Source organism: Cibotium barometz, chromosome 22, assembly GCF_041138505.1.
Source record: "Cibotium barometz isolate CiBa-2024 chromosome 22, ASM4113850v1, whole genome shotgun sequence".
Classification (NCBI taxonomy): Eukaryota; Viridiplantae; Streptophyta; class Polypodiopsida; order Cyatheales; family Cibotiaceae; genus Cibotium; species Cibotium barometz.
Genome location: NC_141067.1, coordinates 55,600,881 through 55,672,969, shown reverse-complemented (window position 1 = coordinate 55,672,969; position 72,089 = coordinate 55,600,881).

The following is a 72,089-nucleotide window of genomic DNA, read 5'->3' as shown; positions in this document are numbered from 1 at the left end:
CATAAATATAGTTACATAGTTATATATGTCAGAAATATCCTCGTACTTGTTTTCTTACTTTATAGAGTACTAGCTTTTCACATTTATGAATTTCCACTCGCAGTGGTTGAAGTTACATAGAATTTAAGAACATTAGAATAAAATAAGCATTGAATCTCTTTAGAAAATATGGAAAAAGGAGAATTTAGATTCGAAAAGAAGAGAGAGAAACCCAATATAATAATATCATTTTTATACTTTTTTGGGATTCCAAGAGGAGAGAGAAAGCCCTTGTAAGGTTCCCCCCTTCCAAAATAGGGGAAACAGTTAAGATAATCTACTAAGTCTTAACTTGGAGAAAATTTCCTACTCATCGACACCTTGACCATGCAAAGATTCAAGCATACGATTTGTAGGTAAGACCTAGTCCTATCCCATTAAGGGAGCGTGGTCTTCTAAAAATCAAATGACCCATAGGGTAATTGATCATAATTTCGGCAACTACTAATCTTGATTCCTAGAGACAATGCTTTTTTTCTCATCCATACAAGGCACAGCCGCTAGCCTAGTCTTCTAGAATAGAGTTGCCCGAGAACCTATTTATCTAGCGTAGGGCTTTCACTTAATCTGTTGGAAAGCTACCTGACTAATCGGGTCCACCCGTTCGTAGGATGGTATCGTCAAGGCATTCTATCCTCCCACTTTCCACCCTACTCACACGTTAATTTGTTTTCTAATTAATTCTACCACACTGTTTGACATAAATAAACATGTTCCTTAATTAGAGCCCTTTCACAAGGTTCATTAAAACAGCCTCTTTCCATAGTATAATAATGCTAATGACAAGATATATATATATATATATATATATATATATTTTATACAAGAATCAATTCCATACAAGCCAAATCGGCTCTCTTATTTTTTTCATTTATAATGCTGATGATCTAGAATTCGGCCTTCCAGCCTCTACAGACTGGGCAAACCCTACGGGACCATACACCTCGTCGTTGGTAGTTCGCGAGAGGACTCAAGCCGGCCTATCACCCCCTCAGGCTCCATCGCTCGATCCTCCCACCCCTTAGAGGGATGTCTACATGCTAGGGTGGGCTTATTCACCGCCCTAGCCTGGGTCCTCAAAACTAGGCAGCATCATAATTACTCACCTCAATCGGCGACGAACCTCATTCTCCCAATTGTGTGAGGGATACCATGGGCTGACTCCGGGCCTTGCTAACAACGCCCCCTGGCTGGCCATCATTCCCTTGTGGAGCTTACAAACGGGAGGGTTGGAGCTTACAAACGGGAGGGTTTAAGCCGCATTAGGAGCATTTTCTCTAGTCTCATCGTTGCCTGCATCTCCCGAGGTGACATTTTGGCATTTTTGAGATGGAGCCATCTTTATCACCGCCTCGTAGTGCTCAACGTTGGTGATCGCAGTGCTTCAGTTAGATCTTGATTTCAAGATCGTTTGCTCACTCTATGAGCAAAAAATCATACCGTGTGAACCTCCTCTAAGCTCAAAAACCTCTTATTAAAGTCTATGCAAATGGGGGGCGGATTGTGAGATGTCCTACAGGTCAAAATTGTTTTGCTTCAAGGGGGTGAGGATTGTAAGTTCCTTCACACAGGAGGGGGGGAGAAGAGTTAAGTACACCCTCTCCACACAAGGGTGGGGTGACTAAAAAAAGGGCTTGTTTGAGAGATAGCTAATTAGGGAGTGCTATGAGGAAGGCGGTGAGGGTTACAGGGCACGGCTACTATAGGTACAGCAAGTATAGTCAGGCACGGCTCTACAGGTACAATAAGTACATTTGGGCAAAAGCTTCTACATAGCATGCAGGCTAATGCTAGGGTTGCAGCTACTGCACAGTCTTGCACAGAGTGGCGGTATGGCCTCATGCTGGGTGTCGGTGGTGGGTGCAGCCTAGGGGTGCACTCTACACAATGTGCTGTTGGCCATGGGTACATAGGGGTTTATATAGGTGCAGGGTATGGTTGCAGGTACATAGCAAAGTACGGGTGAAGGGATAGTGTACCATCAAACTACACCGGCGGTTCACTGGTCTGCATGAGCCTAGGAAAAGATCAGTGGTGGTGCACAGGCAAAGGTGTGGAACGCATGTACTCTTTTGGCCAGAGGCAGCATGGACATACGTGTGGACCATGTTGAAATTTGAGCATAATGATGAGCTATGGTGGATCATACACTAGAATCAACATGATTAACAAAGTGATTAAGAAATGATTAAGATGTAATTAGTGAATAATTAGCATATAGATTAATGTAGGCATGGATACTCAAAAACCAGCCAATTCTCATTAGGGCTATGCCTCAATTTATAGAGTTTACATCAAGCATCAAATCCCATTGATTTCTCCATGATTCACTCCCAGAATATCTCCACCTTTTGCCTGATTCTCTCCACCTCTTCTCTTTTCCCTGAATATCTCCCAGAATATCTCCACACTCCTAAATTCCCTCATGCTACCCATTATTCTCTCCCAGTAGATTCTCCTAACCTTTTCACAGGTTCTTTCACAATTACATCTCCTCTTTTACAGCCTCTATCCAAGAGCTTGTTCCCACACACACCCTATTCACTTGTATATTTCAACACCTCCCCTCAAGTGAATACTCCTAGGACACCTAGACCCTATACCAAGTTTGCCTCCCCTTACTTGGTAGTCCGCGACCAGTGTCTACTCCTCCCCTCAAGTTATCTCAGCACACCTGGACCCTGTATCAAGTTTCTTTCTTACTTGACAGTCCGCGACCAGTGCCTCAAGTCCCTAAACTCCATAGTCGTTGACACTCTCTCTCTCTATGTGTCCAAGGCTACTATAAGTGCCCGCGACCTTGACTAAAGTGCTCACACATACATCTACCACGTGGCCTACATCATCGGTGGCTCAGAGGTGGTTTTACTTTATTGGGGCAGGTTACATTGGGTTGTGGGGTCTCTCTCTCTCTCTCTCTCAGAGATTTTCACATGGCTCCTCACTCTTTGGAGCCTCACATCTTCTCTTTTCTTCAGTCTTCTTCTCATGGCAGCATCTCTCCACGTGTCCGTCTCTTCTTCCAGTCTTTTCGGGGCAGCTTCTCTTCTTGTGGCAGTTTCTCTTCTCATGTCCATGTCTTCCTTCAGATCTTCTTGGTGTGGATCCTCTTCTTGGGAAGAGATATTCTTCTTCTTTCATGGCTGGGGCCATGAGCTTGTCCGTCAAGTCATTTTGCTCCATGTGAGCAACATGTTTCAATGTTTTGCTGATAGTTCCTTTGGGTTTTTGATGTTTATATTTTGTCATTATGCAATGCAAACCCAAATTTATGCGGGAGGTCTTACCTCTTGCCTTAATCTGGACAAGGGCAGTGTCTGTTCCCATTTTTACACTGATAAAATGTGCCCAATACATAATGCGTATAGCATTCATTCTCATGCACATTCCAAATGCAACTCTGGCTGTGAATAATCTTGAATTTGAGTGAGATTTACAAGCATTAACCAAGGGTTAAATGCAAAATGATGATTTTCACAAATTTATCAGCACAATTTTACCAGAAATTACATTAAATCAAGGGTAACCAATTTGTACGGGATGGTTGGAGTATCAAACCAACTCCGATTTGCAATCTGAAGTTATAGGGATCTGTATCAGATACCTAATGGTTAATTTGAACCCTCAATTGTACCAAAATACAGTGATTAGCACTGATTAATCACTGATTAGCAAATTAATGCTCTGGTTTGTGTGCAAAAAACAGAGTATGCGGGGAGCTCAGATCTGGTGCCTTCCACTTCAAATGAGCTCAAATGCTTTCAAAGGCATGAATAGCAATGAGTCTAGTAGAGGATTAAGCCAAGAAACACAAGATTTGACCAAATAATGAAAGCTTAATCTCTGTTTTACCAAAGTCACCTGCAGATTTGATGAAGAGCTTGGATCTCTCTGTAGACTTGATGAAATTGATTTCTGTCTTCACCAGCTTGTAGAGCATGCTTGATTACCCCTTGGGCTAAGAGGAATTAGAAAGATTTGAACTGATGAGCTCAAGATCTGCAGTTTCCTTCAGAAAAATGACGCCTGCTAATTAGCAAAAATTCGCTGCTTCCGCCGGCGGTTTGCTGCGTGGAGTAGATGGGCTTGAAGATAGGAATGTTAGCTAGCTTGTGTATAAATCTTGTGACCTAATTTGATGTGTGCTAAGTGCTAGAGACCCTCCACTGGCTGGGGGTGAAGGGGAAGAGTGAAAACTCACTAAAAAACTTGATTTTTTTCTAATTACCTAACTACTAATCCTGATTAATTCACTAATGGGCTCATAAATCTGGTTGATTCTAGGCATGGCTCTGATACCATGTTGAAATTTGAGCATAATGATGAGCTATGGTGGATCATACACTAGAATCAACATGATTAACAAAGTGATTAAGAAATGATTAAGATGTAATTAGTGAATAATTAGCAGATAGATTAATGTAGGCATGGATACTCAAAAACCAGCCAATTCTCATTAGGGCTATGCCTCAATTTATAGAGTTTACATCAAGCATCAAATCCCATTGATTTCTCCATGATTCACTCCCAGAATATCTCCACCTTTTGCCTGATTCTCTCCACCTCTTCTCTTTTCCCTGAATATCTCCCAGAATATCTCCACACTCCTAAATTCCCTCATGCTACCCATTATTCTCTCCCAGTAGATTCTCCTAACCTTTTCACAGGTTCTTTCACAATTACATCTCCTCTTTTACAGCCTCTATCCAAGAGCTTGTTCCCACACACACCCTATTCACTTGTATATTTCAACAGACCATACAATGGGTCGTTGACCTTTGGTCCTTATGCAGCCATTATACGGGTGCCCTGGTGAGTGTGTGCGGTCTTTTTGGACGGGGTCTCCAAATTTGGGACACCGAACTCGATTTGCGTGTCGGAACGCTTGGGGCAGGCGCAAAAAAAAAATCAACAAAAATGTTCAGGGTGTTCCCTTGGTCATTGGGGTGCAGACTATCTGTCAATCAGATGCCCGGTCATGCATTTGTTAAGGTTTAAAGGTCGTCGTTTTTAAAACTAAAAATAACTAAAATTCATGTATAAGCTTATCCGGTGTCTATTTTGGATGCTGTAAAATTCTATGATAGGGTAAAATCGCATGCAAATTCCAAATTTAGACTTGGAATTTGAAGATTCTAAGTGGAAATGGCTCGTTTAATAAAATAACTGATTTTTAGAACATAAAAACTCATAAATTCATCTATTCCAGGGATATTTTTTTAATTAATGAAGATGGGCATGTTACATCCTTCCCCCCTTAAAGAAATCAAGATGGGCATGTTACATCCTTCCCCCCTTAATGAAGATGGGCATGTTACATCCTTCCCCCCTTAAAGAAATCAAGATGTCCTCATCTCTTCATGAATTGGGGGTAATCCTTTAAGAGTGTAGCTTCATCTTCCCAAGTTGTATCCTCTTCAGAGTAGTCTTTCCACTCTACTAGGTGTTCTACAAGAGTTCTATTACGCAGTTGCCTTTCTCCAGAGTCTATGATCCTACTAGGCTGTAATTCAAGGACTCCTTGAGTAGGGATTACAACTTGGTCATCATCAAGAATATGATTGAGACGACTGGGTACATAAGACTGTAACACACTTACATGAAATACATTGTGGACTTTGATATGGGCTAGGAGCTGGAGTTTATAGGCACTTTTACCTAGACACTTGATAACTATATAGGGACCACAATACCTTGGGTTGAGCTTCTTATATTTCCCAAGTGACAGAGAACTATGTTTGGGTTGCACTTGTAGAAGAACTTTGTCTCCTTCCTTGAAGATCCTTTCAGACCTCTTGGTGTCAACATAATGCTTTTGTCGATCTTGAGCAGCTTTAATATCCTTTTGGATTGCCTTGGTCTATTCCTCCGTCTCTTCAAGCATTTTCTTGGATGCCTCAACTCTTATGGTCGGATCAGAGAAATTAAAAGGAGATAAACATTCTTGCCCATATAGTGCTTTAAATGGTGACATTCCTATGCTCTGATGATAAGATGTATTGTAGGCAAATTCTACCAAAGAAAGGTATTGAATCCATCTTCTTGGTTCTCGTCCACAATATGCTTTGAGAATGTCTTCAATTACCTGATTGAATCTCTCAGTGTGGCCATTGGTCTCTGGATGATAAGCTGTGCGCTAAAGCAAAGTTGAGAGCCCAAGGCTTGAAATAAGGACTGCCAGAACTTTGAAGTGAAGTCAGAATCCCGGTCACTTACTATCCTCTTTGGGAGACCATGAAGTTTGAAGACTTCCTTCATGAATAATTGAGCAACATCAGAAGCTTTGAAGGTCTTCTTTGCTGGTACAAGATGAGCTACTTTGGTAAAGCAAGTCCACTACTACCAAAATGGGGTCATATCCTCCTTGTACAGTGGGGAGACTTGTGACAAAATCCATACTAATGCATTCCCACTTCATTTGGGGAATATCTAAGGGCTGAAGTTTCCCAGGCATCTTGACCCTTTCAGCTTTGATCCTTTGGCATGAGAGACATTGCTTCAAGTACTGAAGCACATCATTTTTCAAGCTTACCCAATGAAAGCTCCTCCTTAGTGACATTTAATGTTTTCGCATAGCTTGGGTGCCCTGTAGTAGCAGGACTATCATGAGCTTCATGGAGGATTAGTTTCTTTAAAGCAAGATCCTTAGGGATACATAGCCTCTGATTGAAGTAGAGGTTTCCTTCATGAGTGTAGTATCCCTTAATTAGATTCTTCTCCTTCTATGAATTTTTCCCTTCTTCTACTAACTTCACCATGAGTGTAGTATCCCTTAATTAGATTCTTCTCCTTCTATGAATTTTCCCCTTCTTCTATGAATTTTCTCCTTCTTCTACTAACTTCACCATCCTTTGATAATCTGGATCATGAGATGAGACTTATTTCACCTTAACCAGTATGGGATCATTTGGCATCGAAATTTCACTTAAGAAAGATTTGCAAGCTAAGTGCATCTGCTACCACATTATCTTTCCCAAGGTGGAATTTTGATGTCGAAGTCATATTCTTGTAGGATTTCAATCCATCTCCTTTTCTGCATGTTGAGGTTAGGTTGGGTGAAGATCCACTTCTTCAAAATTTTGTGGTCAATTTTACAAGCTGGACTTTGCCCCCCGGGATAATGTCTCCATAATTTGAGGCAATGAACAACTACTAAGAGCTCCAAATCATGAGTAGCATAATTTTCTTTAGCTTGCGGGAAGTATAAGTGACTGGTATTCCTTCTTGGCCCCTAAGACACCACCAAGTGCTAGACTATTGGCATCAATAACCACTTCAAATTCCTTGGTGAAATCAGGAAGTTTTAGGACTAGGGCAGAAGTAATAATGGCCTTGAGCCGGTCAAAACTATTTTGATGGATTGGCAGCCACACTATTTTGCAATCCTTCTTAAGAAGATCCATTCAAGGGTGTAGTTACTAGGGCATAATCTTTGATGAAAATCTTATACCATCCTATGATTCCCAAAAACCCACGAATTTCACAAACTTTTTTAGGGGGTGGCCACTCCATTATATCTTTGACCTTGGTGGGATCTACTGAGATACCATCTTTGGAGACGATGAATCCAAGATACTCAATTTGATGAGTAAAGAAGGTACATTAGCATAGAGTTTATGTCTGCGTAGCAATTGCAGAACCCTAGGCACATGCTCCTCATGCTCTTCCACTGACTTGGAGTAGACTAAGATTTCATCAAAAAAGACAAGCACAAATTCATCCAAGTAAGGACGGAATATATCTTGCATTAGGCGGTTGAAGATTGCGGGAGCATTGGTTAACCCGAATGACATTACATTAAACTCATAGTGGCCATAACGGGTAATGAAGGCTGTCTTGGGTATATCTACTTCCTTGACCTAATCTGATAGTAACCAGACCTCAAATCTATTTTTGAGAAAACTTTGGCCCCATGAAGCCTATCAAGAAGCTCGCCGCCGATATGCGAGGGATACGATACTTATTCTTGACAGTGACTTGATTTAGCCCTCGATAATCTATGAGAGGCGAAGAGTGCCATCCTCCTTATCCCATCACATACACTTCTTACCTCATCCCATACACATCCTATCACTTCTTAACTCATCTTATCACATTCTAACTCATCTCATATGCATCTTATCACTTCCCATATCTTTTATGCATACCTCTGCATGAAATTCAATTATGCTAAAAGTAACACTTTTATAATAAAATAATCATCCTTTATGCATACCTCTATGCATGAAATTCAATTATGATAAAAGTAACACTTTTATAATAAAATATTCATCTCTTATGCATACCTCTATGCATGAAATTCAATTATGCTAAAAGTAACATTTTTATAATAAAATAATCATCTCTTATGCATACCTCTATGCATGAAATTCAATTATGCTAAAAGTAACACTTTTATAATAAAATATTCATCTCTTATGCATACCTCTATGCATGAAATTCAATTATGCTAAAAGTAACACTTTTATAATAAAATATTCATCTCTTATGCATATCTCTATGCATGAAATTCAATTATGCTAAAAGTAACATTTTTATAATAAAATAATCATCTCTTATGCATACCTCTAAGCATGAAATTCAATTATGCTAAAAGTAACACTTTTATAATAAAATATTCATCTCTTATGCATACCTCTATGCATGAAATTCAATTATGCTAAAAGTAACACTTTTATAATAAAATAATCATCCTTTATGCATACCTCTATGCATGAAATTCAATTATGCTAAAAGTAACACTTTTATAATAAAATATTCATCTCTTATGCATACCTCTATGCATGAAATTCAATTATGCATAATATAAAAATCAATTTCTCTAGGATTACAATGAATATCTTTTAATTACTCTAGGATGATAATTCCTAGAATATGGTAGGAAGTCCTCTTTTTATGCTTTGAATGTAATTATTTTATGCGTAATTTTTATAAAAATTTTGCCATAGCTCCGCTGCTGCTATGTGACTGATAAATCTCAATTTTTCTAAGGGATAAAGCTTATCTTTAAGAAAATAATTAGAATGATCCCTAATTGGATCATTAATCCCTTATGGATTGAATCATCAATATTCATGAAATACATAAACTAAAAGCATAGAAAAAAGGCATTAATTTGGCCTCAAGCATAAATTAATCTTGGATTAAAGAAAAGCTTTATGAAAAGCTTCATTTGGATTGAGAAAGGGTCATGAGTATGACCATTTCTTGAGTGAGAGAGAGAAATTTCATAAAAACCATTTGAATTAAGCATAAATAAAAATTTATGTAATTCTTAACTATCATTAATCAATTAACTTCAATAGCATTCATCAATTTATGTAACTCTTCACTACCATTCATCAATTAACTTTAATAGCATTCAAAAACCATTCCAATTAAGCTTCTCAAGCTTGAGAGGGGTTGAGAAGAGAGACGCATTGAGAAATTATAGAAAAGATCAAAATTCACCATTTATCTTAAAAATTGCTTGATTCTTTGTTCATGGTAGAGGCCCCCAACCAATCAATTGGTTTAGTATGTTGAAGGAGCCACAGTGGAGATTGAAGAAAGAGGGAAGCTCCAATTTCTTACAAATTGGAGAGAATTTTAGAGAATAGTAATTATTAGCATTATTTCAGCATAGTTCTAGAATAGTTAAATTCTCCTCCTTTTTTTCAAAGGATTCATGTTCTATTTATAGGAGAGGGAGGCTCTAACCAAAGCTAACTGTTTTCTAGAATTTTTCAATTTCAATTTGGTTGAATTTGGACTAGATTTGGACCTAGTTTGGTTCCTTTTTTATTCGGTTTGGTTCCCTTTTGATTTGGTTTGGTTCAAGAGAGAGGAGAGATAAAAATATCACATTATTTTTTAGTTTAAAACTCATTCAAGCATGTGAAATATGCACCTCCTTTAATGGACTCCCCTTCCTTACATATGTATCAAAATGGAATGATTATACCCAAAATATCTCATATTTTTAATATTGCTCATAGTTTTTTACTAATAAACCATGTACATTTTCAACTCTTCATCTTATGTGAGTATTTACTCATTTTTGGATACTCAATTTCTCTCATTTTTTTGATATTACTCATAGTTTTTTACTAATAAACCTTGTACATATTCAACTCTTCATCTTATGTGAGCATTTACTCATTTTTGGATACTCAATTTATCTCATTTTTTTGATATTACTCATAGTTTTTTACTAATAAACCTTGTACATATTCAACTCTTCATCTTATGTGAGCATTTACTTATTTTTTGGTATCTTCTTTTTTACAAATAGGATTTATCTCCTCCCTACACATGGATTGATGCTATTGGCCCATAGGAACCTTAATTGGACCATAATCCAAAAATTTCTGAAAATCTAGACCCTTAGGCTAAGGTCCTTCATATCCATTTTCAATTAATTCTAATTGCACATTGGAAAGTTCTTTTTGAATTTCTGTTTCAGGGGAACTTATTTTAATAAGATGAGTTATTTTTCTATCCAAAAATATTCATAATCTGAATATTCTCTCTCTAGAATATTTTCTCTCTCTATGCCAAAACAGGCAGAGACAAGATCTCTTATATTTCAGAAAAGGGAATTGATTACAGGGGAATATGCTGGACATTTTGAGAGGCTGGGGAGGAATCTTACAACAGAGCTAGAGCACAAGGAGCAAGACCACACTTTCAATCAACACTCAAGGGAATGCCCCATTCGTATCAGAGAAATTCATTTATATACAAGGGAGTTATAAGTTTGGGCTTCCACACCCAATAACTCATTGGGTGCCCACTTATTGTCTACTAATGCAAGGAGCAAGAGCACACTCTCAATGAACACTCAAGGGAATGTCCCTTTCTCATTAGAGAAATTAACTTATATACAAGGAAGTTATAAGTTTGGGCATCCAAATTCCACACCCAATAACTCATTGGGTGTCCACTTATTGTCTAACCTTATCTAGGCTAGTCTAAGCACACATTGAGTGGATACTTGCTCTTTCACTTGGCTTGGTCATACCTTGAGTATATTATTAACCATTATTATGCAGGAAATATAATGATTGGAATGAGTTATTAATTTTTTCTTAGGCTAAAAATACATGTGAAGGTGGACAAGGATCTTTTAGGCGGTGCCAATTATGTGTGTACATCCTTTAGTAGTGACTCTACACTACTTGTGTATGCTCTTGACATAACATGTTGTAGATGGCTCATCTTCACTTATAACTAACACATGATTCTATTAAGCTTATCATAGATGAAGGTTTGTGTGTTGTTGATGCATGTTGGTGATCCTTGATTTAACATTAAGGTTTATTAAAAACCTTATCTCTACAATTGCATCGAGTGGTTGTTTTCATGGATCTGCACCAAGTGGCAAGTTGGAGTGTAGACTTGGGTGGGAATGCCATCTTGATGGTAAACGCTCTAGAGGGAGGTAGGGATGTACATGTGGCAAGTTAGAGTGTAGATCTGGGTGTGACTCTGCTATCTTCTTCTTCATTGTGTTCTTGCACATCATAAATAGGCTACTTATGTGGCTGCTGCTAATGGAATTTGTGCCACACTGCTATAGAGATATGCAGTTGCATTAGAAAAAAATCGAGCTCCAAAAATGGGACCTTTTAAAGCCCATTAAAATAATATAAGGCTAGCCAAATGAGAGTGCTTGGATTCTAGATCCATGTAACATGGATCTTTTTTGTTAGAGTGGTCCCCATAATTTTGAGCTCAAAAAAGAGAAATAAAATATATTGGCATAAAACTCAAAAATAGAAGAATGTCAACCTAAATACCACCTACCAAAACATATGTGAGAAGAAATATCAAGAAAAGAGGCCAGATTGATTGAAAGCTAGTCTGTTTGAAGACTTTCTCCATAATTTAAACTTAGTTCTCTTCGTTTCTCGCCTCTCTTACAGCGTCACTTATTTCCACCATATCTGCTTCATCTCTTCTTCTTCTTCTCTAAGCCTCGTTTTTCTTCATCTTAATAGTCTGGTAAACTTTGTAAAGCTATGTTTAATCATGATTTCTTTATGATTTTATTTTGTTTGTTATGTTCGTTAACCTTCTCGACCATGATGTCACTTGTGAAAAATTATAGGGTTATCTTTCAACTTGACTACAAGGAAAAGAGAGTGCAAGGTTCGCAACATTTCTTTAAAGTTTTATTTTTATTATTTAGATCGTTGAGCCCAACAAAATGGTAATAATGTTTTGTTTTCCCTTTTAGATTGGCTCTAGGAGAAAACACATCTATAGCATTGAAAGTGTAGAGCTTTTTAATAGGAAGGATGCTGATGGTAGGTGGATCCCTCAATGGTTCAGAAAGTCAGACTGGATCACGATGAGACCCAGCACTCAAGGAGAATTCAAGGTAAAACTAAAAGACATTGGTGATCATAACAAGCATTGGAAAGGTAGGATCGTGGAGTTCTACAATGGTGACCAATTGGTGCAATCAAGGTCCTTGTGCACACGGACATTATGCTACATCACCACGAGATGGAAGTACAAGATTTAAGACAAACATTAACATTCAATAAGTAGTCTTTGTTTTTTGTGTTTAATACCTAATTATTTTGTGCTCTATAGAGCTAAGCATTAAAAATTTCTTGTAGCTTTATATCTATCGAATGTGGAGGAGTGGGAGAATGCAGAATGCATCAATGGAAGAATCAATGTCTTCTATATAGAGATAGGCATATTGCTATATGATAACCCACCTAGCCATATAGCAACATAGGGAATCTTCTTTTATAATTCCATGTATGGTTTGGCTAATGCAAACGATAATATTGTGTAAGGTCCCTCCCAAGCCATGTATGTATGTGTGTCTTTTAATATAGATTTCAATAAGAAAAGAGAGTGTAATTAGAGAAGAGTGAGACAACAAGGCTAGAAACATTAGGAAAGTGTTAGAATAAAAATATTAACTCCAAAAATCCTAAAAGAAATAAGAACATAAGAATAGTTCTATTAAGAGATAAGTATCCCCCAAAATAGAATTTCGAGTTTAAGTGATAAGAGGTCATATTTAGAGTACTTTTACACATCTAGAGTCCATGCATACTAAAAATGTGAAAAAATAACGTGTTTCCAAAGATGGCGCGTTTGTGGCTATATACACACGTTTTTGCCTATTCTTCCCGCGCTAGCTTGTAGGCCAGATGCCTTCCCGTTTTTTTGACTGGTTACATCACCATATTCTGAGTTTTTATCAGAGAGTTATGGCCAAAACAGTTTGCTGTTTCTGTCAGGGTCTCTACATAGAGAAAACTGTGAGAAGACAGCAAGTAGCCTCAAGGTAATCCTAGAGTTTGAGATGCATATATCCCTTCATTCTTATCTAATATCTCATAAAAGAAGCTTAGATTGCTATAGTCTTTCGGAGGAAGAGACCAACACTCCATAGCTTTTTCTTTTAGAGAAAGAATAGTATGCCGTAGCCCTGTAAGAGAAGGCTATTTTGCCATAGATCTTAGAAAGAGAGAAGAGTCACAGTATGAGTAAGAGGAGATAAATCTTGGAGATGATTGGATGATTTCAATCATAAGAGAAGGTATTAGAAGACTCTATATTCTAAAGCTCTTGTTAATAACGAGCAAAGGCAACGATAAACGATAAATTTCTATGAGGTATATACATATTTTGTTTTTCAATTATATATCATTCTTAGGGGTTGAGGTATGGCCCCGGCTTTTCTATTAATTGTTAATAGTGATCTATTTGATTGATTTACTATTTAAAGTTTGTATTCTTTTAAGCAATAGCATATGCCTTATTAAAGAATGTCGTATCGCAATCTCAAGTTGAAATGCTAAAATCTATGTGAGAAAAAGATTGTTTTCTTAAAGAAGGTGACATGGATCCTAGTTATATGGTTTAGTGAGTAAATGGATTGTTATCTTGGTTAAATTAAGGTACAGGTACAACTTCTCCCTGCCTTGACGCTGCCCCGTTCTTGTGCTTATGTAGCCAGACGGCGGAGACGTTAGTTAGGCCCGGAGTTGGCCCATGGTATCCCTCATACCATTGGGAGAATGAGGTTTGCCGATTGAGGCAAGTGATTGTGATGATGCTGCCTAGTTCTGAGGGCCCAGGCTAGTGCGGTGAATTAGCCCACCCTAGTGCACAGACATCCCTCTGAGGGGCGGGAGGATCGAGCGATGGAGCCTAAGAGGGCGACAGGCCGGCTTGAGTCCTCGCCAGCGGCCCGACGATGAGGTGTATGGTCCCGTAGGGTTTTGCCCAGCATGTGGAGGCTGGAAGGCCGAATTCTAGATCATCGGCAATATAAAGGAAAAGAATAAGAGAGCCAGTTTGGCTTGTATGAAATTGATTCATGATTAAACTTTATTTTTATAAATCTTGTCTTTGGTATGATTGTATTGTAGAAAAAGGCTGTTTTAACAAACCTTGTGGAAAGGGCCTTAATTAAGGAACATGTTTATTTATGTCAAACAGTGTGGTAGGATTAATTAGAAAACAAATTGATGCGTGAGTAGGGTGGAAAGTGGGAGGATGAAATGCCCTGACGGCACCATCCTACGGACGGGTGGACCCGATTAGTCGGGTAGCTTTCCAACAGATTAAGTGAAAGCCCTACGCTAGATACTTAGGTTCCTGGGCAACTCTATTCTAGAAGACTAGGCCAGCGGCTGTGTCTTGCATGGATGAGGAAAAAAGCATTGTCTCTAGAAATCAAGTCTTATAGTTGCCCAATTTATGTGATCAATTACCCTATGGGTGATTTGATTTTAGAAGACCACGCTCCCCCTGCGGGATAGAACTAGGTCTTACCTATGAATCGTATCCTTGAATCTCTGTATGGTCAAGGTGTCGATGAGTAGGAAATTTTCTCTAAGATAAGACTTAGCGGACTATCTTAAGTGTTTCCCCTATTTGTAGAAGAAGGGAACCTTACAAGTGGTATCAGAGCCGATCTTAGTTCCTAGGATTTGATTTTCAAAGGTTAACTGTCAAGGGATTAAAACAAGTGATTGTTTATCATATGAGGATGAATCAATCATCTCTACTGGCCATAGAAGTGATTTGAATATCCTCACATGTTGAGACAATCATCTTATGAAATTGTGCTTGTATCTTGGGGGTGCACACGCAAGATATTTATACAATAAATTTGAGAAATGAGATTGGGGAGAAAACCTTTTGTGAGGAAAACATAGGGTGATCAAATTAAGAAACTAGTGAGAGACTGAATAGAAGAATAGACCAAAACTTTGTTTAGAGACATTTCCAGGATATATCTCATTAGTTCGCATATTATAAATTATTCAGATTATAACTCCATTAAGATTTGAGTAGTTGACGTGTGAATGCCATCCATTGGATGCTTTACACTAGGACGATTATCCAAGATCTTGAACCCATCTCAGACAAACATGGGTCTAACTTCGGATGTGTAATTCCCAGAGGATCATGCTCTTAGATGTGTTAACCCCAAGATACTAGATGTGTAATTTTCAAAAAAACTAATCATTTGAGACATGTTAAATAATCTTTGGATGTGTCAATTCCAAGGCACCAGATGTGTAATTCTCAAAAAATGATGATCTCACATATATTAATCCAGAGTGCCTTTAGATGTGATGCTATGATAAGTATTTGATAGTTTTGAGCTTTTCATGGATACAATGAAAGAAGCAAGCTCACCCTTGCTCGCGTCTAAAAATCGTAAGAAATGCCAAATTAGTTAGAAGCATTGTTGTCAATCTAACCATTGGAGCTAAAAAGTTAGAAGCATTGTTGTCAATCTAACCACTGGAGCTAGAATCAGTTATATGAGATGCCATGAAATTACACCTTCGTGAAAGATTTTGTCCTCTAAGATTTTGAGAGGATAAAATGAATGAACCCAAGAAAGAAAGACCCTAAAAGAATACCACCAAACTTTTGTTAAACTTCTCCGATTTACTCCAGAAATGGATGAGGTAACTCTTCTCCATCGATTCATTTTCGGAAGCTTAATCTACCTTTAAGTAACCTCATAAAGAATGTGGAACCATCCTCTATTTTAGAAGCCATAATTATAGCCAGAGACTATGATAAAGTATTTATATAGAAAGTGTCGAGAAGGACATGAGTTCTTCCATGTTAATCAAGAAGAGGTCCCCTAATTCAAGAGGAACGTCAAGCCCACCCTTGGCTACAAGGAATCATGAGCTAGAGCAAAAATTAGGTCGAGAAACAGGGATAGCTGGATTAAAGATAACCGAATTCAACAAGTATTTCTATGAGTAAATAGAAGAGGATTGGTGCAAGATTCATGTGAAGTAATGTGCATGATGAATAGAGGTATTCTACAAGGGATACTAAGATTATGAAATTGCTATCATAGGTTAGATTGCGTAAAGAATTGATTTCCTTACGTTTTTCCATGATAATTTGTTAAGTACCATACTACATGGGGGTATAGAATAAGGAATTCGAAGGTTTATATCATATGAGAGGTATATGGATGCATGAAATTAGGATAATAAGGCCAATTAACTTTAGAATAATAAAGACCTTTTGGAGGCACAATAAAGCGGCTGTGCCTTGCATGGATGAGGAAAAAAGCGTTGTCTCTAGAAATCAAGTCTTATAGTTGCCCAATTTATGTGATCAATTACCCTATGGGTGATTTGATTTTAGAAGACCATGCTCCCCCTGCGGGATAGAACTAGGTCTTACCTATGAATCGTATCCTTGAATCTCTGTATGGTCAAGGTGTCGATGAGTAGGAAATTTTCTCTAAGATAAGACTTAGTGGACTATCTTAAGTGTTTCCCCTATTTGTAGAAGGGGGGAACCTTACATATTGGTAGACTAGAGTCTATTCCACTAGCACCATTGTCTAGCCAAGAATGGATTTGTTCTTACATAGACATCATTACAGTGTACAAGAATAAGATAAGAATATATAGGCATGCAACAATGAAACCATCAACAACAGGTTCTAAGGACATCCATCTGAGTTGGTTTATACCATTTAGTACCTTTGCACATATGTTTGCATCATGTGAGGGTGTCAAGAAAACAAAGTTAACATATCAAGTGAGGCCCTTTAAGAATGATTGGATGAACCAAATTTTAGGGAAGGGATAGGATGTAAAGAGGACCTCTGTAGAAGATGCCATTGAATACAAAGTAACAATGCTAGATGTTACATTTATGTGAAAACAAAACATAAAGTTTGTTTGTGTTTGTAGCATATTCTGTTAGGGTGACATCCGTTACTTTTTAGTATTGATTGTTTTTATAAACATATATTTCATTGGGAGAGGCAAACATTATGCATGCGATTTTGTTATAGAAGATGGCAACTATGAAGAGGCGACTAGCAAATCTTGGATCAAGACATGCGTGATGGAACTCACTCTTGCATCATAGATGTTGTAATCCAATTACAAGGTTGAGACCCGTTTAGCCATTTACCAAGAGATGCAACTAATGTGTAAGGTCTCTCCCAAGCCACGTATGTATGTGTCTCTTTTAATATATATTTCAAGAAGGAAAGAGAGTGCACTTAGAGAAGAGTGAGACAATAAGGCTAGAAACATTAGGAAAGTGTTAGAATAAAAATATTAGCTCCAAAAATCCCAAAAGAAATAAGAAGATAAGAATAGTTCTATTAAGAGATAAGTATTCCCAAAAATTGAATTTTGAATTTAGGTGATAAGAGGTCATATTTAGAGTACTTTTACACATTTAGAGTCCATGCATACTAAAAACGTAGAAAAACAACGCGTTTCTAAAGATGGTGCATTTGTGACTATATACAAACGTTTTTGCCTATTCTGCCCATGTTAGCTTGTAGACCAGATGCCTTCCCGTTCTTTTGACTGGTTATATAACCATATTCTAAGTTTTTATCAGAGAGTTATGGCCGAAACAATTTGCTATTTCTGTCAGGGTCTCTACACAGAGAAAACTGTGAGAAGGCAGCAAGTAGCCTCAAGACCTTAGAAAGAGAGAAGAGTCACAGTATGAGTAAGAAGAGATAAAGCTTGGGAATGATTGGATGATTTCAATCGTAAGACAAGGTATTAGAAGACTCTATTCTCATATGTCAAGTTCTAAAGCTCTTGTTAACAAGCAAAGGCAACGATAAACGACAAATTTCTATAAGGTATATACATATTTTGTTTTTCAATTATATATCATTCTTAGGGGTTGAGGTATGGCCCCAACTTCTCTATTAATTGTTAATAGTGATCTATTTGATTGATTTACTATTTAAAGTTTGTATTCTTTTAAACAATAGCATATGCCTTAATAAAGAATATCTTATCGCAATCTCAAGTTGAAATGCTAAAATCTTTGTGAAAAGGATTGTTTTCTTAAGAAGGTAACATGGATTCTATTCATATGGATTAGTTAAGTAAATGGATTGTTATCTTGGTTAAATTAAGGTATAGGTATAACTTCTCCCTGCCTTGACGCTGCCCCGTTCTTGTGCTTGTGTAGCCGGACGGCAGAGACGTTAGTAAGGCCCGGAGTTGGCCCATGGTATCCCTCATACCATTGGGAGAATGAGGTTTGCCGATTGAGGCGAGTGATTGTGATGCTGCCTAGTTCTGAGGGCCCAGGCTAGTGCGGTGAATCAGCCTAGGCTAGTGCGGTGAATTAGCGCAGACATCCCTCTGAGGGACGGGAGGATCGAGCGATGGAGCCTGAGAGGGCGACAGGCCGGCTTCAGCCCTCGCTAGTGGCCGACGATGAGGTGTATGGTCCCGTAGGGTTTTACCCAGCATCATGTAGAGGCTGGAAGGCCGAATTCTAGGCGGTATAAAGGAAAAGAATAAGAGAGCCGATTTGGCTTGGATAAAATTGATTCTTGTATAAACTTTTCTTTTAAATCTTGTCTTGGCATTATTGTACTATGGAAAAAGGCTATTTTAATAAACCTTCTTGTGAAAAGGGTCTTAATTAAGGAACATGTTTATTTATGTCAAATAGTGTGGTAGGATTAATTAGAAAACAAATTGACGCGTGAGTAGGGTGGAAAGTGGGAGGATGGAATGCCCCGACGGCACCATCCCACGGACGGGTGGACCTGATTAGTCGGGTAGCTTTCCAACATATTAAGTGAAAGCCCTACGTTAGATAAATAGGTTCTCGGACAATTCTATTCTAGAAGACTAGGCCAACGGGCTGTGCCTTGCATGGATGAGGAAAAAAGTGTTGTCTCTAGGAATGAAGACTAGTAGTTGCCCAAATTATGATCAATTACCCTATGGGTGATTTGATTTTTTTAGAAGACCACGCTCCCCCTGTGGGATAGAACTAGGTCTTACCAATGAATCGTATCCTTAAATCTCTGCATGGTCAAGGTGTCGATGAGTAGGAAATTTTCTCCAAGATAAGACTTAGTGGACTATCTTAAGTGTTTCCCCTATTTTGGAAGGGGGGAACCTTACAAGTGGTACCAGATCCGATCTTAGTTCCTAGGATTTTTTTTTCAAAGGTTAACTATCAAGGGATTAAAACAAGTGATTGTTTATCATATGAGGACGAATCAATCATCTCTACTGGCCATAGAAGTGATTTGAGTATCCTCACATGTTGAGACAATCATCCTATGAAATTGTGCTTATATCTTAGGGGTGCACACGCAAGATATTTGTACAATAAATTTGAGAAATAATAGTGGGGAGAAAACCTTTTGAGGAAAAACATAAGGTGATTAAATTAAGAAACTAGTGAGAGACTGAATGACTAGAAGGATAGACCGAAACTTATTTAGAGAAATTTTCAGGATATATCTCATTAACTTGCATATTCTAAATTATTAAGATTATAACTCCATTAAGATTTGAATAGTTAACGTGTGAATGCCATCCATTGGATGCTTTACACTAGGACGATCATCCAAGATCTTGAATCCATCTCAGACAAACATGGGTCTAACTTCGGATGTGTAATTCTCAAAGGATCATGCTCTTAGATGTGTCAATCCCAAGGCAACAGATGTGTAATTATCAAAAAAATGAAGATCTCAAATATATTAATCCAGAGTGCCTTTAGATGTGGCACTATGATAAGTATTTGATAGTTTTGAACTTTTCATGGATACAATGAAAGAAGCAAGTTCACTCTTGCTCGTCTAAAAATTGTAAGAAATGCCGAATTAGTTGGAAGCACTGTTGTCAATCTAACCACTGGAGCTAGAATCAGTTATGAGATGCCATGAAAGTACACCTTCGTGAAAGGTTTTGTCCTTTAAGATTTTGAGAGGATAAAACGAATGAATTTTTGGAGCTAACCCCAAAGGGGAAGACCCTAAAAGAATACCACCAAACTTTTGTTAAACTTCTCTGATTTGCTCTAGAGATGGATGAGGTAACTCTTCTCCATGGATTCATTTGGAAGCTTAATCTACCTTTGAATAACCGCATCAAGAATGTAAAACCATCCTCTATTTTAGAAGCCATAATTATAACCACAGACTATGATAAAAAACATTTTATATATAGAAAGTGTCGAGAAGGACATGAGTCCTTCCATGTTAATCAAGAAGAGGTCCCCTAATTCCAGAGGAACGTCAAGCCCACCCTTGGCTACAAGGAATCATGAGCTAGAGTAAAAATTAGGTCAAGAAATAGGGATAGCCGGATTAAAGATTATCTAATTCAACAAGTATTTTTATAAGTAAATAGAAGATGATTGGTGCAAGATTTATGTGAAGTAATGTGCATGATGAATAGAGGTATTCTACAAGATGATACTAAGATTATGAAATTGCTATCATAGGTTAGATTGCATAAAGGATTGATTCCCTTACGTTTTTTCATGATAATTTGTTAAGTACCATACTGCATGGGGATATAGAATAAGGAATTCAAAGGTTCATATCATATGAGAGGTATATGGATGCATGAAATTAGGATAATAAGGCCAATTAACTTTAGAATAATAAAGACCTTTTGGAGACACAACAAAACGAGCCAAGCACATGAAATAAAGGACTCTTTAAGAACAATGTTTAGATAAAAGAAGATTTTTACCTAGTGGTGTGGAGACACCAATTTGAAAGAGACAGGAGGATTTACTTAGATACTACCCCAGCTCGTGAGATGAGGACATCTCGAATCTTTTAAGTGGGAGAGATTGTAAGGTCTCTCCCAAGCCACGTATGTATGTTTCTCTTTTAATATAGATTTCAAGAAGGAAAGAGAGTGCACTTAAAGAAGAGTGAGACAATAAGGCTAGAAACATTAGGAAAGTGTTAGAATAAAAATATTAGCTCCAAAAATCCTAAAAGAAATAAGAAGATAAGAATAGTTCTATTAAGAGATAAGTATTCCCAAAAATTAAATTTCAAATTTAGGTGATAAGAGGTCATATTTAGAGTACTTTTACACATTTAGAGTCCATGCATACTAAAAATGTAAAAAAACAATGCGTTTCTAAACATGGTGCGTTTGTGGCTATATACAGACGTTTTTGCCTATTTTTCCCACGTTAGCTTGTAGACCAGATGCCTTCCCGTTCTTTTGACTAGTTATATGACCATATTTTGAGTTTTAATCAGAGATTTATGGCCAAAACAATTTGCTGTTTCTGTCAAGGTCTCTACACAGAGAAAACTGTGAGAAGACAGCAAGTAGCCTCAAGACCTTAGAAACAGAAAAGAGTCACAGTACGAGTAAGAAGAGATAAAGCTTGGGGATGATTGGATGATTTCAATCGTAAGACAAGGTATTAGAAGACTCTATTCTCATATGTCAAGTTCTAAAGCTCTTGTTAACAAGCAAAGGCAACGATAAACGATAAATTTCTATAAGATATATACATATTTTGTTTTTCAATTATATATCATTCTTAGGGGTTGAGGTATGGCCCCAGCTTCTCTATTAATTGTTAATAGTGTTCTATTTGATTGATTTACTATTTAAAGTTTATGTTCTTTTAAACAATAGCATATGCCTTAATAAAGAATATCTTATCGCACAATCTCAAGTTGAAATGCTAAAATCTTTGTGAAAAGGATTATTTTCTTAAGAAGGTAACATGGATTCTAGTCCTATGGATTAGTTGAGTAAATGGATTATTATCTTGTGGTTAAATTAAGGTACAGGTATAACTTCTCCTTGCCTTGACACTGCCCCGTTCTTGTGCTTGTATAGCCGGATGGCGGAGACGTTAGTAAGGCCCAGAGTTGGCCCATGGTATCCCTCATACCATTGGGATAATGAGGTTTGCCGATTGAGGCGAGTGATTGTGATGCTGCCTAGTTGAGGGCCTAGGCTGGAGCCTGAGAGGGCAACAGGCCGGCTTGAGTCCTCGCTAGCAGTCGACGATGAGGTGTATGGTCCTGTAGGGTTTTGCCCAGCATGTAGAGGCTGGAAGGCCGAATTCTAGATCATCGGCAGTATGTGAAGGGCTATAGAGACATGGTCTTTTTTCTTGTTTTCACCTCACAGCTTTCTGGTGCCCCCACTGAGGAGAGCTCAGGTATATTTCTCTTGCCTACGAGGGTGTATGCCCCAGAGTAAGAGATTGAAGGAAGGTGTTTTCAGTTTTTTTCTTTGGTCTGAAGGTGAAGCTTGGGGATTAAAATGATGTCGTATCCAGAGTTTTTTGGTAGTCCTAATGAAGATGTAGCAGATTTTCTTGAAAGGATGGAGGTTGCATGCATAAGCAACCACATCAATGAGCCTACAGGTATTGCGGTTGTTGAGCATCTGCTTGAAAGGGGATGCAAGGATTTAGTACAGAGCTTATGAGGAGTCATTGAGGGATGCTGAGCCACGCATTCCAATGACTAAGGATGGATTGAAGACTGCACTTTTGAACAGGTTTAAGAAGGTTGAGGATCCAGATAGAGTTTGGAATGAAGTACAGGGGTTGACACAGGGCGAATTGGAGCCAATTGATGATTATGTGAAGAAATTCTCTTTGCTGTGGGAGATTTTGTGCAGGGCTTTGGGGGAGGATCAAGTACCTCCGAACATGATGAAGAAGGATCGTTTTATTTTTACAGGATTGAAAGGAGGCATTCACTGGAAGGTGGAATCAAAGAAGCCCAAATCTTATGAGGATGTGGTGGAGATAGCCAAATCAAAGGATTGGAAATTACAACGGATGAACCAGCTGGGGATGGTTCCAGTGGCAGTGATGCCTGAAATGAGAAGGGTAGAAGCGGTACCAATGAGAGCCGTGCTGGAAAGAGTGCAACCACGACAGAAGCTCAAGTGAATAATTGTTGAAAGAATGGTAGAGGGGGGAGGAGACACACACACAGGAGCAAACCCTAATGTATATTGCAAACCCTAACCATAGAGGGAAGCCATCTCCACTCTCACACAAAGCATAATGCCATAATCCATAATCCACACAACACACTATGAGTTGTGTCCACACTCATCTAACCCTAGCTAATGTCCACACACTATGACCAGCTGGACACGCGGTCATTTATGTCTCACACATGTTCCTACCTAACCTGCCAGCACATAGCATAGCTGGCTCACACCACTGACATCGAGCTTGAATCTCAACAGCCCCTCTCAAGCTCATGATGTACTGCCGATGAAGATGTAGATGAGCTTGGGATATCAAGACTCTCAACACTCCCCCTCAAGCTCATCCCATGTACTCCCAACATAGTCCGGAAGTACTCAAACTTCTCCCTGCTAAGTGGCTTTGTGAAGATATCAGCCACGTGCTCATCAGTCTTCACATACTGAAGATCTGACAAAGTGATAATGGACCTCTATGTGTTTGGTCCTTGCATGAAACACTGGATTCTTTGCCAACTGTATACTGCTCATGTTGTCACAATGAATGACAACTTTGCCATCAATAGGCTGACATAAATCTACCAAGAGACTCTTTAACCATATAGCCTCACAAGTAGCAATGGCTGCACCCCTGTACTCAGCCTCTGTACTGGATAAAGCAACTGTAGGTTGCTTCTTGCTACTCCAACTCACCACAGCACTTCCAAGTGTAAAAGAATAACCACTAGTAGATCTCCTATCATATGCGCTACCTGCCCAATCAGCATCTGTGTAGCCATGTATGTCCAAGCTTTTACCACTCTCATAAAATAGACCATAATGTCCAGTGGTCTTCACATATTTCATGATGCGTCTCACTGCATCCAAATGTGGTTTTCTGGGGCTCTGCATAAACTGGCTTACTAGCCCCACAGCATAACTCAAATCCGAGCATGTGATAGTCATGTATATGAGACTACCAACCATCTTTCTGTACATAGATGGATCATCCAATTCCTCGCCATAATCAGCCCCCCGCAACTTCACATTTTGCTCCAAAGGTGTACTCAAAGGCTTACACCCTGTCATGCCATATTTTGCCAACATATCCAATGCATATTGGCGCTGTACTAACCATGTACCTGCATGATCTTTGACCACTTCAATTCCAAGGAAGTATCTCAACTCACCAAGATCTTTCATGTCAAATTGCCCACTCAAAGCTTTCTTGACATGCATCACATCTGCACCGTGATCACCAGTGATAATCAAATCATCCACATAGATGTGACGAGTAAAACAATCCCATGCTCTGTCTTCTTCACATAGAGTGAAGAGTCTGCTGTAGAAATCTGAAAACCAAGCGAGATAAGATATCTACTCATCTTATCACTCCAAGCACGAGGTGCTTGCTTTAGACCATACAATGCCTTTTTCAATTTGCATATGTGAGTGGGATATCTTGGGTGTACATACCCTTCTGGCTGTGCCATGTACACTTCCTCTTGTAGATCTCCATTTAGAAATGCATTCTTGACATCCATCTGATGCATTTTCCAACCATTAGCTGCAGCCATAGCAATGACTACTCTCACTGTGCCCATCTTAGCCACTGGACTAAAGGTTTCATCATAGTCCAAACCTTGGGTCTGTGCATAACCCTTTGCTACCAATCTTGCTTTATGTCTCTCAATAGGACCATCAGATTTGCACTTCACTTTGTAAACCCATTTACATCCAATAACATTCTTGTCCTTTGGTAATGCAACCAAGTCCCATGTATCATTATGGACCAATGCGTCTATCTCAACATCCATTGCTTTCTCCCATACATGTTCTCCAATAGCCTCTGTATAGCATGTAGGTTCCACATGCTTCACCATTAGATGTCATATATGCATAGTGCATAGCAAAATCTCTATATGTCAACCTGTCAATAGGATATCTGACCCTCTAGGATCTCCGCAATGCCTGCGGGTCACTCTGTACACCTGTAACTCTAGCATGTGGTGGCACATATCTATCCTGCCTAGCACCAGGTGTGCGTAAAACAGGTATGCCAAGCTCCTCATCCAAACTCTCTGAACTAGATGACTCATAACCTGTGATTCCAATTCCTTCGACTTTCTTTTTGCCTTTATCCATAGCACTACTCCCAGTGCTCACACTCTCATGCCTCAAACGTCCTGACCATGGACGTCTGACCATGGACGTACACTGCTACTCTCAGCCTCTGCTGCTGCTGGCCCAGACATAGTAGTAGAACTAGAACTTGCTTGTGGCAAGTTCACAGGCACATCAGCCTCAAGTCAATGACACCCTCATCTTTTGCTTTGTACCAACTAGCAAGCTCATGAAACACCACATCTCGTGAGATGACCACTTGTCTAGTTTGTGGATTATAACATTTGTATGCCTTTCAATCCTGTGCATATCCAACAAATACACATTTCTCTGCCTTAGGATCCAACTTCTTCTTTCATCAGGCACATGTACATAAGCTATGCATCCAAAAACTTTGAGGTGTCCAATGTCTGGCCTATAACCTGTAAGCCGCATCTCTGGCGTGCTTCCATGAATGGCTGCTGTAGGTGTTTTGTTCAGTATATACACTGCAGTAGCACATGCTTCTGCCCAATAGTAATCTGGCATGCTCTTTTCATTGAGCATCGCCCTAGCCACTTCACATATAACTCTATTCTTTCTCTCAGCCACACCATTCTGCTGAGGTGTATACCTGCAAGTCAATTGTCTTCTTATTCCATGCTTCCTTAAGAAATGCTCAAAACCTTTTGAGGTGTATTCACCACCTCCATCTGTTCTCAAACATTTAATCCAACAGCCATATTGCTTTTTTGCAAAAGCTTTGAAATCCATGAACTTTTCCAACACTTCACTCTTCTCTTTGAGAAAGTATATCCATGTCATCCTGCTGAAATCATCTATGAATGTCACATAGTATAAACTGCCTTTGATAGATGGGTTTTGTGCATGACCCCATACATCACTATGTACTATCTCAAGTGGCCTGTAACTCATATTTCCTTCTCTAGGAAACCTCAACCTTGCCTACTTTCCAAACTGACAGGCTTCACAAACATGCATATGTCCATCATATTTGAACCTAGGCAATCCATTAACAATGCTTCTTCATATGGTGCTCGAGGTGGTCGTGAGAGGCAGAGGTAACCCCCGTGGTAGAGCATGTTGAAAGAACGGTAGAGGGGGGAGGAGACACACACACAGGAGCAAACCCTAATGTATATTGCAAACCCTAACCATAGAGGGAAGCCATCTCCACTCTCACACAAAGCATAATGCCATAATCCATAATCCACACAACACACTATGAGTTGTGTCCACACTCATCTAACCCTAGCTAATGTCCACACACTATGACCAGCTGGACATGCGGTCATTTATGTCTCACACATGTTCCTACCTAATCTGCCAGCACACAGCATAGCTGGCTCACACCACTGACATCGAGCTTGAATCTCAACAATAATGTCATACAACAGGGGATAAAGGTAGCACCCACAGCTGTTATAGCTTCTGATGAAGGGCTTAAATAGGACATGAGGCAAATGGTGGATTGTATGAAGAATTTGAGTTTGAAAATGATGGGGAACACAGGTGGTGGACGTGGCTGAGATAGAGGTTATAATCAGGAAGGGGTTGAAGGTCAGACAGCAGGCTATGGAAGTGGCCGTGGTTTTGGCAGGGGTAGACGGTTTATTTCTACATGTTGGAATTGTGGTGAATTGGGGCATATAAGTCCTAACTGTGATAAGCCTCAGCGAATGGGGGGTGATATGAGGAGAAGGGTAAAACTAAAGTGATAGATGTGATCACACTTGAGAAGACAAAGGAGACAGAAGCTGATGTAATGCCTTTGGGGAAATGGATGCCACAGGAAAGGGAAGGCAGGGATGCTGCAGGGGGCCTAGCAAGAAGAAAGGTAAAGTGAAGGAAGGAGGGGATGTAAAGGTCAAGCGGAAGCAGAATTCTCGTAGGAAGTTTCAGGTGATTGATTTTCCACTAGGGGTTGGGCAGGATAGCTACAAGTTACAGGAGGACATGGCTGGAAGGAAAGCTAATATTACTTTTGGGCAATTGATAGAGTTAGCTCCCAAATTGAAACATCAGTGGAAAAGACTTGTGAACCCGAGAGAGAAGGAGCCTGCCAGAGGGATAGTGACTGTTTTATTTGTTGAGGAGTTACCTGATATATGTCCTGTGGTGGATGTATGGTACAAAGGGAAGAGTTTGGGAGAGGCATACATAGATGGTGGTGCACAAATTTGTGTAATCACATTAGCAGCTGTGGAGAGGCTTGGTCTTAATACTACTGAAGCCTCTGGTTTTCGTATTCGGTTGGCCAATCACCAGAAGGTCAAATGCTTAGGTATGATCAAGGAGTTAGAACTGCAGGTTTTTGATGTAAAGGTGCTTGTGGATTGTCATGTTATGCCGGCAGGAATGGGTGCATTCCCCATCATTATGGGAAGACCATGGCTGAGAGCGGTGAAGGCTATTCAAGATTGGAGGAAAGGGGTCATTACTCTGTATGACAGTAGAGGGGATAAAAAGCAGTTTAATATGGATAATCAGAAGCCTGTTCATGATGAAAGGGAAAGTGAAGCTGATTCGAGTGTTGATGATACGACCAGTAGCACTACTACTAGTGAGGGAACAGAAGACACATCATCCAATGAGGAGGATGCAGACATGGATGCCCTGGTTATTGAGTGCTTAGTGATGAGGTTGCCCAACAAGAAGAGGCCATACAGGAAGAATGCGAGGAAGTACAAGTGAATCATGAGCAAAGGTATGCATGTGATGTGAAAGAGTATGCTTTATAGTCTTTGGATAATGAACCTTTGTGGGATGAGTGGGATATAGAAAGTCTGTAGGATGATGAACCTGAGTTGGAATGATCAGATGTGCATTAATGTTAAGAAAGCCACAAGCAGAATTGATGCTATGAAAGAGGAGCAACACCAGAAAACTATGAATGATGTTGATGCTATGGATGAGATTATGGATGCTGTGATAGATGAATTTCTTATTCGCCTTGATAAAGATAAGCATACAGGAACTGAAGTGGATGCTTTGGCAATGGTGCCTGTTGAAGGGGAATTTGTTTTGCCTATAGTGGTTGGCTTTGATGGTGATGTTTCTTATGTTGATGGACAAGAAAGTGTCATAGCACAGCAGGTATGGTAGGTGAAAAGCTTTGCCCTGAATGCCCTGGCAAATGTACAGACTAAATGGCTTGTGAGCTAGTACATGCTTGTTTTTTTTTGGAGCAAGTACTTGAGATTGGAAGTTTTTTTATTTGCAGCTGTGTATGCCCTTGAGAAAAGTTGGTCTCCAATATGTGGAAAGCTTGCGGCTGGAAGGCTTTTCACGATGGCAGCTCTAAAGGGACAAAATGATTTGAGAGGGGGTAGAGCACAACATGGTGGACATTATGCACAACATGGTGGAAATTATGCATCAAGCAGTAATGATGGCAGTGCAAATCACTTGTTTGCCATGAAACATGTTGTGGGATCTATGATGATAAATGCTAAAATCTCACGAGATGTGGTGTTTGATGAACTTTCTAGTTGGTACAAAGCAAAGGATGAGGGTGTCATTGATTCTCTTGATGCTGATGTGCATGTGAACTTGCCACAAGCAAGTTCTATCTCTATGTCTAGGCCAGTAGAGTCTGAGAGTAGCACTATACGTCCATGGTCAGGACGCTTGAGGCATGAGAGTGTGAGCACTGGGAGTAGTGCTATGGATAAAGGGAAAAAGAAAGTCAAAGGAATTGGAATTATAGGTTATGAGTCGTCAAGTTTAGAGAGTTTGGATGAGGAACTTGGCATACCAGTTTTATGCACACCTAGTGCAAGGCAGGATAGATATGTTCCTCCACATGCTAGAGTGACAGGTGTTCAAAGTGATCTGCATGCATTGTGGAGATCCCAAAGGGTCAGGTATCCAGTTGACAGGTTGACATATCGTGATTTTGCTATGCATTACGCATATATGACTTCTTTGGTGAAGTATGTGGAACCTACATGCTATACATAAGCTATTGGAAAGCATGTATGGGAGAAGGCAATGGATGTTGAGATGGACGCATTGGTTCATAATGAAACATGGGATTTGGTTGCATTACCACAAGACAAAAATGTTAGTTGCAAATGGGTTTACAAAGTGAAATGCAAGTCAGATGGTTCCATTGAACGTCATAAAGCGAGATTGGTAGCTAAGGGTTATGCACAAACCCAAGGCTTAGACTATGATGAAACATTTAGTCCAATTGCAAAGATGGGAACAGTGAGAGCAGTCATTGCTATGGCTGCAGCAAATGGTTGAGAAATGCATCAAATGGATGTGAAAAATGCATTTCTAAATGGTGATCTACAAGAGGAAGTTTATATGGCACAGCCAGAAGGATATGTACACCCGAGGTATCCCACTCATGTATGCAGATTAAAGAAAGCATTATATGGTTTGAAGCAAGCACCTCATGCTTGGAGTGATAAGATGAGCCGATATCTTATCTCCCTTGGATTTCAGGTTTCTACAGCAGATTCTTCACTCTATGAGAAGAAAACAGATCATGGGATTGTCTTACTTGTCATCTATGTAGATGACTTGATTATCATAGGAGATCATGCTACAGATGTTTTGCATGTCAAGAAGGCATTGAGTGGGCAGTTTGACATGAGACTTGGGTGAATTAAGATATTTTCTTAGAATTGAAGTGATCCAAGACCATGCAGGTACATGGTTAGTGCAACGCCAATATGCATTGGATATGTTGGCAAAATATGGGATGACAGGGTGTAAGCCAATAAGTACACCTTTGGAGCAGAATGTGAAGTTGCAGGCTGATTTTGGTGAAGAGTTGGATGATCCATCTATGTATAGAAAGATGGTTGGAAGCCTCTGAGTACACCTTTGGAGCAGAATGTGAAGTTGCAGGTTGATTTTGGTGAAGAGTTGGATGATCCATCTATGTATAGAAAGATGGTTGGAAGCCTTATTTACATGACTATCACACGCCCGGATCTCAGTTATGCTGTGGGGCTAGTAAGCCAATTTATGCAGAGCCCCAGAAAACCTCATTTGGATGCAGTGAGACGCATTATGCGATATGTAAAGACCACTGCACATTATGGTCTTCTTTATGAGCATGGTAAAGGCTTGGATATACATGGCTACACAGATGCAGATTGGGCAGGTAGCTCGTATGACAGGAGTTCTACTAGTGGTTATGCCTTTACATTTGGAAGTGTAGTGGTGAGTTGGAGTAGCAAGAAGCAACCTACCGTTGCTTTATCTAGTACAGAGGCTGAATACAGGGGTGCAGCCATTGCTATATGTGAGGGAGTATGGTGAAAGAGTCTCTTGGCTGATTTGGGTGAGCCTATTGATGGCAAGGTTGTCATTCATTGTGACAACATGAGCAGCATACAGTTGGCCAAGAATCTAGTTTTTCATGCGCAGACCAAACACATAGAGGTCCACTATCACTTTGTCAGATAGAAAGTACTGAATGGTACAGTGGATTTACAGTATGTGAAGACTGAAGAGCAGGTGGCCGACATCTTTACAAAGCCACTTAGCAGGGATTGAGTACTTCCATACTATGTTGGGAGTACGTGGGATGATCTTGAGGGGGAGTGTTGAGAGCTTTGATAGCCCAAGCTCATCTACATCTTCATCTATGGCAGTACATCATGAGCTTGAGAGGGGCTGTTGAGATTCAAGCTCGATGTCAGCGTGTGCCAGCTGTGCTATGTGCTGGCATGTTAGGTTGCAGCATGTGTGAGACATAAATGACCGCATCTAGTAGGTCATATTGTGTGGACATTAGCTAGGGTTAGCTGTGTGTGGACACAACACATATTGTGTCTTGTGTATTATGGATTATGGCTTTATGCATTGTGTGTGAAGGGAGATGGCTTCCCTCTTTGGTTAGGGTTTGCAATATACATTAGGGTTTGCTCCTGTGTGTATGTCTCCTCTCCCTCTACCTGTTTTTCAACAAATGGCAAGTCTTCTCAAGTGCTAGACAGCATCTTTGTAGTTGCCTCTTCTAAGAGATATTGGGTAAGCAACTAGGTTCCCAAAAATGACACATGAAAGGTAAGCTCTCTTCACTTGGTTAGCCTTGAGCTAGTGTGAGTGTTGTGGGTTTGGGCTTTCCATTGGTACCGCTACCTTGGGGAACAAGGTTGCGCATCCTTAGTGTTTGTTTAGACTCTTGTGTAGGGCTTGTTTTCCTTGGCCACATGGTCTGAAAGATGCTTGTGTTGAGCAGATCTGGTGTCGGTGGATAGATCGGGTCAATTTATGATGTCTTGCTTAATCTACAAGAACTAATAAGGTTTAGGAAGGTTTTTGATGTTGCATGCATAAGGTTTTTTTGGTTACTTTTGGTGTTTTTAGGGTTTCTAATCTTTTCACACCATTTATTGGTATTAATTAAGAGAGTTACAGTTAGTCTTAGTATATAGGGTTAGTAATACTAATAATTAGTTATTATTAAGGGTAGTTATTTCATCACAGCTAGTGCTAATATTAGTAGTTTAGTATTAGTATTTACATTAGTTTAGATAATAAATAGTTAGTATTAAAATTAGGGTAGCTAATTAGATGGGCTGTGACTTGTGAATGATATAAAGTTACGCTTAGTAAGTAAGGAGCGTGAGCTAATAGAAAGTATTAGTTTAGATAATAAATAGTTAGTATTAAAATTAGGGTAGCTAATTAGATGGGCTATGGCTTGTGAATGATATAAAGTTATGGTTAGTAAGAAGGAGCATGAGCTAGTAGTTTAATAATGACTGGTGGTCCACAAAGAATACAAACTTAGTGGCTAAAAGATAGTGTCTATACTTCTTCACATCATAGACCATGGATAACCCTTCTCTTTCTATGGTCATGTAATTCATCTCAACTTCATTGATTTGCCTATTAGCAAAGCAAGCAAGATAGTCCAATTTGTGTTCCCTTGGTTGTGTTCCATATAAAAAATTTGAACCATCAATATGACCATGGAAGATTATGTTCTAGTTTGGGGGTCTCAAGATAGGTGCACTTGTCAAGGCCTTCTTTAGTTTATCATTCGCTTGCTAACATTCCTCTATCTATTCAAAGACTACTAGTAGCCTATACAATGACTATGATTTTTCTACATAGAGTACAATGAACCTTCGATAATACCCGACATATCCCATGAATCTCTGAACTCCATTGAGCATAGAAGGTGGAGGTAATTCCAAAATTAATATGACATGATCTCATCCATGGAGATACCATTTTTAAACACAATGTGTCCCAATATAACCCCATGCTTCACCCTAAATTGGCATTTCAATGGATTTATGGATATTGGATAAAATCGACACCTTAGAAATACCTTTCTTTAAGAAAGAAAGGTGGTCTTTCCATTTGAAATATGCACACAAATCATCAATTAAAACTTCCAACCACATCTACAAATAGTCCATAAAATCTCTACACATAAGCAATTGCATGGACATTAAGTAGTCCAGGGACATAACCCCATTGGCAAAATGTGCCACCCATAGTGGTGAATGTAGGCTTGTGCTAGTCTTCAAGTGTGATGGTGTAGCTAAAAAAATCACTGAAGAAGCTAAAGGCTAGAAAATCTCTCTAGAACAGGTTCAGTGTACGGCAATGGGTAATGATCTTTCCATGTGGCCGCATATTAACTTTTTTCAAGTCCACATGCACTCATAGCTTTCTATTTTTCTTCAGCATAATAATAATGGTGATACCCAATCGGTCTCCTTGATTTCATAAATGAATCCTTCAATAATAAGGTTGTCAATCTCTTCTTGTATACTTGGGATGCATTTGGTAAGGTCTTTGCCTTGTTGGTCTTGATCTTCTATGAGGATAGGAATATCGTGTTATATCACCTCAAGGGTGGTACTCCCTTCATTTGGTAAGGTCTTTGCCTTGCTGGTCTTGATCCTTCTATGAGGATAGGAATATCGTGTTATATCACCTCAAGGGTGGTACTCCCTTCTTTGGTAAGGTCTTTACCTTGTTGGTCTTGAACCTTCTATGATAGGAATATCTTGTTATACCACCTCAAGGGTGGTACTCCCTTCATCTCTTTTAACATATCCACCAGGCCCTTTCCTCATCTCGAGTTAGATCCTTAGCAATAAACACTAGTTTGGACTTCTCCCGAGGTTTAGCTAAGTCTACCTCCTTGACTTCCGTGGGTCCATCATATGAAACACCTTCTTGTCCCTCCTTAGATTTTTGAGCTATTAGGAAAACAAAGTTATTTGGTCACACCCGCCACTGTATATGATTTAAAGTGTTTAGGGATTGGCATTAAGTCCATTACATCATCTTCTTTTACCTCAATTTGGGCCAAACTCCTTATGGCTTCTCATTTAGCTTTCACCAAGGCTCTCTTTCTCCTCCACCTTTCTAATCTAAAAAGTTACGGCTCAACCTTCTCTAGAGATTGGGATCTCTCTTATGTTTTCTCAAAAAAATCCTCATGAACCTTTATAGCCTTAACGTATCTTAGCCTCTAGGCATCAGCCCATTTGCTCCATAACATGTTATACATCTAGCTTGATAACGCTTTTTCCTTAACCAATTTTTAATGCACTCTCCTTTGGTGATGATTCACTGTCTGATCTTATTGATAACTTTAATTTTAAAACGTCAACAAGTCCTAGCTCTTATCATAAAGACAAAAGTCAAAAGACCCTGTTGCTTCATGAAAAGTCCAAAGTCCATGTTTCATTAAAATACCCTACTTCATTGCATTCAAATCAATGTACTTTGTACTTGAGTAGGGAATACATTGATTGTTGACAACACATGTATATAGTTTTCACTCTAAAATCTGGAGGAGAAAGGAGATAGCCTTTCTAATGTTCGTGGTGGTTCTATCTCAGAAAAATGGGAATAGGAAAGAAGATAATATATGAGTGAAACCTATAATTAAAACTATCTAGCATGCATCCAGCAACAAGCAAGAAAGATTCAATGGCATACATGCAAGCAATAGTAGAGAAGAGAACAGAAAATCTCACAAGTACTCTATTGCAAAGGGAATGGTGTCAATTGCTTCGTGCTACTTGTTTGAGAGGATAAGATGGACAAGTGTCTTATGATAGCTTGGGTGGGTGAAACCATGTTAACCTATAAAGTGGTAATACACATTAACAATTGCTGCAAACTTTCTTGTGCTATATCTTTGAAATCCACCAACTATAGCATGTCAAAATAGAGGGTTTGTCGGTAGTTTATCAACATCATTATAATAAAGAGTAATTTTTAGGAGCCACTAGATTTGTGGAAATAAAAAAAATTTTATGAGCCTAATATCTCACATGTTATAGAGTCTTTCTATTCTTAGCTTCTCTAGAGAATTCTCAAGGCTGATGACTTGCATGTTGGTGGCCACTCTTCTATCCTTCCATGACACTCCCTTTATCCTTGGAAGCTATCATGTATCTCAAACAATTGTTGTTCATACTTAGTGGCAATAATGTGTACTTCTAACTCCTCTTTCTTGATTAATAGTCTTCAATAATGAGGATAGAGTTCTGAATGAGGATAGGCTCTTCATGAATTTCTTCTAATGTTTTCATTAGCCTCCAAATGAGCTACTCCAAACACTTGTTGTTAATACTTAGTGGCAATAATGTGTAGTTTAACTCCAATTTCTTGATTGGTAGTCTTGAATGAGGGTAGGATCTTCATGGGTTTCTTCTTATGTAAACATCAAGTTTTTAAAAATTTATGAAAACTACTAGAAATGCTAAAAATCTGCAAGTTCTAGACCTTTGCAGAATGTTCGACCAAAATTCCTCAAGTGATAAAACTTATAAAAATGAGCCACCTCAAACACACTTGCATGAATAACCTTTAAAAACCCCTCTTTTCATCAAATATTTTGATTTTTACAAAATACAATAAAGTTATAATATAAAAACTTACTTAAATATCGAAATATAAAATATTTTAATTTTTACAAAATATAATAAAGTTATAATATAAAAACTTACTTAAATATCAAAATATTTTAAACCATATAAAAGAATCCAAAAAATATATTCATACAAATACAATATTTTAAACAATTCTAACTTCACATATACATTAAAAGTGTAAAAAATGACATTTTTTAAAGTACTTTCAAAGACAAACATAAAGATCACTAGAAAAAATCTTGAAATTTTCATGTGTTCATAATCAATAGTAGTTGCCAAAAATAACTTACAAGCTTTGAGCAAAATGATAGTGTCAAATTCCAACCATCAAGGCACCGACCACGCTCCCAGGGAGTCACCACTGCTGATAGAGCAGTTATTTTATGTCGTGCTCATCAGCCACGCCCACCAGGATCCTGACCACGGCATCCTCACCCTATTGCCAAATCAGAGCCATTATTTCTCGGCCCCCATCGGAGGCACCTACCTCGCTTCTATGGCCTCTCCATTCTAGACAGCCCCATGGTGGAGATACTTGATCTAAGGAGAGGGCAACACTTCAACTGATCAGCATACATGGATCTACCTGATATACATTTTTTAATATTTTCTAATATTTTCTACCCAGTATCCTCTCGGAGTCTTACAATTTTGTTCTTATAACTGTAGGATAATCAGTTTCTTGTACTTTTTAGTCTCATTTAGTTGTTCTCTTTGATGAGACACCAACTTCAGATGTACTCTCAGTTTTGGTCTCATAGGCCATTATGGTCTCTTAGAGACGTTAATATATCATTTCATTTCAAGGATTGTAGTCGTGCAATCCCATATGGAATAAACACCGAGGATTATCGGTGGCCAGAGGATCTTTGCCTTGACGGCGGCGTTCCGATGGCCCAAGATGGGCAGATTTTCTAATCAGGGCCTAATTCAACCTATCCGCATCCAAAACCAAAATGGCATGTCACATGCACTAGTAATGGTATATTCATAGAGGATCCAAGGCTCCATCCCCATCTGACATTGTTTGATAGGTTTGCGTAGGGCCGCCAACCACCAAACGGCTTCTAGCATCTTGTCGCTTTGGCACCTTTGCGGACATAGTATCGGCCATATCTCTTGGGTGGATGGTCCAAAGTGAGATCCAATGGGCCAAAAAGTTTCAAGGAGGTTTCCTTTGCATGCTTGCAAATCCCCAGCTTAATCAAAATCCATTTGCTCCAATTACCCCCCCTAGCATGTCATCCCACCCCACCAAGAGAATCTGCCTGGGCATCCTCACTCCGGAGCCAACTTTGGCAGCACACCATCTAAAGGACATAAAATATTTTGGCAAGACATCTAGATAGAAAGGTAGACCATACCAAGGACTATGCTCACGCGGAGCGTTGGCCTCATCGGACCTTTCCTCCATGGTTTCTCAATAGCCCGAAAATGGCTTCAAGCCACTTTTTCCAACTTGTCGCCCGTCGTGCGGTCCCATATAGTATAAAAATCGAGGATTATCCATGGCCGGAGGATCTTTGCCTTGATGGTGTAGCTCCTGGTGGCCCGAGATGGGCAGATTCTCTAATCAGGGCCTAATTCGACCTGTGCGTCCAAACCCAAAACAGCCTCGCACAAGCACTAGTAATGGTACGTTCATAAAGGATCCATGGCTCCATCCCTATCCGACATCATTTGACAAGTTTACGCAAGGCCGCAATGGCTTTTGGCATCCTGTCACTTTGGCACTTGCACGGACACAGTATCGGCCATATCTCTTGGGTGGATGGTCCAAAGTGAGAGACAATAGGCCAGAAAGTTTCAAGGAGGTGTCCTCCGCATGCCTACGAAGCCCCATCTTAATCAGAGTCCATTTTCTCTAAGTATCCCACCTGGCATGTTGTCCAACCACCAAGAGAATCCACTTGGGCATCCTCGCTCCCGGAGCCAACTTTGGCAGCGCACCATTTGAAGGGCATAAATTCCCGACAGCCCAAATATGGCTCCACGCCACTTTTTCCAACTTGTGACCTGGGGAGACGACAACAAATAATGGTCGAGCATCATAAACGATGTCAAACTCCATCCATCCAAAAAGGTAAAGTGCTCAATTTTTCTCAAGGATTGTAGTCGTGTGGTCTCATTAGGCATAAACATCAAGGATTATCCATGACCGGAGGAGCTTTGCGTCAACGGCGTAGTTCCTAGTGGCTCGAGATGGGCAAATTCTCTAATCAAGGCCTAATTTGACCTGTCCATGTCCAAACCCAAAACGACCTAGCACATGCACTAGTAATGGTATGATCATAGAGGATACAGGGCTCTGTCCCCATCCAACATCATTTGATAGGTTTGCATAGGGCCGTAACAGCTTCTGGCACCTACGTGGACACAGTATCGGCCATATCTCTTAGGTGGATGGTGGATGGTGGATGGTCCAAAGTAAGATCCAATGGCACCTGCGTGGACACAGTATCGACCATATCTCTTAGGTGGATGGTCCAAAGTGAGATCCAATGGGCCAAAAGCTTATGAAAAACTTGTTCATACTAGAAACACAACAGCTACTAGTGACAAGCTTGTCCATACTAGAAACATATCATATCCACCATGAATCATACAATCATCCATAGAGCCAATATTCAAATAAGATGCTCATGGGAAACTACAAGATTTCCAAACCATATGCATGTGACAAATCATGCATAGTTGCCAGATTTCAAGTCACCATATAAATGTGATAAATATCTATGCGCATGCCAAATGAGAAAAATAAAATAAAAGTTTCTAGAGTCCAAAACAAGTATGATCACTGTACACATGCCAATATAAAAAAACAAAAAGAAAAGTTTGTGGGGTCCAAGTTCAAAAACATGTATGATCACTCTACATCAGGTGCATGCGTAACATCTACGAGAATAATGTTGAGGGTTAACTCAGCACCAGATAATCTTTACATTAATTCTTCCTGTCATTTCAAGTATTCTGTCTTCTGCACAATCTAAACATTTATAGCTCTTCATTCATTGATAATTCCTAAGCACACATTGATATCTTTTCAATTGAAGGCAAACATGTCACAATAGTAAAAACAGTAAAAAACTCCTTCCAAGATAATAGATAGATGTTTTTTCCAATAGCTACACATATTCCTATATCTGCGCATGATATTCTAAGCTTAACCGCCTTCAACCCATGAAGATCCCAAGAAACATAACATAACACAACTCTTCAACTCATGACTCCTGACATCTCCAGTAAAGGTATAAAACCTAATAATACTTAATACTATCCTATAAAACCATAGGTTTTACACCTGGCGATCACGGTGGGGACATAAATTTTCCCAAAATTTTACTAGTCTGAACCCACTTTAATAGGTCCACCTGATCTTCAAGTACTGCTCTTAACAAACTCGGATCTTCAAGTACTGCTCTTAACAAACTCGGATCTTCTCTCTGTATCTTTAGCAAGATCCTTCCTAGTATCTTTGTCCAATTCCTTTTTCGATAACTAATCTTGTATATCAGCAATCTCCTGAACCACCTCAGCTAATATTTCTGCATGTGGATCAGAAACAAGGCCTCTGGTTTGGACTGGTACTGTGTCACCACCATCAGTAATCTTCAAGCTTTCCACTTCCAGATCATCTTGTTCTTCAATAACTTTGTTTAAACTTGCAAAACCAAAAACAAATTTAAAGGATCTTTGGCTTTCTGTTGGCAGTCCTTCATCAAGCTCCTTGTACTCTTTGATGGAATCCAAGGGATTCTCCCAAGTGGTCTGACATGGAAACTCCACCTGAAGAGGTTCTATATTAATAGGAGAATGAATTGATTGATATTTCAGGTTTTGCTTCTGTAAGGTTGCTATCTGGGCCTTGAGCATTTCAATTTCTGCAGTATGCTCTCTATCTGCAAAAGCTTCCCATGGCCTGCTGGTCAGCACCTTGTGAATTCTTTTATGCCTGTCCAAATGACCTAGCCTAGATGCCTTGTCCACCTTCCTTTTATACTTTTCCTTGATTTTAGACATTATCTTTTGATGGACTATATGGGCCCAAGCCACAGTCTTGCCCCTCTCTGCAGCAGTGTGTAGATAAGCAAAGTTCTTGTCTGACATATATTCTGATTTTATCAATAACAACACATTTTCTAAAAACCATTCCATTTGCTTCCTTCTTTCTGGGTCTCTTGCCTTCTTGACAACATAGTATTTCCTTGATGTTTCAGGCGCACCAAATTCTTTTTCCAAAGCTTTCAGGGATGCCTTGTCAAACCTCAGCTCCCCCTCCATGGATAACTTAAATACATAGGACACTAATTCTACTGACAGAAATACATTGGGTGAGACAAAACCATCACTATTTTATAAAAATTTAAACTACTCCTTAGCTTGCTCATTTCCCTCCCACTGATCCTAGGGAAATAATGCAAAATCCAACAGGCTGACAACGTGTAACCATGCTTTATGTTTGGATTGAGTCAGATCTAATGTTACCTTTGAGTCGATGAAAGTTGCTGATGTATCAAGCTTGTTGGAGATCTCTTCAATGACAACGTCATCATCTTCAGAAACTGCATAAGAACTATCTTCTCTTGCTGGTGTGCCTCTGCTACTACAAGGGTTGTGCCTTACAGGGCCCTTTTGCTTGGAGCAGTCCATGAATGCCTCAACAATTTCGTTGTCTAGGCTCACAAAGCTTCTATGCATGCTGGACATCTCTCCTCACCGACCACGTGTGAGGGCATTTTTTCGAACAAGACATTGACAATTATAAGCTTGGCTTGTGTAACAACTCACGTCAAGTGACTCCATTTGCACCTGTCCGTCCCTTTTTATAGATGCATGTTGATCTTGACTGACTACCATGATGAGTCGGCGGATAGCTATAACATTATCAGTCGAGTGTGGCCCAAAATACTTTTTCAGTCGAAACCCATTGACAGGTTTACCAAACTGATTCCCTGATAAATTAGATAACAGGAAGGTGCCTTGTCCCATAGCTTGTTTTATCAAGAAGGGGCCCACATATCAAAGTTTCAGCTTCCCTGGATGTGGTCCCAGTTTTGAATTATAGAACATCACTAAATCACCTTCCCTGAACACCTTAAACTTTATATTTCTATTAACCCATGCTTGTCTCCTCTGCTGAATGACCTCTGAAATATAAGCTGACTGAATTCTGTCTTGTTCTAACTCCATCAATTTTTCCAATTTGTAATCCAAGCATTTCTCAGGTGATAGCTTATGGTCTACTGCAATTCTCAGACTAGGGACCAGGAACTCCATTGGTACAACTGCTTCCAACCCATAAACTAACTTGAATGGTGTGAGTCCTGTTGTGACCTTGAATGCTATCCTGAACCATAAAGCAGAGTCTAACTTTTGGTCCCAATCTTGAAAGTCCATAAAGCAGAGTCTAACTTTTGGTCCCAATCCTTCATGTTCTCTTCCACAATATTTTTCAGGATTTTAACCAAGATTTTGTTAGAGCTCTCTGCTTGAGGATAATACACTATTGATTTTTTGTGAATAATCAAGTGAACTCTGGTCACCTTCTTAATGACCTTATTCAGGAAATGGCCCCCTGATCTGAAACTAGTTCTATTGGGCACCCATACATGGTCATGATGTTCTTACACAAAAACTTGGCCACACTAGAGGCTTTATTATCTCTCAAATCTACTGCCTTTACCCATTTTATACAATAAACAAGGACATACCTATTTCCTGTAAACCTTGCAGCTGGTTTAAATGGTCCTACAAAATCCATTCACCATTTTTGAAATGGTTCCAAGGGTAATACAGGTTGATGAGGCACTCTATCTGTTTGAGTTGGCCCACCATCTCTTTGACACTGGATACATTGTTTTGAGAATTCATGGGCATCTTTAATCACAGTGGGCCACCATAGCCCTGCCTAAAATATCTTTCTCCCTATTATCTCATCAGAGAAGTGTCCTCCTGCTATTCCTTGATGTGCCTCCTTAATCACAGCTGATTGTTTAAATTCAGGGACACACCTCCTGATCACTTGATCTATGCCCCTCTTGTAAAGTACCCCTGCAATAACAAGGAAGGATTTGCTCTTCAAAGCTAACTTCTTCCTCCTATCCTTGCTCATTAATTTAGGAAATAATCCATCTGTAAGGAACATTAACATCTGGTCATACCAATTTTTTGGTTCAATTGACTGAGTCTGAAAAATCTCAGAGTCAGGGAAATCATCTGCAAATCCCTCTGGCTTCTCTCGTGTTTCTATTCTGCTAAGATAGTCTACTACCACATGACTTCTTCCTAGTGTATGGATAACTGTATAATCAAACTCCTATAATAACAATACCCATCTAGCCATCCTCTCCCTAACAAGTCAGGTTTATTCACCATATAAAGAAGAGCCTGGTGATCTACATGAAAAACCACCCTGTTGGCCAAAAGATAATGTCTAAACTTCTTGAGAGCATATATCATGCCTAATGCTTCTCTTTCTATAACTGAATAATTCCTTTTTGCAGAAGCAAGAACTCTGCTTGCATAATATACTGGTCTAAACCAGCCCTTTGTCTTCTCCTGCATTAGTACAGCTCCTACTACAATATGGGATGCATCAACAAAAACATGAAAATCCAAATTCCAGTCAAGTGGCTGAAGAATTGGTGCCACCACCAACATCTTCTTTAATAATTTGAAAGCTCTATCCTATTCTTCACCCCAAATAAAAGCTATCTTCTTCTTTGTTAGTTTTGTCAAAGGATGGCACACATGAGATAAATATCTCAAAAACTTGTTATGCCATTTCACCTATCCTATGAACCTTGCCAATTGCTTGACATTCTTAGGTTGTACAGCTTCTTGATTTGCAGAGACTTTCCTACTATCAATATGCATTCCCTCTTCAGAAATAACATATCCAAGTAGAATGCCTCTATTTATAGGCAAAAGCACACTTTGAGGGGTTAAGTGCTAAACCCACCATCCTGCATCTCTCAAAGAAAAGCCTAAGGTGTTTTAAATGATCAACCATTTTCCCAAACACACTAAAATCATATAGGAAGACTTTCATGAATGATGTTAAAAATGGTTCAAACGCTTCCTGTACCCACTTCTGAAATGTTGGGGGAGCATTTTTCAGTCCAAAATTCATCACATTACTTGCAAATACTCCCCATTCTGTTATAAATGTTGTTTTGTCCCTATCTTCTGGTGCCATCAGTATTTGATTATAGCCACTAAATCAATCAAGAAAGCTATATACTTCATGACCTGCTATTGAATCAAGGAGGGTATCACAGAAGGGTAAAGGGAATGGATCTGAAATAGTAGCTGCATTAAGTTTCTTGTAATCAACACATACCCTGATTTTCCCATTCTTCTTAGGTATAATTACAATGGGAGATAACCAAGTTACCTCATGTACAGGGTAGATAAACCCCACCTTCAGGAGTTTATCAATTTCTTCTTTCACCTGCTTTGCAAAGTTAGGGTTCATCTTATATCTCTACTACACTACAGGTCTGGCATCCTTCTTTAGGTTGATCTTATGCTGGCAGAACCTTGGATCAACTCCTTTCATATTAGTGTAATGCCAAGCAAAAATATCTTTGAATTCCCATAACATACCTGTCAAGTCCTCTTTGAACTATCCTTTCAAATTAATATTGATTCTGACATTCCTTGGCTTCTCCTGTGTCCCTAAGTTCAAATCTTGAAGTTCATCTTCTTTAACCCTAGATGTCTTAGACATATGTTCCTCAAAAGCTCTTTCTGCCTGGATAACTACCTGTATCCCTTCTTTTGTGTTCTCCATTATTTCTTTATCCTCTCCTTCTGTAATTTCCTTCTGCATTTTCAGGTCTAATTCTTGATTTTTTTTTATGGCATGCTAGTCCATCTTAAAATCCTTTTGAAAAGCATATTGTTGGACAATATTTTCTACATCCACCTCCTCAAAGACAGGGATAACTAAAGGATTTCTCCTCAGAAACTCTTCTTCTTCATCCTCTTGCAATTCTAGTACCATATTGATTGCTTCTACCATCAATGGCCTGAAAGCTTTAGGAATGATCCTCTTGGACCCCATATCCATTTTGACCTTCTTTTTTCCCCTTCTGATCCCTATTTGGTCAGCTCCCCAATCCTGCTTCACTTTGGCAGTTCTCAACACCAAGGCCTTCCTAAGATCATTCGATAAGGGTTTTCTGACTCTTCAAGTTTCAGCACAACAAAATTTACTAGAAAGTTGAGTCCTGCCACCTGTATAATTTTTCCTTTGACTATTCCTAGTGGCTGCACTCTCCTCTGGTCTGCCATCTTAACTTGGAATGGTGCACTATCAAACTCAGTAATACCTAATTGTCTGCAAATGAATTCTAGTAAGATGTTGACTCCTGAGCCTCCATCCAGTAAAGCCCCTTTGATATTACAATTTGCAAATATTACATCCAAAACGGGTACCTTGTAATCCACATCATCCACTTGTGTTGGCTTTTCTTGTTGTGGTTCTAGGAAAACCTTCTGAACTATGAGGACATTACCAGTTGCTCATTTTTCCATTAATTTCTCTTCAAACGCTGGCACCAAATTTAGTACTTGTTCCAAAGTCAGGCTCATCCTAGCTTGCATCAAATCCTGTAACAGTCCATCTTCTCTTGAACTCATGTCCTGTTTTTTTGCGAACCCATCTCTATGATGATAAATTGGTAAGATTTTAACATCTTCACAGGGTGTTACTGGTATGACAGGTTCTTCCACCTATTCCCCTTGTAACCTGTTGAGTTCCTCTAAAACTCCTGTTCTTATTTCCTTCTGAGCTTCCCAAATAATAGGTTCATCTTTTTCTCCTGAACTTTCAGTTGGCTTTTTGTCACCCTGATTTTTGGATCTTGTAACAGCAGCAGCCAATACATCATGAAGATCCTAAACTTCTTCCACCTTCATAGATTGAGTACAATCACAATTCCAATGTGCTCCTTGACTATTTTTTGTTTGTTTCAGTGATATTTCAGATTCTTGAATTGTTTCCTCCAACATTACCACATTCAGTTGGGCAAGAGGTTGAGTTTGTTGATTTTGATTTTCTTTTGGTGCATCATTGTATCCGATGATAGGAATTCCCCTCTCATTCCTATGCTTGCACCACAATTCACAAGATGGTCCTTGTCTATGTCCCTGCACACCACAGTAATTGCAAGTATTATTATTATTAAATCCCCTGTTCTAATTATAATTCCTCTGTTGCCCCCCCCCCCCCCCATTGGTTCATATTTGGATTCATGGGTTGGAATTGGTTTTGATTGAAATTCCGATTTCTCCTAGGAGGACCTATGGCTCTCCTGTTTTGTTCTACCCCAACCTGATTAGCTTGTGGGTTCACAGGTTGACTCATTGACACAATATGTGGAGGTAGCCTCCCCCTATACTGTGGATTATACCAACAGTTGGCTGCAACATGCCCCAATTTTTTACATATCTCACAAGATGGGCTGGCTGACTCCACCATAGGTGCCATGCCCATATTCTTGATTTTATCAAAAATTCTCTTTTCCAAATCATCTTCTTTGTTTACTTTAATCTTTTTCTTTTCTTTTCTTTTCTTTTGCTTTCCTCTTTTTTCTTTGTCTTCTTTGTTTTCTTTTTCTTCTTTTTCTCTACCCACTCTTCTTCATCTAAATTATCAGATTCAGTGTCCTCTTCTTCTGGGTCATTGTCATCCTCTTCATCAAAATCTTCCTTGTCATCACATCAAAGTCTTCTGATTTCTTCTTGCCTTCTTTGGAGCTAATTCTCCTTTTAGCTCTCAGTGTTGTATTCACAATGTCAATGAGATCAGCATCATTCTGAATGTCCCTACCAGCCAACAGAGCTCTGCAGGTTTTTCCTGAGGCCTTTACAGAAATAATCTCCCAAGTGTTCAGGTGTTGGTCTCTCATTTACCAACAACCTGTTATAGAGGGTTGGTCTCTGATTTACCAACAACCTATAGAGGGTTCTAAATCTCTGTGCATGATCCTCTACTCCAAGTTTTTTTTTTTAACTCTCTGAGCTTCTTGAGCACAGCCTCAGGTGTTTTCTCTTTTCTGAACCTAGCCAAGAATGCTACTCTGAGAGTTGCATAATCTACAAAATGTGCTAATCCATATTGAGAGAACTCACAACTCGACCTTCCAATGTAGCTGCAAAAATGTAGCTGCAAAATGCTCCTTCTTCACAGCATCTGGGAACACCCCATAACCACTAGCCTGCCATCTGGTTTCAAACTGACCAACATGGCTGTCAGCATTTGCTTTCTTTGAGCCACTAAACTTGGCTGGGCCAACCTTTGGGTTTATTGGGGGACCGGGAAGTGGAGGATTCAAAACCATTACTGGTTGGGGTCTTCTTGTGAGGTGACAGGTACTCTGGGCAATGGGTTAAAAGTTAAAGGTCTCCTTACTCTCAGCAAATGAGCTCCTAGTGCTCTTAGGCCAATGAGATTTGAAATTCTTCTATGACCTTCAGCATTAGTTGTTGATATCTCTGTTGTCCCTCCTGCAAAGTTAGGTGCAAGGTGACTCTGCCTATCCTTCTGCAAAGTCAGGTGCAGGTGCTTCTTTACCTGAATTGTCATTTTTAGGGGTATTTGGTGGGTTATTTTTTGGGTGGATATTTTTTGCATCTAAAGCAAACCTTTCTCCTAATCTACCCTTAATCTCGTATCATAACCATGAGTAGGTCTTGTGAGATTATAATCTTCCCCACTCATTCACTAGTATTCCTAATGCAATGCCTATGACCACCACAAACCCCACATGCATGAAATTGCTGATAATAGGACTCCTGGGGAGAATTCTTCTAACCCTTCGTGGACCGTTAACCACCCCAAAAGGCAAAAACTCCTGCTTTTGTTTGTTCCACACTCGGGTTCGTATGCTCCTCACCACGTCTGCAGCAGCAGGTGAGGAAGGAAATTGTTCCTGCAAGAATTTCTCTACGTACGTGGCATATTCTTCTTCTTCTGTCACCCAGTTACTAAACTCTTGTCTCCATTCATCCATCTTAACAGTTCTTCTGTAAATTCCTGTTGTCCTGTCCCTTTTCCATAAATAAGGGTCCTAGGTTTGATACCGCAAGATCACCAAAAGTGTTGAGGGTTAACTCAGCACCAGATAATCTTTACATTAATTCTTCCTGTCATTTCAAGTATTCTGTCTTCTGCACAATCTAAACATTTACAGCACTTCATTCATTGATAATTCCTAAGCACACATTGATATCTTTTCAATTGAAGGCAAACATGTCGGACATAACACAATAGTAAAAATAGTAAAAAAAACTCCTTCCAAGATAACAGATATAGATGTTTTTTCCAATAGCTACACACATTCCTATATCTGTGCGGCACGGTATTCTAAGCTTAACTGCCTTCACCATGAAGATCCCAAGAAACATAACATGACATGACTCTTCAACTCATGACCCCTAACATCTCTAGTAAAGGTTTAAAACCTAATAATACTTAATACTATCTTGTAAAACCATAGGTTTTACAAACAGTGTGATAGAGGTTGTGGTCCTTTTCAATGCAAAGGCAATGCCATTGCATGGGGCCACACTCATCTTACCCAGTCCACCACACCTTGCAAATATGTCGATCACACTATCCCCTGCATCTATGAATGTAACAAGTAACCACCTGGAAAGTCAACATCAACAAAAACATCAAGATCAAAGTTGTAATGTTGTCCTCAAGTGACCCTTCAAGTTACATTTAGCTACATTTGAAAATCATGAATACTTACTTGTAGAACAACTCAAATCGCTCAGCTCCTCCCCACACAAATGACCATGAGATGAGTGTTCTACCTACTGGGAGTGTTTCATTGCCCTCCCTCAACAAGATCAAGTTATGTGGAAACAACTTCATGTTTACAGCTTGTCTTATTTCTCTATCAATCTTTGGAGGGAAATAATCTTTCCTATTATGGTCAAGTCATGAACCTACACTCACATGCAAACCACAGATAGCAATACATGGTAAGTGATTGTGAAGCACCATAAAATACTTACTAGCAAAAATCAAATGCCAAGAATGCAAAATAAATTTACTTACTTTCTCTCTATCATCCCGAATATACCCAGCCTCACACAAGAGTGAAGGCCCGAGAAGGGGTAAAACCATGCTTTTTGGCATGGAGATACACTAAAGGCCAATGCTCCACCAGCCCACATGTCACAAACCATCCTTCATCAGCTTACGAAGGATGATGCAAACCTTGTTATGTTCCAAGATAGCTCTCGGTGGTGAACACATTCCACTTAGGGCACTCAGTGGAATCTAGTAGCTCTATAGCCAATCTTGTGGTGGGAAAGTCAGCCCATAGTAGGTTGACCACCTCAATGCATGGAGCTCCATTATGAGAAAGATCTTTTGTATTCACTTTTCCAAGCCAATCCGAAATCCTGAAATTTATCAATAAATGCATTGAATCATACATCAATTTATTATGATTACCATGAGGAGAAAGATTGCAGGAGCAAAGGTAAAACAAAATGCTCTATTTGTCATGAAGCAAACAAGTGCTTTCAAAAGCAACAATATAATTTTGTATCAAATGCACCACCTGATTCATATGACCTCAATGAGGAAAAGCTATTTTAGCCATTGTAATTTGTAACCCCAATGAGCCAATTTATGTATAACTCCTACACATTTTGTGACTTCACAAGCTATGAGAAAATGTGGGCACTAAAGGGGGGAGTATCCCACACCCTTTTAATGAATACACCATTGGTTGAGCCTAGCTTAATGGAGAGACACCTACACTTTTTGGTGACATAGGCTAATGGTCATGACTAGCCTAGCATCAAAGGGGGGTGTTAAAATAGTGATGCTAGCTATGTGCTTATGAGCACACAATCTCACATTACATAAAGCCAATGGCACCTTTGGAAAGAAAAGGGAATGGTAGAAAGGGTGGTCCAATAGCATTAGAGCAAAGTCAAGGTGGTCCAATTAGAAAAGGGTGCAATAGCACAAGCCAATGAACAAAAGGTCATTACCAAATGGCACCAATCATTGTAAAAGTGTAGCCATGTATTTTGCCTATTTAAGAGGCCATATGAATGAGAAAAACTCATGGGTTTGCTATTCTACCTCTATCTTGCCCATCTATAATCACTATCTCACTCATACTACACTAGCACTATGAATGCCACTCACATACACCCACCATAGCTCTCCTTGCTCACCCAATGCAAGCTCCCATGGAATTTCTTCAATTAATATTGCTGTTGTTGGCACTCCAATGTATGAGAAAGCTTTCCCATTGCATGGAGATAGAGAAACAATGCAACAAAAATGACATCAAAGTGGAGTGATTAATGTAGAAGATGATGATTGCTATCGACCAGGGTTTGTGATGTGGAAAATAGGGACCGAAAACAAAGGGGTCACAAGAATCTTGACTTCTCTACTCCAAATCGTGGAAAAATCAAGGGGTCTTCGAGAGATTTCTCCCATTACAATGCAATGGAAGCACCTACAAATAACTCTCAAAATAAAGTTCCAATGAGGATTTGTATTTTTGAGCAAGATGTCAACCGTACATTATGGGCCATACGTTGAACCCCACCCAAATCTAGGTTTAAATGTCTTGGATGGACAATAGAGAAGTTCATATGCAATCGTTTATATGCAAATATCATCAGAAGGAGTCATGGCTCCTTCATTTTATTTTGAGAGACGACATCCTAGTCGGGGTGGTGCAAAGGCACAATTTATGTGGTTCTGCAATGATGATGTTACCCACACTTGGCATCCAGATGACAATATAAATCATGTGCCCCCATTGCCTTCTATTTGGCTTGTGCAAATTGGAACAAACATTAGAGATATAGATGTTAGAAGTTTCTAGGTTTCACCTACAGAAAATAGCTACTTCGATGCATGAGAGGCATGCAGCTCCAAACCAAGGTGAAGAAGTCCAAGAAGAGTGTACAACAAATACTGTGAGAAAGCAAAAGTGGAGACCGTTCACTTTAAAAGATGCCCACAAGAGAATAGAGCCAGCTCGTCAAATTAACATTGTGCACATTCAAGAGCATATCATTGTTCCTTTGAATCATTCAATCTTCCATGTGACCACAAGCAGCTCTGAGATTACATATGAGGTCCATTTGACTAGCCAACCCAAGTGTAGTTATCCAGATTTTCAAAAGAGGGAGAGTGGAAACAAGTCATATTTTGCTTTGCAAGCATATTTATTACATCTTTATGCATGTTCTAGGAGAGTGGAAACAAGTCATATCTTGCTTGCAAGCATATTTATTACATCTTTATGCATGTTCTAGGATTATCCCAGGACGTGAATATGTTTGTCCACCAGCCATGTCTCTCTAGTACCAACCTAGAAACATCCCTAAGTCAGATTAGAACCTTTCCTTAAAGCAGAATCTTTGGGTATTCTCTTACAGCCATCTTTGTCCTTGGGTTTCTTTTGGGATTTTGGTTGAATCGTTTTTTATAGCCATGTTTGGCTATTTTGTGTGACAGAATGAATGAGAATAGCTTGTCCACCAGCCATGTCACTCTAGTATAGCCTTAAGTCGGGTTAGAACCTTTGCTTAAAGTAGAACCTTTGGGGGATCTCTTGTAGCCCTCTTTGTTTACAAAGCTTGTCCTTGGATTTCTTTTGGGATTTTGGTTTTAATCATTTTTTGTGGCCATGTTTAACTTTTTTGTGTGACAAAATGATGTGATGATGTATTGTATTGTGAATCGATGCATATATATACTTTTAAATCATTCAAACTTTCCTTGAAGAAGCTCATAAACATTAAAATTGTTGAAAAAATCTAGATGTTAAAAGCTACACATCTTGATATTGTTATCATAGTTATAGCTTTGAACAAAATGATGAGGAAGTTATAGTACGTGGTGTTTCCAATATTTATGGTAATAGAATTACCATACTACAACCTTGCCTTTTTTAGGATTCTATAATTGCAATGGCAAGGTGTCCACTATGCTAATTCTAGTTATAACTTGTAAGGGAAGATATAACTTATAATTGCAATGGCAAGGTGTGCACTATGCTAATTCTAGATATAACTTGTAAGGGAAGATATAACTTGTAAGAGAAGTTATATAACAAGACAAGAAGTTCTTAATAAAAAGAAAAATCAAACAACTAATTTATTAATTCCAATAAACTCAAATAAATTCAATGGATGGGATTTGGTCAAGTTGAATAAACACTCAAAACCTTGGCACTTCAAGCACATCACATACATCTCAGTAATCAAGAAGTATCATAATATATAATAGGGGTTAATCAGCTTCTTGATACTCTTTAATAACTATTATTATTAATATTATACTTAAAGGAAATAATTATAGATATAGAAATGTCGAAAGTAGCCTATCGTGACTTTGTGCCGATCATGATCAGATCCAATAGTTTAGGATGAAATCTAATAATTTTTAAACATGAAAAAATCAAATAATTGCTCCTCTAACATGGCGAATGTGCAAGAGGTGAATATGGCAAGGTGTTTCCAATATATTTGTATTATTCCCACCATATTGCGTAGTCTTACATTGGAAATATAGAATCTTGTTCCAAAATGTTTTACAGTTACTCAAAAAAGCTCGCAAAATCCTAAAAATGGCCAAAAAAAACTCACTAGGAAATGCTCGCAAAAAAATCACACCATTTTTAACTAAGAACAAATGTGTTATATTTGTTGTCTTCTCCTTCCATAAGAACAAAAAATTGATTTGTGGTTCTTCTCTCTTTAATGTCTTTAATGTGTCCACTTAAACAAAATTATGTGGTTTCATTAAAGGGACCCTTCTTCGTTGTTGCCACCTAAAGAAACAAGGTAGTTTTTTTCATAATATATTGATTCTGACCAAGTGCCACCCATTTTAAAAGTTCAAACTTTACTCCAAGGCCCTTTCATAGACTTTTCCTATTAATATGGGAGCTCTCTACTTTCTTGTGCCTCTCTTCTTGTAGGATCTCCTGGAAGTTGGTAAGTTAAAAGTAATTATCTCCTTGGTTCTTGATGACCTAGTGTAACTTTTATTCTTGGACTCTGAAAGTGGAAACTCGTAGGTGTTCAAAAATGTGGTGCCATTTAGCACAAGGTAAAGGTTGGGAGTGAGTAAGGCACAAGGTCATCTAGCAAGTTCCCACATCATTAAGGATAATATATCCCACATGAGCTCTCAATAAACTTAGTAGCCACCTCATATGAAAGGGGCACCTCCAAGCAATGTAGCACATATCAACCCATCACAAGTAATATCAAGTAAGTCCATTTGGTCACATATCTTGTTCATCTCTTTTGGTTATTTTCCATTCTTTCTCATGTTACTTTAATCGTGTTTAGCATTTATCTTGTTCATCTCTTTTGGTTATTTTCCATTCTTTCTCATGTTACTTTAATCGTGTTTAACATTTGTTTTAATCCACCTTAGCTTAAGCCTAGTCTTGATCCATGTTTCTCAACATGGTATCAGAGCCAAGCCGGCTAGGCTTGGAAAGGTGAATATGTTAGGTTTAGTATTAAATTAGCCTCTTGGAAAGTGGTGCCACCAAATTGAAGCACAACTATCCAAGTTGGAGAAAGAACAGGTTGCATTTAGGAATGTATTGTATTCTTTCTTGCATTTGTCAATAATCCATGCAGTCTTCTCCTTTGCATCATAATTACCTTGTTCAAAGTATCTAGAAAGAGAGGGGAAGAAAGTAGGATTAGCTAAGGAATGTAGAGAAAGCAAGGCACTCACAAGTTCAAAAGAGAGAGAGAAAGAGATGGCAGCAGCCACATAAAGGGTTACTCGTTGAAGCATGCATGCTAGTGGACCAAGAAGCCACCAAAGCTACCAACATCTCCTTCAAACGTGTCATCGTCTTCCATGCTAAGGTCAACCACACCTCATCACATTGCCTCTTCACACACATGCCTTGCATGTAACGTGCCTCACTTGTGCTCTTACTCCTCCAATGCTTCCTATGCCTCTTCTTCTCCTCTATGTCCTTATCCTCTTAAACCTAGATTTTCCCCTTCTTTCTTTGATTTTTAAGTGCTTTTTGTATTCTTGAATACCATCTCCTTCCACATCCCAACTTCTTGTATTCTAGAATACACAAGAGAAGACCACAACCTACCCTTTGGGCACGAGTTTTTCCAAAAAATACACACACAAAAAATGGGACTCGAGAGTTTTTCTCTACTCAGGAATGTATTCTAGAATACATATGGTATCTTTTTAGCACGTGTGAAACCCCCCAACTCTCCTTTGTAATGACAATGGCTTGACACCTTTGTTTCTTTCAATGGTGAGGTCGTTCCAAACTCAAACTTCACCCACTTACCACATAATTTCACAAAAAGTGAGATTTATGCTTTATATATAGATATAATAAAAGACAATAATATGTCTCCACTTTCTCTTTGTTCCTTTTTGAGGATTTGGAGACATCATGTTTCTCACATCAAATTTCCAAAGAATACTACAATGGGTGTTTGTCAGGATTTGTGTGCTAAGTTGAAACCATGTCGCCTCACATCATGCATTCTTCAAAGAATCTGAAGGAAGAGAATTTTTTGCATAGCATGTTATTGATACATTGATTTTAAATGGCATAATGTCTACTCTAAAATCTCAAGATGAGACAACAAGGATAAGTACAACTTCCAGCATGCCTACTTTCGTCACTTTAATTTTAGTAGTTTGTTACGTCTTAAAGGTAAGAGATGGTAGAGTTTCCAAAGCTTGATGCCCTTGTTAAACATGTATTAAGGGTGCATTTTAGGCAAGATGAAGCGGGCATCATTCCCAAAACATGGATCAATTAGAGCTATTCAAAAATTATAGCTTACACATGGTCCTATGAGGACACCAGTGATTCGAGGATATCTCTACTTTATGACTTTTATTAATGACTACTCCAAGCACACTTAGGTGTAAACATTGAAAGAAAGTCCAAAGATTTTTACACTTAGGTGTAAACATTGAAAGAAAGTCCAAAGATTTTTACATGCTTCAGACACTTTGTTTCTATGGGTAAAAATATGTCCACATGAAAATTGGCACCCTTTATACAGATTGAGTGGGGAGTATAGGTTAAAGGAGTTTCATATTTATATATATATATATATATGGCTGAAAGAGGCATAAAACATCAATGCACAGTGCCTCATACACCTTAGTAAAATCGTGTGGCTAAGAGGAAGAACAGATCTCTCATGGAGACGGCATAATACATGGTAGAAGGTGATAATTTGCCTCATATTTTCCACTTGGAGGCAATTATGTATGGCACTTATGTGCTAAATATAGACAGTTATCCCATATGAATCTTGAAATGATAGGGATCCCTCTGTGGCTCAGTTATGCATTTTTGGTTGTCTTACTTATGTTCTTGGTCCTAAGCAACAATGCAATAAGTTAGATGCTAAGGTGGTAAAATGTATTTTTACAAGATATAGCTAAAAAATCAAAGGGTATAGACTCTACCATCGATGAGATTTTGGTGAGTAGAGAGAAAAATGTATGCTCATAAGAAATCTTTGATACATTCTGTTTGGGCCATCATAGCATAGCGGAGGCTACACTCCAACCCACACACTTGTCAATCCGTGAATGCAACCCGGTTAGCGCATAGAGGCTATCCCGAATGGGAGAAGATGAGTTAACCACATACTAATGACTTTTAGTCCTACTCAATCCTTCTTCAACACTCAAGCAATCAATCTAACACAATCAACACATCAATCTAACATAATCAAAGCATCAAGATTAGGCTACACTTAAGCACAAAAATGCAACTTATGCAAAGAACCTAATATGCAAAGAGCTATCACACAAGCCTCAACTACACATCATTTCATGCACAAGCTTCATCACATGCACAACTCACAAATCAAAACATCATTAAGAAATCTAGATTAGCAAGTGTGTAGACCAAAACCTCATATCATTGAAAATGTAGAGAATAGAGAGTACAAGATTGAAGCATGAATGGAGATGGAGAGCTTTGGGAGAGCACATGAGAAGGAGCTATGGAGCAAGCTCTCTCTATGAGCCTCTCAACCAAATGACCAAAGAGTCTCTCCCTCTCTCAAATGGGCCACCTTTTATACAAAAATTCTAGAACTCCCAAAAGTTCCCATGTGGGATTATTGTCAAGCCCCCTCCCACATTCATCTACAACTTTGAACTCTTTTCAAGAGCCCTAAGTGTCTTTTTTGTTGCATCCTTGTATTGATCTTCATTTGTCATGCAACACTCCCCCCTTCCTATTTTGCGCACGTCCTCGAGCGCGGTAGTAGCAAGAGCTGCAACAAAAAAAAAACAATGGATACAAGTAAAGTCCTTTATTGAAAAAAAGAAAAGAAAAGAAAAACCAGCAATGATAATTTCACACGTGAGCATACAAGTGCAAGGCTGATTAAAGTTTTAATGAGTACTAAAATGGGTGAGTAAAGACTGGTCAAAGTGAGACTTAAGTAGTAGATAGTGCTATGTAAAGGCAAGTGTGCTTTGTACACCGCCGGTTATGACCGTAGTCTCAATGTCCTACCAGTATGTAAGTTACTCCTAAATGGCATACCTACTCCTAAATATGAGCAAAGGTGATTGGAACTCTCGTTTTGTCTTTTTTTCTTTTTTTCTTTTTTTTTTGATATGTGGGTAGAAGTTGATGAAGATTAAGGTTCTATCCCAAAGAGACCCAAGCAATGGCCAAGAGACCTCCGCCAAGAGAATCTAAAGACCGCTAAGTATCTCAAGGGCGACAGACCCTTTTTCTTTCTTTTATGACCTAAGGAGTACCCCATGAAGATGAGGGCATCGGTCTTGAGGGCCCATAGTGTACCCCCGAGTCCTACCAACATCTATCAAGGCGATAGATTCCTCAAAGTTCTTCTTCTGAAGTTTTTAGACATCAGTGTTCACCCCATGGAAACCAAGGCCTCGGCCCCAAGGTGCTAAGACAACCTCAGGTCCTACCAAGCATTTCACATGGCGGTAGACACTTCATGTCTCAATTTACTTTGTATATATATATATATATATATATATATATATATATATATATTTTTGGGTATATTTTCGTAAATTTTTTATTCCTCCTAGCACCTAGCTCATATCTAAGAGGTAGCCACCACTAGGGATAACTAATATACCTTGAAAACATAAGTACTTGGCATACTCCATTGGTATATATCCTACACTGTCTTTAGATAGAAATATCCTTTTCCTAAGTCTTCTAAGACTCTAGAATTCACTCACCATATTTTAACAACTAATCAAAAACTTCAAGCAGCCAACATTGTGTGAACATGCAAACCATATATTCGAAAGATAAGAGCACATAAAGAAATAAAGATTAAGAGTTGAATACACCTGTTGTAGTGCCCTGTTGATGTTGTTCATTTGCATTGATGAATTGCTGATTTTGTGCAGATTGCTCCTCCTTGATCTTTGTAAGCGTAGCATGTCTCCCCCCTTCCTAATTTGTTTGCACGATAGGTGGACTATTGGGGCGTGTTTGATGCTTTTGTTTTTTACGGAGATCTCTGCAAAATTTTTATTAACAAACACGAAAAGAAAAGAAAAAAAATAACTGTAAAAACCAGCCTTTAGCTGCAGCCACCGCAATCACAACTGTCACAGTTTCCATTTTTGCAACTGGGAAAAATGTCTCCTCATAATCAATCCCATGTGTCTATGCATTTTTTTTTCTACCAATCTAGCCTTGTACCTATTTATGCTACCATCACTATTGTGCTTCACCTTAAACACCCACTTATAGCCAATAGATTTCTTGCCTTAAGGCAATGGCACCAAATCCCAAGTCTCATTTCCATACAATGCATCCATCTCCTTATTCATAGCATTCTCCCAACACACATTTCCAATAGCCTCATCAAAACATGTGGGTTCTACAACCTGCACAACTTTTCCCATATAAGCATAGTGATGTGCCACATAACCATCATAATTCAACCTCTGCATATGGTTTTTGACTCTTCCAGACTTTCGTAACTTTGCATTCATGGCTTCCATAGTCTTCTTCACACCAGGTGTACTCATTGCTGGAATCCCAAGCTCCTCATCAAGGCTCATCTTCAAGCCACTAGAATCTCCATCACTAAGAGAATGCCCTACAAAAATATCAGGCATATCAAGGAACTCAACTACATTTTTAGGACTAGTATTATGATGCAGCCTGCCACTTCTATCAACAAAACCGCTAGATGAAGAATCTTCTGGTCCACTCAATGACTGTGATTTTGCTGACTTGCATTCTGTGCAACCACATTTCCACTTACATCAGCCCCAATAGCATCTTTTTAAGTAGCATACCAGCTACTCATCTCATCAAATACAACATCCCTAGTTACCCTGAGGATTCACGTGTAGCAGGATTATAACATCTATATCACTTTTGCTCAAAGGAATACCCAATAAATACACATTTTTTTCCTTTTGGATCTAGCTTAGTATGCAACTCATATGGCACATGCACATATGCAATACATCAAAAAACTTTCATTTCCACTTACATCAGCCCCAATAGCATCTTTTTAAGTAGCATACCAGCTACTCATCTCATCAAATACAACATCCCTAGTTACCCTGAGGATTCACGTGTAGCAGGATTATAACATCTATATCGCTTTTGCTCGAAGGAATACCCAATAAACACACATTTTTCTACTTTTGGATCTAGCTTAGTACGCAACGTATATGGCACATGCACATATGCAATACATCAAAAAACTTTCAAGTGAGACAGATCAGGTTTCTTGCCACCAGTAAACTTCTCCTTTGGCGTTACATCATGTATGGCTGCAGTAGGATCATGTTCATGATATAAACTACTATAGACACAGCCTCATCCCAATAGCTATGCGGCATATTCTTCTCTGCCACCATCAATGCTCGTGCTATCTCTACAATGTGCTTATTTTTCTGCTCGACAACTCCATTTTGCTGCGGAATGTATCTACATGTAAATTGTCTCTGAATGCCATTCTTCGTAAGAATTCAGAGTACTCATTGGAGAATTATTCTCCCCCTACATCTAACCTTAGGCACTTCACATGATTTCCTGTCTGTTTTTTAGCTATCACTCTGAAATTCTAAAAATGAGTGAACACTTCACTCTTCTCCTTCATGAAATACGCCCACACTTTCCTCATGTGGTCATCAATAAATGTTACATAGTACCTGCAGCCACCTATAGACATAGTCTTCACAGGACCCCATACATCTAAATGCACAACATCTAGTACATTCTTGCTCACATTTCTGTCATGTGGAAATACATGTTTTGTTTGCTTTCCAAATTGACATGCTTCACAAACTTTCTGCATACCTTCAACTTTAAACTTAGGCAGCCCTGTCACAATTTCTTTAGTCTGCATAGACTTCATTCTTTGTACATTTACATGCCAATTCTCTTAGACTTCATTCTTTGTACATTTACATGCCAATTCTCTTATGCCAAATGTATGTATCTCTAACAACTCCTAAATCATTTTCAAACATTACAGCACTCACTGCAGGCGTATTTACATTCAATGTAAACATTCTACCCACTCTGTTGCCTTTTGTAACCAACCTGTACTTATCTTTAAAGTCTTCTATATGACAGCCATCAGGGTTAAACCGGGCCTACAAACCCTACTCAATCATCTAGCCAATTGAAACCAGATTCTTTGTTTAGAACATGAAGTACATCTGCATGGAACTTCACCTTACCATCCTGCATAGACAATGGCACATCTACAACATGGGCAATCAGATGAGCAGTGTCATCCCCTATTTCAACAAAACCTAGTCTTTCAAGACTCTTAATTTCCTTGAACCACTCACCATGACTTGTCATGTGGTTTGAAGCACCTGAATCAATATACCATACATCATCCTTATATGCTACTACATCATTTTCAGGCACAGCATTAACTACATGTTGTACAACAAACAACCTCTCACTATCCTCATGATTTTTGCTAGAGGATGCATAGTTGTTTTGCTGCACTTTTCCATTTCGAATGTCACTCTGCTTCTTATAGCAATATGCCTTCACATGTCCAGGCTTATCATAGTAAAAACACCCTAGTGTATCATTATGCTGCCTTTGCCAATTACCATGACCTCTTTGACTCCCCCTGCCTCTAAACTGGCCTCTTCCACATGTGTGTTGTTGTTGTGAATCCTAGGACTATTGCTACTATTGCCCATAATTTTGATTACCTGTTCGGCCACCACCTTGGCCACGTCCACGACCTCTACCTTGTCCTCTACCTCTTGTCCTCTACCTGCACTTGTGCAGACGGCATGCTGCTCTGAAGTGTTTTTGTTTTGTGAAGACTGTTGATCTTCACCCAAGTTCTTCTCTTCAATGATCAGCATTGACACCAAATCTATGAAATTGAGAATGTTCTCCTCCCGTGTCTAAATAGACGCCCTGAATGCCTTGTATTGTGACCTAATACCGTGTAGACACACTTCCACCTTATCATCATCAAACAGAAACAACAATTGATGCAAGGGATTCCACAATGCCTTTAATCTTCAAGGCATAATCATTCATAGACATATTCTTCTTCTCCATAGTATGAGGCTCATTATTCCACTGAATCTTTTGTGCCTTGGTGTTAGTTTCATACAGTTTTACCAAGGTGTCCCATGCCTCCTTAGGTGACTTGGCATCCTGTATATGCCCAATCATGGTGTCTTGTATACTAATAGAAAGCCAATACATGACTTTCCTTTCTCCATGATTCCAATCCTTGAACTCTTTTACATCTGGCAGTTGGATTAATCTCTGGTATCTCCGGTGCCTCCTCATGTTCACCTTCAATGTAGTCCCAATAAGTTTTTACTATCAGGAAGTTTGTCAATCTAAACCTCCAAGCATGGAAGTTGTTCTTGTCAAGCTTCTCTGGAACAATCTGGTTTATTCCATCAATTGACATCTTTTTTGCAACACAAATTTACTAAAAATAGTACTCTTGTTTGACCTACACAAACTGTTGTACTCTCTACAGTGGTACTATACTGCATCTAAATTGCTCACAACCAGTGACCTCAATTTTCATACATACACCCAATGGTAACTTTGAGACCTCTTTGTAGTACACACAGTGTCTGCACAACCAATCGCCCTTCCTGCAGTTTCAATAATAGAGTTCTACAGAGAATCGAAACTTGCTCGTATTGCTCGTGAACACCTCTGCGAACTGAAAAACAGAGGTCCACACCCGCTCAAAACGCATTTCTGGCCTGAAAATTTTTGTCCAACAAACAACATAGTTTCCTTGTAGCTTTTCTCTTGCAAAAGAAAGCTCCTCAATCAGAGTTCATTTGTTGGTGCCTCCCAAAGAGCTCCCAACAAGGGTGTAGTAGCCAACACAAAGGGGGAAGAGTAGATGAAGTTCTTACCCTCGTACCGCTTCATGTGCTTCTCTTGTCTGCCTCCTGCTCAACCCTTAGCATGAACCAAGCTCTGATATTATGAAAAGATGTAGGGGGAAAGACAGCTTGAGCTCTTGCAGGCACAGAGGCTGAAAATTATTCTTCTTATTCACACAAAAAAAAAGGTCTACAAAGAAGATAAGGTGACTAACACACAAAAAAGGTCTACAAAGAAGATAAGGTGACTAACACACATAATAGAGTATATACAAGCGGTCCATAATTTGAACAAGATAAGAGGAGTGGGTAGATGTGGACTAGTCAGTGTAGTCCAGCTGTAGAATCTCTGGTGAAGATATATCGGTGCCAACTATCAAACCCGCCAGTGATGTAAATGTCGAACGGTCATGTAGGCGCCTCATGAGTGTCATCTCATGTTGAGCTTGACATCTCAATAGAGGCCATGAGCCTCCAAAATGTGCTAGAATAAAAGTGACAATAGCATATGCACATTGGTTATTTTCAATAAGAACCACTAAACAGCATGAGAACATACAAAATTGGGGATCTGACCATATAATGTGTTATACTACTTGATGTCCATGCTTCCACCATGTACTTGTAAAATGTATTCATAGCTTCTTTAAAGTCGTTGGCATCTCCTTCGTTGAATGTCATTTTTTGTAGAAGTGTAGCAACCTTATCAAAGGCAATCTATACATTAGCCTTTGCAATTCTAGTCTCGCCATTATTACTACTACGATCTTTGACAACCATGTGTAACTTCCTCCATGCCTCATACTTCCATGGTTGAAGAACTAATAAATGGCCTTCATGGTTCCTTGGTGGTAATAAAAATTTTCTATCATTGGCTCCACTAATACTTGGTTTGCATGGCACATTTCCACTTGCACCTGACCTCTTCTCATCTTTCTTGAGTTCCACTTTTCCCTTGTGTAGACCCACGCATGAAAGAACCTACTCCACTCTCTTACACATTGTGTGGGCCTCTGACATTGGTTGCATCTTATATGCAAAACATATATATTCATAAACCATTTTTTCCACAATTCTATAGACAGCATGTAGTGTACAAGGATGGACTCGTGTTAAAGGAATGTTAAGTATAGGCTCCCACTTTGGATCCACCCTAACCATTGTTCTGCCATCCCATATGAGCTGATCATGAGTCAGTGCACCATCCTTCCCAGTATTCATATTCCACGCCTTTTTTCCATTCTTACCCTTTTTCCTTGAGCAGCGCATGCAATACAAGCAAGCGAACTCTGCATTTGCAGCATTTGAGACACCAAACACGCACTTTAGTGTCTTTAGATCACCTGCAAGATGCCATTCCACTTAGTAGTCTTCGCGACCATGTAGAATTTCACCTACTTTTTGACATTGAACCACAGTAGGAATCTCTGTTAGATTGAAAAACATTTTTAGGATCTCATGTGTAAGATTCCTCCCCAGCCTCTCAAGATGTCTAGTATCTTCCCCTGTAATAAATCCCCTCTTCAGAAATATAAAAGATCTTGTCTTTACACCTCTTCTAATTTATTGTTCTTGGCCTCTAGATCCTTTGTTTTTTGATCCAATTCATGGTTCTGCAAATGTTGAGCATGAACAATTTCTACCAACTCTTTGTATTCATTCTTCTCGTTAGACAGTCGAGCATTTAGCTGCTTGATCTGAGCTTGCTTCATCATAAGCATCCTTTGTGATGATATCCAAATGCTTTACACTTGACTAGCAAGCCTTGTTGTGTAACCAAGCAAGCCAGCATTGCCCTCACAAACATATTTAATCAAAGAAGTTAGGTCTGAAAATTTAGGTGGTTGTTGGGTCAAGGGATCAAGTGGGTAAATTAATCCTTCCACACAAAGATAAAAAAAAATTAATCCTTCCACACAAAGATTAATTCCCTGGCTTGTTGTATTACATAAGGGTTGACCTTAGAATCCTATGTTCTCTTATAGAGAGGAGCATACTTATTGTCTAGGTCCACATGTATACATCACTTCTTAGAATTATCTCTAATGATCTACAAACCACAAAACAATACTCAAATTGCAACTAACTCCTTTCTTTGCAAAAATATATGGTGCAGCAAAACATTATCATTAATTTCAGATGCTTGCATTTCAAATAACGTAAAAATTAATGCCATGCCTCCATTAAGCACTGTAGCAACACTTCTTAATGCCCTTGTTGTGATGCAATAACACTTCTTGGTAGCAAAATAATCCGGTATAGAAAATCAATGAAGAAAAATATAACTTTTTAGTTCCACTTGAAGGCACCAGAAAGCCAAAACTCTCTTCATTGTTGTCCATGCATAAATAGTATGTGAGGAAAGTAGAGATTCAGGTGAAAGCTTAGAGGCTTCCTTAAGAGATTGAAGATTTGAAGGGAGGGAAATTTAAATAGAGAAGAGTGGCTATTGAATTAGGAAAACTCACGCAATGAAAACCACCATACCTTCATGAAAATGTACTAGAATAGAACTTAAGCGTGAAAACTCACGCAATGAAAACCACCATACCTTCATGAAAATGTACTAGAATAGAACTTAAGCGTGTTTAATCACGCTAAAAAAAAGAACTTTGCATAATACTAAGTTCGCTTCTACAGATATATTCGAGTTCTTTTTAAAAAATCCCCTATTTCTAATCAACATCTTATAATTCCATGTTGTACTTATGTCAGAAATATAGTTACATAGTTACATATGTCAGAAATATCCTCGTACTTGTTTTCTTACTTTATAGAGTACTAGCTTTTCACATTTATGAATTTCCACTCGCAGTGGTTGAAGTTACATAGAATTTAAGAACATTAGAATAAAATAAGCATTGAATCTAAAACAGGTAGGGGGAGAGGAGACACACACACAGGAGCAAACCCTAATGTATATTGCAAACCCTAACCATAGAGGGAAGCCATCTCCCTACTCACACAATGCATAAAGCCATAATCCATAATACACAACACACACACTGTGTTGTGTGGACATCAGCTAACCCTAGCTAATGTCCACACACTATGACCAGCTGGACGCGATCATGTATGTCTCACACATGCTGCTACCTAACATGCAAGCACATAGCACAGCTGGCACACGCTAACATCGAGCTTGAATCTCAATAGTGAGGATATTCAAATCACTTCTATGGCCAATAGAGATGATTGATTCGTCCTCATATGATAAACAATCACTTGTTTTAATCCCTTGATAGTTAACCTTTGAAAAATAAATCCTAGGAACTAAGATCGGCTCTGATACCAATTGTAAGGTTCTCCCCTTCCAAAATAGGGGAAACACTTACAATTTGTTTTCTAATTAATCCTACCACACTGTTTGACATAAATAAACATGTTCCTTAATTAGAGCCCTTTCACAAGGTTCATTAAAACAGCCTTTTTTCATAGTATAATAATGCTAATGTGATAAGATATATATATATATATATAAATTTTATACAAGAATCAATTCCATACAAGCCAAACCGGCTCTCTTATTTTTTTCATTTATAATGCCGATGATCTAGAATTCGGCCTTCCAACCTCTACAGACTGGGCAAACCCTACGGGACCATACACCTCGTCGTTGGTAGTTTGCGAGAGGACTCAAGCCGGCCTATCACCTCCTCAGGCTCCGTCGCTCGATCCTCCCACCCCTCAGAGGGATGTCTACACGCTAGGGTGGGCTTATTCACCGCCCTAGCCTGGGTCCTCAAAACTAGGCAGCATCATAATTACTCACCTCAATCGGCGGCGGCGAACCTCATTCTCCCAATGGTGTGAGGGATACCATGGGCTGACTCTGGGCCTTGCTAACGACGCCCCCTGGCTGGCCATCATTCCCTTGTGGAGCTTACAAACAGGAGGGTTGGAGCTTACAAACGGGAGGGTTGAAGCCGCATTAGGAGCATTTTCTCTAGTCCCATCGTTGCCTGCATCTCCCGAGGTGACATTTTGGCATTTTTGAGATGGAGCCATCTTTATCACTGCCTCGTAGTGCTCAACGTTGGCGATCGCAGTGCTTCAGTCAGATCTTGATTTCAAGATCGTTTGCTCACTCTATGAGCAAAAAATCATAGCGTGTGAACCTCCTCTAAGCTCAAAAACCTCTTATTAAAGTCTATGCAAATGGGGGGGCGGGTTGTGAGATGTCCTACAGGTCAAAATTGTTTTGCTTCAAGGGGGTGAGGATTGTAAGTCCCTTCACACGGGAGGGGGGGAGAAGAGTTAAGTACACCCTCTCCACACAAGGATGGGGTGACTAAAAAAGGGCTTGTTTGAGAGATAGCTAATTAGGGAGTGCTATGAGGAAGGCGGTGAGGGTTGCAAGGCACGACTACAGGTACAGTACAGTCAGGCAGCACGGCTACAGGTACAATAAGTACATTTGGGCAACAGCTTCTACATACCATGCAAGCTAATGCTAGGGTTGCAGCTACTGCACAGTCTTGCACAGAGTGGCGGTACGGCCTCATGCTGGGTGTCAGTGGCGGTACGGCCTCATGCTGGGTGTCAGTGGTGGGTGCAGCCTAGGGGTGCACTCTACACAATGTGCTGTTGGCCATGGAGTACATAGTTTATATAGGTACAGGGTATGGTTACAGGTACATAGCAAAGTACGGGTGAAGGGATGGTGTACCATCAAACTACACCGGTTCACTGGTCTGCATGAGCCTGGGAAATGATCGGTGGCGGTGCATAGGCAAAGGTGTGGAACGCATGTACTCTTTTGGCCAGAGGCAGCGTGGACGTACGTGTGGACCATACAATGGGTCGTTGACCTTTGGTCCTTATGCAGCCAATGTACGGGTGCCCTGGTGAGTCTGTGCGGTCTTTTTGGGTGGGGTCCCCAAATTTGGGGCACCGAAATCGATTTGTGTGCCGGAACGCTTGAACGGGTAATGAAGGCTGTCTTGGGTATATCTACTTCCTTGACCTAATCTGATAGTAACCAGACCTCAAATCTATTTTTGAGAAAACTTTGGCCCCATGAAGCCTATCAAGAAGCTTGCCGATATGCGAGGGATATGATACTTATTCTTGACAGTGACTTGATTTAGCCCTTGATAATCTATGAGAGGCGAAGAGTGCCGTCCTTCTTCTTTTGGAAAAGAACAGATGCTCTCCAAGGAGAGCTGCTGAGGCGTAAAAATCCTTGCTCAATGAGTTGGGAAAAATTTTCCTAAGTTCAATGGCTTTAGGGAGGGACATTTTATGGGGTGTTTCTGAGATGGGTTGAGCTCCAAGGATCACCTCGAACTCATGATCGACTTCTCGAGGAGGCTGTAGCTCTATAAGCTCATCAAGAAAGATGTCAGAGAATTCTTGGAGAAAAGAGGGTTATGTCTCCTAATACTAGGTTCAACGGTTTTGTTAAGCTTGACTAGGAAAACTTGTTGTCCCTTACGTGCTTTCTTGAGAAGATGTTTTTCCTTGACTACACTAGATTTAGGTTTACCTGTTTTTCCCTGAACAGATACTACTTGGCCATGCTCATTTTCAAATGTGATACTCCCCTAGTTACAGTGAATACTAGCTTTGTTTGCAATTAGCCAGTCCATCCCAAGGATTCCATCATAAATTCCTAATGGCAAGACTCTAAAGTGGCCATGAGTTTGCTCATTACTACCCAGCTCAAAATCAAGATTTCCACAAAGTGACGAGATACTACTTCTTTTCCACTAGCTAACTCTACAATCATTCTTCTAGCTGTTTTTTGACCCAAGTTTAATTTTTGCAAACACCTAGGAGAAAGAAATGAATGGGTACCGCCACAATCAATCAAAAGCTAGAATGGCTTACCCCAATGAGTGGATGAGGTTTGGATTACACCAAATTTTTGATTTGGACCTTGATGTTCTACTGTCGCATGGACGATGGAGCGCTCTTCTTCAGCCATTCCCAAGGTCTCGGTTCTTCACTTATAGCACAGGCAGTAGGGGTTCCATGGCCTTGATTTGCTCTACCACCTTGGAGAAAAGATGTTGCTAACTTGGGACAGCTGACCCTAAAGTGTCCCGTCTCATTGCATTCAAAACATAGAGGGCCTTCTTTGGAAGAAGCAGCATATGAGCGGGGAACAAAAGAGTTGGTTTGCCGCTGTGAGGTGAAAACAAGAAAAAAGACCATGCCTCTATAGCCCTTCACCTCCCAAACTTTAATAAAACACCACGACAACGGGGGCACCACCAGCCACCGGCGGCTGGAACACTTTTCACACAGTTCACCACCCACCCACACCACCCACCCACACCAGAAAGATAGCTTAAAACCATGATAGACAAATGATCATCCAGCAAAAACATACACAGTACCATCCACACCATAAAACTTTGGGAAATCCAGTCCCGTCTTCACCACACTTCAAACAAACTCAACAATTACACCAAAAACCAAGACTCTGGCTTGGATTTATTGCTAAGGGAATTCACCCTTGCGTCTGATAACCAAGCCTCTCTCCCGGTCTCTACTTCTCTTGGCAAAACTGTTGTCCCTCCTTCACGGTGTCAGGTAAAAATCTGAGAAGTGTTTTGAGTCTGTGTACATATGGGATGCATGGTTTGCGAATAAGCTTTGCCCTGAAGCTTTGCCCTGAATGCCCTAGCAAATGTACAGAGTGGGTGGTTTTATGTTTTTTTTACGAGCTCTTGGTGATGCCTTCACGTGAAAGTGTTACGGGAACCCCGAATGTGATGATGGTTGGTCAATCTGGGGACTGGTTCTGGATGCAGAGATGGCGCTCCATTTTTAGCAAGCATGTGAAGAGATTGGCAGAGCATGGAGAATGGTCATGTTTTGATAAGTCATGATGCAGCTGATGGAAGGCTGTGGGCAGTTCTTACATTCATCTGAAGGTTGTGGACGCTGCACGTGAACCTGAAAAGTAAGGTAATAAAGGGTAATGGTGGCCATCATTGGGGCTTTAAAGGAAAATAATAATAATAATATCAAAGTGCCCAGCTGGTTGAAGACCACGTGGAGGCTTGTTCAACGGCCAGCACGTTTGCCAGCACAACAAAAGAATGCGCCGAAAGGTTGGCGAAGAGCTGCAGAAGCAAGTGGAGTTGCCGCCTAGAACCATGATGCCTCTCGAGTGATAGAGGAGAGCGAAGGGGAGAAAGGAGCTCCAGAGTGGAGTCGAGTCCTCTAAGGTGTGGTTGTCGCCTTGCGGGAGAGAGGCTTCTCTGGTGATATGGAGCTAGGGACTCTGTGTGTGTGATCGCCTGAGGAGAGAGAGACGGACTGTCTGTGTACAAGCTGGAGGGAGCCGCCAGAGGGAGAGACCTCTTTTGTGAGCGGGCAGAGCCAATGCCAGAGGGAGCCGCGGTGGTTAGCGAAGCCAGAGGGATATTCGCCACCAGGAGAGCTGTTGGGGTGATTGTGCGGAGACAGATAAAAAGGGTGAAGTTGCCGCCTTGTGGGAGATAGCCTGGGGTGCAGCGCTTGGAAGGGGCCTTTTGTTTGTGTGTGGCTAGGCTGTAGCTGCGGTTGGCAGTAAATCCAAGCCAGAGTCTTGGTTTTTGGTGCAATTGCTGAGTTTGTTTGAAGTGTGGTGAAGATGGGACTGGATTTCCCAAAGTTTTATGGTGTATGGTGCTGTGTATGTTTTTGCTGGATATCGTGGTTCTGAGCTGTCTTTCTGGTGTGGGTGGGTGGTGAACTGTAAGAAGTGTTCCAGTCGGTGGCTGGTGGTGCCCCTGTTCGTGTTGTTGTATCAAAGTTTGGGAGGTGAAGGGCTATAGAGGCATGGTCTTTTTTCTTGTTTTCACCTCACATGCTTTCTGGTGCCCCCACTGAGGATGACCAAGTTCTTATTCGGAGGGTGTATGCCACTGTTAAGAGATTGAAGGAGGGTGATGTGAAGATTTTCTTGCACTGAGAACGAAGACATTAGTAGCTGAAGCTACACTCGTGGAAACCTTCAGTTTACGATGGTGAAAATCAGTAGAGTTCTTCTTCAAATGAACCAGAAGGTGAGGAAGCTACAGCTAGAGTCGATGGATGAAGTCCAAGCGCATTATTGGATATTTAAGAGTCTGCTTGGGGTGCTTGAAGCAGATTACGGTGTGGTTTTGACCAGGAAAGAAGTGAAGTTCTGTTTCTTGGCATGTTGCCTATGCAATTGGGCATCCAGATGGCCTGTATGAATTTTGTGAATGTGAAGAGTATGGTGGCATATCTTCTGACATTTCCAAAACAGGATTTGCATGCTTCCACAGATTCAGAAGCTGATGATTCGTCTAGCGATGATGGGGATTCAAACTCTTTTTCCAAGGATGTTTATGATGAAGATAACAGAGTGGTGGTGAAAAGTGATGCTTGTAAGGAACAGGTGCAATCAGAAGAAGGGCATGATGAAGAGTTGTTGAAAGATGAAGTGTTTGAAACAGGGATTCGACAAATCAATCTTGGCTGCGAAGAGAAGCAAGAGTGATGTTGTTTAGATGAAGCTTTGTGTGAAGTGGGGATGGATGAGGTCCATTTTGATGAGGAACGGAGTGCATCTAAGGATGTGCTAAATATGGATGTTGCAGATGATGCCAATCCAAGTGTGGAGTTGGATTTTGAGTGTGTGCCTGAGGGAATAGGTGGTTTTAGGAGCTTGACAGCTACTTTGTGGAGTCCATGAGTGAGGGGGTAACTGCAAGTAGTGGGCCGGAGGAGCCTGAAGAGACTGTGCAGGTCATGACGCCCGAAGAGATGGATGGTCAAAAGTCAGTGTCAGAGACGACCTCCAAGGTGACAAACCCTAGTCCTGTTAAGGTTGAGGAAGTGAGTGCTGAGTGTGTGCAACTGGATGTGGCGGGACACTGCAACGAGTGTGAGGAGAGTGAAGTTGGTAGGAATATTGAAGAGCTGGACACTGAATTGGAAGCGCTCTTGGATGAAGCAGCCATGGGGTTTTTGGTGTGTGGTGATGAAGTGCCAGTCCTTGTTCCTTCTTGTTACGGTGGAGATCAATTTGAAATTTCCCTAGTAGATGGGTGTCAGCTTGATAAGTGTGATGATGGGAGTTTTATTAATAATGATGCAGAGTTTGATGCTATCTTGGATGGTGTACTCGAGGACTTTGTATGCTTAGGGGACTTGGAAACTAAGCAAGTGAGTGAGTGTTCTGGGAGTTTAAAGGTTTGTGAAACTGTAGAAGAATTAGCTTGTGAGTTTGGAGTCCTTTGTACGGAGGATGCTAAGAAAGAAATTATCAGTGGTGGGGCATCAGGTGTTCAAGTTCCTAAGGAGGTTGAGCTGTTGAAGGGCTTTCGAGATATTGACGGCAAGGTGGAGCCAGATAACTCCCTTGTGAATGAGAGTGTGTTTGATGTGCGAGAAGAATACGCAAACACAGTGGTGGACGGGATGTCTACAAAGACTTTGGACCAAGCATATGTAGAGATGGATTCAGGTTTGCGTGATGAATGCCACTATAAGTGTGAAGGGCAGGTTCCAGATGGGTTTTCAATGTTTTTGGAAGAGGTGTTTGGTGAGCCTGTGAATGTGGATAGCAATCTTGGACAAATGGTCCCCTGTAAAGATATGTAGCAGCAGCAGTGGAAAGTAGATGGGAGTAAGCAGTTTGATGGTGCCAATGCATGGTGTGTGGGAATTGATGATCATAGATTTGCAGTCTATGCATTGGGTTACCTGGTTTTTGCGGGAGCAATTCTTATGTAGGCCTTGTTTATTATACTTATGCGTGGAGTAGCAATAAAGTTTAATTGGGATCCAGGTGGTAGAGTTGTTTGACAGCTACTTGAAGTGTTGTACATAGTGTTGTACATATGGTGTGGTTTGTGCATGGTTCGCAACCGTTTTTTTTAGGGTTTTAATGGTGATTGTACAAGATACAGTGTTAGAGGATATGATTTCCATTGAAGGGAAGCCTTTTGTGGACATGGACTTTGGTCTTAAGATGTTTTCTGCTGAGCATGAATGCTCTAGCAGGCTGGAGGGTTGGCAAAGTATGTCAAGCAAAAATCTGAAAGTTGTTTTAGGCTTGTGTACATATGGAATGCATGGTGTGTGAATAAGCTTTGCCCTAAATGCCCTGGCAAATGTGAGACTGAATGGTTTTGCAGTGAGCTTGTACACACACATTTTTTTTGGGAGCAGATGCTGGAGATTTAGAAGTTTTTTATTGCAGCAGTATGGTGTGCGGGTGGTTGCCAAATGCAGGGCACCGACCGATTCGGAAGAGAGGCCGCCTTTGGAGCATGGGAAATTGGTCGTGTTTTGGTAATTATGATGCTGCTGATTTCGAGCGGTGGGCAGCTCTTGTCATGTTTGGAAAGTGTGGGCTCCGCATGTTCAGGTGAAGCAAGGTAATGAAGAGTGATTGTGGCCATTATTGAGGCTTTAGAGGGAAATAAAATAAAAATATATAATACAATGTGGCCAGCTTATAAGGATGCCACATGGAGCTTTGTTTAGCTACCAACACATTGGCCAGCACATCCTCTCGAAGGTTGGCGAAGACGCGAAGAGAATGAAGATGGCCGCCTCGTAGATGAAGAGATTGCCTGGCGGGTATTGTATGAGCGAGAGAGGCGAGGGAAGTTGCCGCCTCGTAGACGACCAGGGAAGCTGCCGGGTGATCGTGCAGACACAGAATGCAGGTGGAGCTCCCGCCTTGTGTGAAGGGTAGGATGCCTCTTGGGTAAGCAGGCAGAGCCAACGTGAGAGAGAAGGGCGCTGCAGAGGGTTTCGACGTTGGTGCGACTGGCTGGTGAGTCGAGCTAATATGGTTGCCGCCATGTGGAAGAGGCGGCCTCTCTTGTGAGCGTGCAATAAAGGAAAGAGAAGAGGCTTCTTTGGCAAGAGTGGCTGTTGCAGAGCAGTGAGATGGGTTGAGGGTCATGGTTACCGCCTTGGGATGCTTACAAGGAAATGAAGCTAGCGAGAGACAAGGATGGTACAACTGCTATTGACCGGCAACCGACAAAGGAGAAGGGCTGGACTACATTGAGAAAGAGTATGGGCAAGGGTGGTTTAACCTTAGGGAAATGATCTAGTGCTGATAGTGTTATACATATATATTTTTGTTTGAGTGCAGTTTGTTCTAGTCAGGAAGTTGGAGAATAGTCCATTATTGTCATGTATCTAGTGCTAGAATTAGGTCCAGACATCCATGAATTGTACTTTAAAGATCCCACTATGTTTGAAGTTGTATTTTTCGATAGTGATATAGGTTATTGGTCAGTGGTGATTCATATAGAAGAAGGGGAGTGGGTAGACTGTGAGTGGGTATTAGAAGAGGACGGTCCTGAGGATATCTTGGATATCCAACTATGTAGAGATGAGGATCTGTACTAAAATATAGGTCCTTTTTTGTGCTGTCTGTCTGGTGTGGGTGGGTGGTGAAGTGTGAGAAGTGCTCCAGCCGGTGGCTAGTGGTGCCTCCGTTGTTCGTGTTGTTGTTTCAAAGTTTGGGATGTGAAGGGCTATAGAGGCATGGTCTTTTTTCTTGTTTTCACCTCACAACGGCTTCACTGCCAGCCACCTCGGAGTCTCACTGCCTCTAGCATTGCACAGCCAGGTGTCATAGGCGAGCCCCACCTGTCTCCAGCCCACCACACATCAACACCTCTACTGCAGCCAACACACAACACCCAAGGCACTCTCTCTGGTCAGCATCCACCGGTGACCCCTCTATGTTTGTCGCCAACCCAACACCAAAACCCAACACCAGGCTTCTCCCCTGTCGGCTGCACAGTCGCCAACCTTCGCAGCAGCACCTTCCATCACGTCCAGCAACCCGCTCCAGAGGCTGCTCCCTCTCTCTGTTAGCTCTAGTCACCGCCGCCAGCCCCAAGAACTGTAAATTTCTTAATAATTCTCATTAGTTTTTGTCCATTCCCTCTGCTAAAGAATTGGTGGCCACTCTTGTTACAAACAAGAGTAGTCCCTCAAACCATCAAGCCAAAGGAAAGCTCCCAGAATTTCATGTAAGTAAGAAATCTTACTTTTTCTTATTCTTTTAATGGTTTTCTAAATTGTTTGTTATCTAAAAATGATAAACACATGCTATGCCTTCTTGGAAAGCCTTTCCCCCTCTCTCATTCTTAGAATCAGCCCTTCTTTGTCCTAGTTAAGTGATCTAATTGTTGGAATTAAACTTTTCATATTGTTTCTCTCTTAAAAGTGAAAATTGATTAGTTTAGAATGCTTTAAACCAATTGGGGATAATTCCTAAGTAGATTAAGGTTAGAGAAATTGAAAAATGGTCAGCCATACAAAGGAGGTTATGGCAAAATTTTCTAAAAATTTGTGAAATAAATTTTATCTTTTATTAATCAAAAAGAGCAATCCCCATTGTTTGTGTATTCTAAAAGTGTCATTTTCATTCATGCATAGAAAGATGCATATTGATTATTTTTATTATAAAAGTGATTTTTAATA